Source organism: Triticum urartu, chromosome 5 (assembly GCF_003073215.2).
Source record: "Triticum urartu cultivar G1812 chromosome 5, Tu2.1, whole genome shotgun sequence".
NCBI lineage: Eukaryota > Viridiplantae > Streptophyta > Magnoliopsida > Poales > Poaceae > Triticum > Triticum urartu.
This window is the reverse complement of record NC_053026.1, coordinates 499,265,459-499,337,547: the sequence shown is the minus strand read 5'-3', so window position 1 is coordinate 499,337,547 and position 72,089 is coordinate 499,265,459. Positions and strand designations below refer to the sequence as shown.

Genomic DNA, 72,089 nt, shown 5'->3' with positions numbered 1-72,089 from the left:
GCGAGGCAGAAATAAACTTACACGGTGGTGACAAGGTTGTATAGATCAGACCTACCTCAAATGAACTACTAGGTAACGACATAGCCATCTGGCAACAATAAATCCTACCATGCAATCCTACCACAAAAGGACTAAGTGCATAATATAAACATAGGTAATTGGAAGAATGGTCAAATGTGAACTTGCCTGGTAATAGTTGATGAAGATTATATCGCTCTCAGGAATTTACTTAATAGAGCTATTCGTCACTCTTCGATGAAAATCTATAAAGTCAAACATTGCACTCACATAAGAAATCATTTCAGAGAACCAAGAAGAACATGCAAAGCAGTAAGTCTTGGAAAAACCAAATGAACATTCAACACACTTAACTAGCATGGAAATATCCTAAGTGCAAAACAACATGTGACATAGGGTGCAAAGATGTGATGTGGACCACAGTGCATACTAGGCATACGAGTAAAACTACTATGGACAGATCCTAATGTGTGAAAAATATCGTGAGATAAGTCCAAGTGATAGGGTTTGGCAACGGTGACACGGTGCAAAAAGAATCAACCTATTTGGAGCTACGGTTTAGGAGATATGGCCAATTGAAGTTTGAATTCAAATCTGAATAAAGTTAAAATTTGAATTTGGCCAAAAGTTTTCAAAGTTGGTTTTCTGGATAAAGCTATTCGAGACGAACATTTTGCCGCTGGTTTCGTCGAATTTGGATCAACGGTTAAAACGTTGTGGCTATCCGAAGTTTAGGGGCTAAACTGAAATTTATAGGGACTTGACTGTGAAAGTTTTATTCACGACCAGGTCCCTGGCCACGTGGCGGCTTCCTACTGGCCGAGCAGCATTCGCTGTGGAAGCTATTCGGCGAACGGCCGTAACTTAGGCAGAACAGCGGCGACGGCTAGAAAAAAAAATTAAACCAGAGATCGGTTTGACTAAACCGAACGGTTTACTAAAGCCCGTGGTTAACCGATCTAATTCAAATATAAAAAAACTTAAACTAAGCGAACGGGGCAGTGGCTCACAGCGAGCGAGGACGGCGAATAGGGGCGACGGCGCTGGCGTCAGGCGGCGGACAGCGGACAGGGTGGCGTCTCCGGCGGTCCTCAGCGGCGGCGAAGGGGTCGGGGAGACCGGGCGCGGCGTGGGCGGCGTGCTGGTGAGGTCGGCGGGTGGTAGGGTGGCCAGCGACGAGCGGAGGGAGGCGGCGGAGCTCCGGTGCTCCGGCGAGAGCGCGGCGTGTCGGGGCGGCATCTCTGGTGCGACCTAGGCGGCAAAATTTTGTCAATGAGATGCGCCTCGACGCGGGGAGTCAATTGACAAAGAAGAACGGGGTCTACACAGTCTTAAGGACGGCGGAACGGACCGGCGAGGTAGCTCCGGCGGGCAAGATCCAAACGACGAAGGCGGCGGCTGTGAGCGGCGTGGGTCGTTGCGGAGTGGCAGAATCGAACGAGGGGAGTCGGGGGAATTTATAGGCGCGAGAAGAGGCTGCGGAGACTGCGGATGAGCCTCATCCGAGCGAGGGAAGCGGCCGGCGGGTTCGGGCGTCGCGCAGCGTGCTCATCCCGAGCAGTGCGGGAGGTTGGGGACGAGCTGGGGAGTGGGGCCCACGGGTCAGTGGCCGCGGCGGGTAGCGAGCGAGCGCTGCCTCTCGGGCGCGGGGCTGGGCCGGTCGGCCAGTCGGGCGCGGCTGGCTCCTGGGCCGAAGTTGGCCAGCGGCTGGTTGGGCCGCGGGGTGTTCCTGGGCCGAGCTGGCCTCGGTCCAGGTGGTGTGTGTGTGTTTTTTTTAAAACACAAAGAGGAAAACTGTAGCAGAAATAAAAAATAAAAAAATACATAGGCATATTATATATCAAAATGTTCAGAAAAATACCAAGAATAAGATGAACTATTTTCCAAGTTCAAATAATTTCCAAAAAAATTCATAAAAGTCAAACAGTGCTACTGTTGCATTTAAAATCAATAAAATCATTTTTAAAATAGCAAAATGATTTCAAATTTATTTTCTCCTAATTTTCTATTTAAGGGAATCATTTTACCCTTATTTCCATTTATTTATTTTTAGGAGAAAAAATATTTTGAATAGAAACTCAAATAACTCCCAATTGGATTTGAATTTGGAATTTCAAACAACTTCAAATGGAAAAATGAGTTTCAAATAACTTCAAAGTGACTTCCAATTTATTTCTTTGAAACTTCCAACTCTCTTTCTTCAAATATGAAGAAGTCATTTTATCTTCCCTCATGAACTCATTGAGTTGCTTAAAGTTTCTAAGTTTGGAATATTTCAAAATGGAATTCAAATCATTTTCAAACCCCTTTTCATTTCTTTAAATGGAAGAAGTCATATCATCTTCAGGGTTTTGTGATGAAATGAATTTGAATTGAGGAAGATCAAAATGCTAGATGCAAAGTTTTGGGAAGTCCTTTTATTCCCTCTCATTCAACTTTCAAAAAGTTTCAATTTCCACTCAGTTTCACACAATCAATCACACAAAAATCAAACAAATAATCACAATTATTTATTTAATATAACATTCCAAAATTTAGAATTTTGGGATGTTACAGTAATATTAGTAGACGTCAAGAAATGCCTATGAACTATTCACTCGTTATTGAACCATTTGATGTTTGGGGCTTTGACTATATGGGCCCTTTTCCTGCCTCTAATGGATATACACATATTTTAATTGTTGTTGATTACGTTACTAAGTGGTAGAAGCTATTCCAACTAGTAGTGTTGATCATAACACTTCTATTAAAATGCTTAAAGAAGTTATTTTTCCAAGATTTGGAGTCCCTAGATATTTAATGAATGATGGTGGTTCACATTTTATTCATGGTGCTTTCCGTAAAATGCTTGCTAAGTATGATGTTAATCATAGAATTGCATCTCCTTATCACCCACAGTCTAGTGGTCAAGTAGAATTGAGCAATAGAGAGCTCAAATTAATTTTGCAAAAGACTGTTAATATATCCAGAAAGAATTGGTCCAAGAAACTTGATGATGCATTATGGGCCTATAGAACGACATATAAAAATCCTATGGGTATGTCTCTGTATAAAATGGTTTATGGTTAAGCATGCCACTTACCTCTCGAACTAGAACACGAGGCATATTGGGCTATTCAAGAGCTCAATTATGATTTTAAACTTGCCGGTGAGAAGAGGTTATTTGATATTAGCTCACTCGATGAATGGAGAACCCAAGCCTACGAAATTGCCAAGTTGTTTAAAGAAAAGGTTAAAAAATGGCATGATAAAAGGATACAAAAGCGTGAGTTTAATGTAGGTGATTATGTATTGCTATACAACTCTCGTTTAAGATTTTTTGCAGGAAGACTTCTCTCTAAATGGGAAGGTCCTTACGTTATCGAGGAGGTCTATCGTTCCGGTGCCATAAAAATCAACAACTTCGAAGGCACAAATCCGAAGGTGGTGAACGGTCAAAGAATCAAACATTATATCTCAGGTAATCCCATAAATGTTGAAACCAATGTTATTGAAACCGTAACCCCGGAGGAATACATAAGGGACACTTTCCAGAACGTTTCAGACTCCGAAAAGGAATAGGTATGTGGTACGGTAAGTAAACCGACTCCAAAACAGTTTTTAAGGCAATATCTCTCTGTTTTGGAATATTTAGAAAAATAGAAAAATAAGAAGCAGTCCGGGAAGGACACGAGGGCTCCACGAGGGTGGAGGGCGCGCCCCCTACCTCGTGGGCACCTCGTGCGCTTTCCGGACTCCGTTTTCTTACACGTTACGTATTTTGGTCGTTAAAAATTCATTATATAATCTCCCAGAGGTTTTGACCACCGTATCACGCAAAAATCTCTTGTTCTTGTTTCGAGCTATTTTCTGCCAGGGTTGTCAAAGCTAAGCATCTTGTCGTCTCCCTCCTCCTGCAACAATGAGGGCAACGATGCTTGGCTAATGAAGACAGAGCTGAAGAGAGAAGAACCCATGGAGATCAACAAGGATGAAGGGACCAAGAAGGCCACAGAGGACCGAGCTCCGGCAACAGAAGACATCCTTCAACTTGATCACAATCTTCTTACCCAACTGAGATCGAAGCTTTCAAGATGATTGATACGTCTCCAACGTATCTATAATTTTTGATTGCTCCATGCTATATTATCTACTGTTTTGGACTATACTGGGCTTTATTTTCCACTTTTATATTATTTTTGGGACTAACCTATTAACCGGAGGCCCAGCCCAGAATTGCTGATTTTTGCCTATTTCAGTGTTTCGAAGAAACGGAATATCAAACAGAGTCCAAACGGAATGAAACCTTCGGGAATGTGATTTTCTCACCGAACATGATCCAGGAGACTTGGACCCTACGCCAAGGCATCAGAGAGGCGGTCACGAGGGTGGGGGCGCCCCCCATATGGCGCGCCCCCTGCCTCGTGGGCCCCTCGGTGCTCCACCGACATACTCCTTCCTCCTATATATACATACGTACCCCCAAACGATCAGAACAGGAGCCAAAAACCTAATTCCACCGCCGCAACTTTCTGTATCCACGAGATCCCATCTTGGGGCCTGTTCCGGAGCTCCGCCGGAAGAGGGCCGTCATCATGGAGGGCTTCTACATCATCCTAGCCCCTCTGATGAAGTGTGAGTAGTTTACCTCAGACCTTCGGGTCCATAGTTAGTAGCTAGATGGCTTGTTCTCTCTTTTTGGATCTCAATACAAAGTTCTCCCCCTCTCTTGTGGAGATCTATTCGATGTAATCTTCTTTTTGCGGTGTGTTTGTTGAGACCGATGAATTGTGGGTTTATGATCAACTCTATCTATGAATAATATTTGAATCTTCTCTGAATTGTTTTATGTATGATTGGTTATCTTTGCAACTCTCTTCGAATTATCCGTTTGGTTTGGCCAACTAGATTGGTAGTTCTTGCCATGGGAGAAGTGCTTAGCTTTGGGTTCGATCTTGCGGTGTCCTTTCCCAGTGATAGAAGGGGCAGCAAGGCACGTATTGCATCGTTGCCATCGAGGATAACAAGATGGGGTTTATTTCATATTGCATGAATTTATCTCTCTACATCATGTCATCTTGCTTAAGGCGTTACTCTGTTTTTAACTTAATACTCTAGATGCATGCTGGATAGTGGTCGATGAGTGGAGTAATAGTAGTAGATGCATAATCGTTTCGGTCTACTTGTCACGGACGTGATGCCTATATACATGATCATGCCTAGATATTCTCATAACTATGCTCAATTCTGTCAATTGCTCAACAGTAATTTGTTCACCCACCGTAGAATACTTATGCTCTTGAGAGAAGCCACTAGTGAAACCTATGGCCCCCGGGTCTATTCTCATCATATCAATCTCCATCACTTTAATCTTGCTTTGCTTTTTTACTTTGCTTTTAACTTTTACTTTGCATCTTTATACCAAAAATACAAAAAATATTATATCTATCAGATCTCACTCTCGTAAGTGACCGTGAAGGGATTGACAACCCCTAATCACGTTGGTTGCAAGTAGCTATCGTTTTGTGCAGGTACGAGGGACTTGAGCGTGGCCTCCTACTGGATTGATACCTTGGTTCTCAAAAACCGAGGGAAATACTTACGCTATTCTGCTACATCATCCCTTCCTCTTTGGGGAAAACCAACGCAAGCTCAAGACGTAGCAAGAAGGATTTCTGGCGCCGTTGCCGGGGAGTCTATGCAAAAAGTCAACATACCAAGTACCCATCACAATCCCTATCTCTCGCATTACATTATTTGCCATTTGCCTCTCGTTTTCCTCTCCCTCACTTCACCCTTGCCGTTTTATTCGCCCTCTCTCTCTCTATCCTCCCTCTCTATTTGCCTCTTTTACCCGTTTGCTCTTGTCTGCTCGTGTGCTAGTTTGTTTGCTTGTCGTCATGGCTAGTCCTCTTTCTGCTCCTTTGTCCCCTGAGTTTGAAGTCCTTCACTTCAAACAAAATCAAGGAGAAAACTTAAAGGATGCTTGGTTTAGAATGATGGAATCTTATCATAAATGCACCCTAGAAGTAAATTTAAGAATTTTGCTTCGCAACTTTTATGTTGGGCTTAATATGTCTCATAGACAACTTTTGGATTGTGTTGCCAAAGGCAATTTTATTGAAATTGATCCCAGTATCGTGCATGAAATTATAGAAGGTATAGTAGGAACTTTACCTCAACAAAAGGGGCCCCATCATACCCAAGAGAAAATGCAAGTTTTTGAGAAAATTTGCGAAGTAACTAAGATTTTACAGAAATCTCTTGAACCTCTTAAGAGCGTTAGCGTAAATCTTCACCGCATGAATATGTTGATTACTCTTTGCAATAAGCGGTTGGATTCTTTAGATCTCAAGATCTCTGAATATGAAGGGAAACATAAGGAACCTCCCGGATTCGAGCATAACTTCACTAAAAGAATTAAGAATCAAGATGGCAATACCTAGATCTATCCTCGCTTTTATGCCTAGCTAGGGGCGTTAAACGATAGCGCTTGTTGGGAGGCAACCCAATTTTATTTTTATTCCTTGATTTTTGCTCCTGTTTAGTAATAAATAAATTATTTAGCCTCTGTTTTGGTTGTGTTTTTTGTGTTTGTGCCAAGTAGAACCGTTGGGAAGACTTGGGGAAAGTCTTGTTAAACTTGCTGTAAAAAACAGAAACTTTAGCGCTCATGAGAACTGCTGTCATTTTTATTTTAAGAGTGATATTTAGTTAATTCTTTTTGCAGATGATTAATAGATAAATTCCTCAAGTACAGCAATTTATTTTAGAATTTTTGGGGTTCCAGATCTTGCGCTAGCTACAGATTACTACAGACTGTTCTGTTTTTGACAGATTCTGTTTTTTCGTGTGTTGTTTGCTTATTTTGATGAATCTATGGCTAGTAAAATAGTTTATAATCCATAGAGAAGTTGGAATACAGTAGTTTTAACACCAATATAAATAAAGAATGAGTTCGTTACAGTATGTTGAAGTGGTCTTTTGTTTTCTTTCGCTAACGGAGCTCACGAGTTTTCTATTTTGAGTTGTGTTGTGAAGTTTTCAAGTTTTGGGTGAATTCTTTTGATGGATTATGGAACAAGGAGTGGCAAGAGCCTAAGCTTGGGGATGCCCATGGCACCCCCAAGATAATCCAAGGACACCAAGAAGTCAAAGCTTGGGGATGCCCCGGAAGGCATCCCCTCTTTCGTCCACTTCCATCGGTAATTTACTTCGAGCTATATTTTTATTCACCAACATGATATGTGTTTTGCTTGGAGCGTCTTGTATTATTTGTGTCTTTGTGTCTTAGTATGCCACAATCATCCTTTCTGTACACACCTTTTGAGAGAGCCATACATGAATTAAAATTTGATAGAATACTCTATATGCTTCACTTATATCTTTTGAGCTATGTAGTTTTGTTCTATGTGCTTCACTTATATCTTTTGAGCGTTATAATTTTGCTCTATGTGCTTCAATTAGATCTTTTAGAGAATGGTGGTGGATTTTTTTAAAGAAACTATTGATCTCTCATGCTTCACTTAAACTATTTTGAGAGTCTTGATATCATGGTAATTTGCTTAATAATAATATGCTTGGTATTCAAGATTTGTGAAACTTTCTTTTGAGTGTGTTGAATACTAAGAAAAGATTGAAGCATGATAATTGTTTTGAGATATGGAGGTTATAATATTAAAGTCATGCTAGTTGAGTAGTTGTGAATTTAGAGAATACTTGTGCTAAAGTTTGTGATTCCCGTAGCATGCACGTATGGTGAACCGTTATGTGATGAAGTCGGAGCATGATTTATTTATTGATTGTCTTCCTTATGAGTGGCGGTCGGGGACGAGCGATGGTCTTTTCCTACCAATCTATCCCCCTAGGAGCATGCGCGTAATACTTTGCTTTGATAACTTCTAGATATTTGCAATAAGTATATGAGTTCTTTATGACTAATGTTGAGTCCATGGATTATACGCACTCTCACCCTTCCACCTTTGCTAGCCTCTCTAATACCGCACACCTTTCGCCGGTATCATACACCTACCATATACCTTCCTCAAAACAGCCACCATACCTACCTATTATGGCATTTCCATAGCCATTCCGAGATATATTGCCATGCAACTTTCCACCATCTAGTTCATCATGACACATTCATCATTGTCATATTGCTTAGCATGATCATGTAGTTGACATAGTATTTGTGGCAAAGCCACCGTTCATAATTTCTTCATACTTGTCACTCTTGATTCATTGCATATCCCGGTACACCGCCGGAGGCATCCATATAGAGTCATACTTTGTTTTAGAATCGAGTTGTAATCATTGAGTTGTAAATAAATAAAAGTGTGATGATCATCATTTAATAGAGCATTGTCCCAAAAAAAATAGAAAGGCCAAAAAAAAGAAGGCCCAAAAAAGAGAAAATAAATAAAAAGAGGCAATGCTACTATCCTTTTACCACACTTGTGCTTCAAAGTAACACCATGATCTTCATAGTAGAGAGTCTCTCATGTTATTACTTTCATATACTAGTGGGAATTTTACATTATAGAACTTGGCTTGTATATTCCAATGATGGGCCTCCTCAAGTGCCCTAGGTCTTCGTGAGCAAGCAAGTTGGATGCACACCCACTAGTTTCTTTTGTTGAGCTTTCATACATTTATAGCTCTAGTGCATCCGTTGCATGGCAATCCCTACTCACTCATATTGATATCTATTGATGGGCATCTCCATAGCCCGTTGATACGCCTAGTTGATGTGAGACTATCTTCCCCTCCTTTTTGTCTTCTCCACAACCACCATTCTATTCCACCTATAGTGCTATATCCATGGCTCACGCTCATGTATTGCGTGAAGATTGAAAACGTTTTGAAAAAGTTAGAGTATGAAACAATTGCTTGGCTTGTCATCGGGGTTGTGCATGATTTAAATACTTTGTGTGGTGAAGATAGAGCATAGCCAGACTATATGATTTTGTAGGGATAACTTTCTTTGGCCATGTTATTGAGAAGACATAGTTGCTTTGTTAGTATGCTTGAAGTATTATTATTTTTATGTCAATATAAACTTTTGTCTTGAATCTTTCGAATCTGAATATTCATATCACAATTAAGAAGATTTACATTGAAATTATGCCAAGTAGCACTCCGCATAAAAAATTTCTCTTTTTATCATTTACCTACTCGAGGACGAGCAGGAATTAAGCTTGGGGATGCCTGATACGTCTCCAACGTATCTATAATTTTTGATTGCTCCATGCTATATTATCTACTGTTTTGGACTATATTGGGCTTTATTTTCCACTTTTATATTATTTTTGGGACTAACCTATCAACCGGAGGCCCAGCCCAGAATTGCTGCTTTTTGCCTATTTCAGTGTTTCGAAGAAACAGAATATCAAACGGAGTCCAAACGGAACGAAACCTTCGGGAACGTGATTTTCTCACCGAACGTGATCCAGGAGACTTGGACCCTATGCCAAGGCATCGGAGAGGCGGTCACGAGGGTGGGGGCGCGCCCCCTGCCTCATGGGCCCCTCGGTGCTCCACCGACATACTCCTTCCTCCTATATATACATACGTACCCCCAAACGATCAGAACAGGAGCCAAAAACCTAATTCCACCGCCGCAACTTTCTGTATCCACGAGATCCCATCTTGGGGCCTGTTCCGGAGCTCCGACGGAAGAGGGCCGTCATCATGGAGGGCTTCTACATCATCCTAGCCCCTCTGATGAAGTGTGAGTAGTTTACCTCAGACCTTCAGGTCCATAGTTAGTAGCTAGATGGCTTGTTCTCTCTTTTTGGATCTCAATACAAAGTTCTCCCCCTCTCTTGTGGAGATCTATTCGATGTAATCTTCTTTTTGCGGTGTGTTTGTTGAGACCGATGAATTGTGGGTTTATGATCAACTCTATCTATGAATAATATTTGAATCTTCTCTGAATTGTTTTATGTATGATTGGTTATCTTTGCAACTCTCTTCGAATTATCCGTTTGGTTTGGCCAACTAGATTGGTAGTTCTTGCCATGGGAGAAGTGCTTAGCTTTGGGTTCGATCTTGCGGTGTCCTTTCCCAGTGACAGAAGGGGCAACAAGGCACGTATTGCATCGTTGCCATCGAGGATAACAAGATGGGGTTTATTTCATATTGCATGAATTTATCTCTCTACATCATGTCATCTTGCTTAAGGTGTTACTCTGTTTTTAACTTAATACTCTAGATGCATGCTGGATAGTGGTCGATGAGTGGAGTAATAGTAGTAGATGCAGAATCGTTTCGGTCTACTTGTCACGGACGTGATGCCTATATACATGATCATGCCTAGATATTCTCATAACTATGCTCAATTCTGTCAATTGCTCAACAGTAATTTGTTCACCCATCGTAGAATACTTATGCTCTTGAGAGAAGCCACTAGTGAAACCTATGGCCCCCGGGTCTATTCTCATCATATCAATCTCCATCACTTTAATCTTGCTTTGCTTTTTTACTTTGCTTTTACCTTTTACTTTGCATCTTTATACCAAAAATACCAAAAATATTATATCTATCAGATCTCACTCTCGTAAGTGACCATGAAGGGATTGACAACCCCTAATCGCGTTGGTTGCGAGTAGCTATCGTTTTGTGCAGGTACGAGGGACTTGAGCGTGGCCTCCTACTGGATTGATACCTTGGTTCTCAAAAACTGAGGGAAATACTTACGCTACTCTGCTGCATCATCCCTTCCTCTTCAGGGAAAACCAACGCAAGCTCAAGACGTAGCAATGATTGAGTTAGCCCGTATACAAAATAAGTATCTCACACGTGAAAATATTTTGTTGAAGGAGCATATCATCGCACTCAAAGGCATTATCCGCAAGTTAGAAGACCTCCTACGCTCGATGTGCGACTATCTGATAACCCACAAGTATAGGGTATCGCAACAGCTTTCGAGGGTAGAGTATTCAACCCAAATTTATTGATTCAACACAAGGGGAGCCAAAGAATATTCTCAAGTATTAGCAGCTGAGTTGTCAATTCAACCACACCTGGAAACTTGGTATCTGTAGCAAAGTGTTTAGTAGCAAAGTAATATGATAGTGGTGGTAGCAGCAACAAAAGTAAAGACAGCAAAAGTAATGTTTTTGGTATTTTGTAGTGATTGTAACAGTAGCAGCGGAAAAGTAAATAAGCGTAAACCAGTATATGGAAAACTCGTAGGCACCGGATCAGTGATGGATAATTATGTCGGATGCGGTTCATCATGTAACAGTCATAATATAGGGTGACACAGAACTAGCTCCAATTCATCAATGTAATGTAGGCATGTATTTCGTATATAGTCATACGTGCTTATGGAAAAGAACTTGCATGACATCTTTTGTCCTACCCTCCCGTGGCAGCGGGGTCCTATTGGAAACTAAGGGATATTAAGGCCTCCTTTTAATAGAGAACCGGAACAAAGCATTAGCACATAGTGAATACATGAACTCCTCAAACTAAGGTCATCACCGGGAGTGTTCCCGATTATTGTCACTTCGGGGTTGCCGGATCATAACACATAGTAGGTGACTATAGACTTGCAAGATAGGATCAAGAAATCACATATATTCATGAAAACATAATAGGTTCAGATCTGAAATCATGGCACTCGGGCCCTAGTGACAAGCATTAAGCATAGCAAAGTCATAGCAACATCAATCTCAGAACATAATGGATACTAGGGATCAAACCCTAACAAAACTAACTCGATTACAAGATAAATCTCATCCAACCCATCACCGTCCAGCAAGCCTACGATGGAATTACTCACGCACGGCGGTGAGCATCATGAAATTGGTGATGGAGGATGGTTTATGATGACAACAGCGACGAATCCCCCTCTCCGAAGCCCCGAACGGACTCCAGATCAGCCCTCCCGAGAGGTTTTAGGGCTTGGCGGCGGCTCCGTATCGTAAAACGCGATGATTTCTTCTCTCTGATTTTTTTTCTCTCCGAAAGCAAATATATAGAGTTGGGGTTTGTGTCGGAGGGCATCCAGGGGGCCCACGAGGTAGGGGGGCACGCCCTAGGGGGGGCGCCCCCCACCCTCGTGAGAAGGGTGTGGGCCCCCTAGTCTTCATCTTTGGCGAGGATTTTTTTAATTTTTTCTAAGATGTTCCGTGGAGTTTCAGGTCATTCCGAGAATATTTGTTTTCTGCACATAAAACAACACCATGGCAATTCTGCTAAAAACAGCGTCAGTCCGGGTTAGTTCCATTCAAATCATACAAGTTAGAGTCCAAAACAAGGGCAAAAGTATTTGGAAAAGTAGATACGACGGAGACGTATCACTATCCATCATCAACAACTCCACCTTCTTCACCAACAAAGGAGACATAATCACGTGGGGATGGGCACTCCCCTTGGCAACTTCCAAGCTTGGGGGAGTGCCCCGGTATCGTATCACCATCACTTCTATCTTTACCGTTTTTCTTAGTTCGATCCTTTTGGTAATATTTTGATCTAGTAGAATAAAAGTTCTTAGTATGATCTAGTTGTGAGTTTTGCTTTACGATCCTTCTATGTAATCGAGTCCGTGAGCTATATATAATAAAGATTAGTGTTGAGTCAAGGGCTTGACTATTTTGCCATGATCTTGAGTGAATAAAAGAAAACAGAAAGAATAAAAAGAAACAAAGAGATCATATGGATCTTGTGGCGAGTAATGAGCTCACATAGAAAAAGTATGATGAATAAAAGTTGTTGAGAGTTGACAAACATAGTTTTGGTCATCGTTGCAATTAATAGGAAGTAATAAAGAAAGAGAGCTCTTCACATATAAATATACTATCTTGGACATCTTTTATGATTGTGAGCACTCATTAAAATATGACATGCTAAAGAGTTTACGTTGGACAAGGAAGACAACGTGATGGGTTATGTTTTCTTACATCTGAGATAAATCATATTGTCATGGATCATCCAACATGGTTGAGCTTGCCTTTCCCCCTCATGCTAGCCAAATTCATCGCACCAAGTAGAGATACTACTTGTGCTTTCGAATACCCTTAAACCAGTTTTGCCATGAGAGTCCACCATGCCTACCTATGGATTGAGTAAGATCCTCCAAGTAAGTTGTCATCGGTGCAAGCAATAAAAATTGCTCTCTAAATATGTATGACTTATTAGTGTGGGAGAAAATAAGCTTTATACGATTGTGTGATATGGAAGAAATAAAAGCGATAGACTGCATAATAAAGGACCATATCACAAGTGGCAATATAAAGTGATGTTCTTTCGCATTAAGATTTTATGCATCCAACCATAAAAGCGCATGACAACCTCTGCTTCCCTCTGCGAAGGGCCTATCTTTTACTTTTATCTCCTACCCTGCATAAGAGTCATGGTGATCTTCACCCTTCCTTTTTACAGTTTATCCTTTGGAAAGCATAGTATGTTGGAAAGATCCTAGTATATATGGCTAATTGGATGTGAGTTTTCATGAACTATTACCCTTGAGGTAAAACGTTGGGAGGCAAAACTATAAGCCCCTATCTTTCTCTGTGTTCGATTAAAACTCCATACCCATAAGTATTGCGTGAGTGTCAGCAATTGTGAAAGATTATATGATAGTTGAGTATGTTGACTTGCTGAAAAGCTCTTATATATTGACTCTTTCTTATGTTATGATAAATTGGAATTGCTCCAATGACTGAGATTATAGTTTGTTAGTTTTCAATGAAGTTTATGATTCATACTTGAAATTGTGATTGAATTATTACTCTAGCATAAGAAATCATATGACAAGAATTATATAAGTTATTGTTCTAAGAATGATCATGATGCCCTCATGTCCGTATTTTATTTTTATCGACACCTCTATCTCTAAACATGTGGACATATTTTTCGATTTCGGCTTTCGCTTGAGGACAAGCGAGGCCTAAGCTTGGGGGAGTTGATACGTCCATTTTGCATCACGCTTTTATATCGATATTTATTGCATTATGGGCTGTTATTACACATTATGTCACAATACTTATACCTATTCTCCCTTATTTTACCAGGTTTACATAAAGAGGGAGAATGCCGGCAGCTGGGATTCTGGGCTGGAAAAGGAGCAAATATTAGAGACCTATTCTGCATAGCTCCAAAAGTCCTAAAACTTCATGGAAGACGTTTTCAGAATATATAAAAAATACTAAGCGCAAGAAGTTCACCAGGGGGGCCACACCATGCCCACGATGGGTGGGGGGTGCGCCCTACCCCCCTGGGCGCGCCCCCTACCTCGTGGGCCCCCTGGTGTCCCTTTGATGTCCATCTTCTGCTATATGAAGTCTTTTAATGAGGAAAAATCATAAGCCATCTCCTCGGACGAAACTCCGCCGCCACGAGGCGGAACCTTGGCGGAACCAATCTAGGGTTCCGGCAGAGCTGTTCTGCCGGGGGAACTTCCCTCCGGGAGGGGGAAATCATCGCCATCATCATCACCAACGCTCCTCTCATCAGGAGAGGGCAATCTTCATCAACATCTTCACCAGCACCATATCCTCTCAAAACCCTAGTTCATCTCTTGTATCCAATTCTTGTCTCCAAGTCCGGGATTGGTACTAGTAGGTTGCTAGTAGTGTTAATTACTCCTTGTAGTTGATGCTAGTTGGTTTATTTGGTGGAAGATCATATGTTCAGATCCTATATGCATATTAATACCCCTCTGATTATGAACATGAATATGCTTTGTGAGTAGTTACGTTTGTTCCTGAGGACATGGGAGAAGTCTTGCTATTCGTAGTCATGTGAATTTGGTATTCGTTCGATATTTTGATGAGATGTATGTTGTCTCTCCTCTAGTGGTGTTATGTGAACGTCGACTACATAACACTTCACCATTATTTGGGCCTAGAGGAAGGCATTGGGAAGTAATAAGTAGATGATGGGTTGCTAGAGTGACAGAAGATTAAACCCTAGTTTATGCATTGCTTCGTAAGGGGCTGATTTGGATCCATATGTTTCATGCTATGGTTAGGTTTACCTTAATACTTTTGTTGTAGTTGCGGATGCTTGCAATAGAGGTTAATCATAAGTGGGATGCTTGTCCAAGTAAGGATAGTACCCAAGCACCGGTCCACCCACATACCAAATTATCAAAGTACTGAACGCGAACTATATAAGAGTTTGTCCAGGCTTGTCCTTTGCTACAAAAAGGATTGGGCCACCTTGCTGCACTTTATTTACTTTTGTTACTTGTTGCTCGTTACAAATTATCCTATCACAAAACTATCTGTTACCACTTATTTCAGTACTTGCAGAGAATACCTTGCTGGAAACCGCTTATCATTTCCTTCTGCTCCTCGTTGGGTTCGACACTCTTACTTATTGAAAGGACTACGATAGATCCCCTATACTTGTGGGTCATCATGTCCTTTCCCAGTGACAGCAGGGGCAGCAAGGCACATATTGTATTGTTGCCATCGAGGATAAAAGGATGGGGTTTATATCATATTGCATGAGTTTATCCCTCTACATCATGTCATCTTCCTTAAAGCATTACCCTGTTCTTATGAACTTAATACTCTAGATGCATGTTGGATAGCGGTCGATGTGTGGAGTAATAGTAGTAGATGCAGAATCGTTTCGGTCTACTTGTCTCGGACGTGATGCCTATATACATGATCATACCTAGATATTCTCATAACTATGCTCAATTCTATCAATTGCTCGACAGTAATTCGTTTACCCACCGTAATACTTATGCTCTTGAGAGAAGCCACTAGTGAAACCTATGGCCCCCGGGTCTATCTTTCATCATATTAATCTTCCAACACTTAGTTGTTTCCTTTGCCATTTATTTTACTTTGCATCTTTGTTTCTCTTTATCATAAAAATACCAAAAATATTATCTTATCATATCTATCATATCTCACTCTCGTAAGTGACCGTGAAGGGCTTGATAACCCCTTTACCGCGTTGGTTGCGAGGTTCTTATTTGTTTGTGTAGGTGCGTGGGACTTGAGCGTGATCTCCTACTGGATTGATACCTTGGTTCTCAAAAACTGAGGGAAATACTTATGCTACTTTGCTGCATCACCCTTTCCTCTTCAAGGGAAAACCAACGCAGTGCTCAAGAGGTAGCAAGAAGGATTTCTGGCGCCGTTGCCGGGGAGATTCGTGCCAAGTCAAGTCAAGATTTGACTCCCAACATCGAGTCATTTCAGGTGTCGTTGCCAAGTCAAGACATACCAAGTACCCATCACAAACTCTTATCCCTCGCATTACATTATTTGTCATTTACCTCTTGTTTTCCTCTCCCCCACTTCACCCTTGCCATTTTATTCGCCCTCTCTTCATCTCTCCTCTTTCCCTATTTGCCTCTTTTGCCCGTTTCTTGTTTTCTTGTGTGTTGGATTGCTTGTTTGTCACGATGGCTCAAGATAATACTAAATTGTGTGACTTTGCCAATACCAACAACAATGATTTTCTTAGCACTCTGATTGCTCCTCTTACCGATGCTGAATCTTGTGAAATTAATGTTGCTTTGTTGAATCTTGTCATGAAAGATCAATTCGCCGGCCTTCCTAGTGAAGATGCCACTACCCATCTAAACAACTTTGTTGATTTGTGTGATATGCAAAAGAAGAAAGATGTGGATAATGATATTGTTAAACTTAAGATATTTCCGTTTTCGCTTAGAGATCATGCTAAAGCTTGGTTTTCGTCTTTTTAACTTATACCTATTCCACCTAACCATGATATCAATGAGTCTCTCAAAGCCATTAGAATTTCCATTGATGAGTGCAAAGAAAGAACCGCTAGGATGCGTGCCAAGAAAGATTGCTTTGTGAAAGCGTTTTCTTCTAGTTTTCATGATAATAAAGATGAAGATCTAAAATTTATTGATGTGTCTCATATTAAGTCTTTGTTTTTCAATATGAATCTATTATGAGAGCCACTTATGTATTGCCTACCAAAGATGGAAATACCTAGATCTATCTTCGCCTTTATGCCTAGCTAGGGGCGTTAAACGATAGCGCTTGTTGGGAGGCAACCCAATTTTATTTTTATTCTCTGCTTTTTTCTCCTGTTTAGTAATAAATAATTTATCTAGCCTCTGTTTTAGTTGTGTTTTTTGTGTTGAATTAGTGTTTGTGCCAAGTAGAACCATTGAGAAGACTTGGGGAAAGTCTTTTTGATCTTGCTGTAAAAAACAGAAACTTTAGCGCTCACAAGAATCGCTGCCATGTTTATTTGGAAGGTGCTATTTAGTTAATTATTTTTGAAGATGATTAATAGATAAATTCCTCACGTCCAGAAATTTATTTTAGAATTTTTGGGGTTGCAGTAGTTGTGTTAGCTACATATTACTACAGACTGTTCTGTTTTTGACAGATTCTGTTTTTCGTGTGTTGTTTGCTTATTTTGATGAATCTATGGCTAGTAAAAGAGTTTATAAACCATAGAGAAGTTGGAATACAATAGGTTTAACATCAATATAAATAAAGAATGAGTTAATTATAGTACCTTGAAGTGGTGTTTTGTTTTCTTTCGCTAACGGAGCTCACGAGATTTTCTATTTTGAGTTTTGTGTTGTGAAGTTTTCAAGTTTTGGGTAAAGATTTGATGGATTATGGAACAAAGAGTGGAAAGATCCTAAGCTTGGGGATGCCCATGGCACCCCAAGGTAAAATTCAAGGACACCAAAAAGCATAAGCTTGGGGATGCCCCGGAAGGCATCCCCTCTTTCGTCTTCGTCTATCGGTAACTTTACTTGGAGCTATATTTTTATTCACCACATGATATGTGTTTTGCTTAGAGCGTCTTGTATGATTTGAGTCTTTGCTTTTTAGTTTACCACAATCATACTTTCTGTATACACCTTTTGAGAGAGACTCACATGATTTTAAGTTTATTAGAATACTCTATGTGCTTCACTTATATCTTTTGAGCTATATAGTTTTTGCTCTAGTGCTTCACTTATATCTTTTAGCGCACAGTGGTGGATTTTTTTAATAGAAACTATTGTTCTCTCATGCTTCATGCTACCTCTTGAGCACTGCGTTGGTTTTCCCTTGAAGAGGAAAGGGTGATGCAGCAAAGTAGCGTAAGTATTTCCCTCAGTTTTTGAGAACCAAGGTACCAATCGAGTAGGAGGCCACGCACGAGTCCCTCGCACCTACACAAACAAATAAAATCCTTGCAACCAACGCAATAAAGGGTTGTCAATCCCTTCACGGCCACTTACGAAAGTGAGATCTGATAGATATGATAAGATAATATTTTTGGTATTTTAATGATAAAGATGCAAATTAAATAAAGCGAAATAAAAACGGTGCAAGAAATAGCTTGTTGACGGAAGATTAATATGATAGAAAATAGACCCGGAGGCCATAGGTTTCACTAGTGGCTTCTCTCGAGAGCATAAGTATTATAGTGGGTAAACAAATTACTGTTGAGCAATTGACAGAATTGAGCATAGTTATGAGAATATCTAGGTATGATCATGTATATAGGCATCACGTGCGAGACAAGTAGACCGACTCCTGCCTGCATCTACTACTATTACTCCACACATCGACCGCTATCCAGCATGCATCTAGAGTATTAAGTTCAAAAGAACAGAGTAACGCTTTAAGTAAGATGACATGATGTAGAGGGATAAACTCATGCAATATGATATAAACCCCATCTTGTTATCCTCGATGGCAACAATACAATACGTGCCTTGCTGCCCCTACTGTCACTGGGAAAGGACACCGCAAGATTGAACCCAAAGCTAAGAACTTCTCCCATTTCAAGAAAGATCAATCTAGTAGGCCAAACCAAACTGATAATTCGAAGAGACTTGCAAAGATACCCAATCATACATCAAAGGATTCAGAGAAGATTCAAGTATTGTTCATAGATAAACTTGATCGTAAACCCACAATTCATCGGTCTCAACAAACACACCGCAAAAGAAGATTACATCGAATAGATCCACAACAGAGGGGGAGAACATCGTATTGAGATCCAAAAAGAGAGAAGAAGCCATCTAGCTAATAACTATGGACCCGAAGGTCTGAGGTAAACTACTCACACATCATCGGAGAGGCTATGGTGTTGATGTAGAAGCCCTCCGTAATTGATGCCCCCTCCGGCGGAGCTCCGGAAAAGGCCCCAAGATGGGATCTCACGGGTACAGAAGGTTGCGGCGGTGGAATTAGGGTTTTGGCTCCATATCTGGTAGTTTGGGGGTAGGTAGGTATATATAGGAGGAAGAAGTACATCGATGGAGCAACTTGGGCCCCACAAGGGTGGAGGGCGCACCTGGGGGTGGGGGTAGGCGCGCCCCCTACCTCGTGCCTTCCTGGTTGCTTTCTTGACGTAGGGTCCAAGTCCTCTGGATCACGTTCGTTCCAAAAATCATGTTCCCGAAGGTTTCATTCCGTTTGAACTCCGTTTGATATTCTTTTTCTGCGGAACTCTGAAATAGGCAAAAAAATAGCAATTCTGGGCTGGGCCTCCGGTTAATAGGTTAGTCCCAAAAAATAATATAAAAGTGTATAATAAAGCCCAATAATGTCCAAAGCAGAATATAATATAGCATGGAACAATAAAAAATTATAGATAGACGTATCACTTCACTTATATTATTTTGAGTGTCCTTTAGAACAACATAGCAATAATAAAAACTTTCATAGAAGTGCATTGAATACTATGAGAAGTTTGATACTTGATAATTTTTTTGAGATATGGAGATGGTGATATGAGAGTCATGCTAGTTGAGTAGTTGTGAATTTGAGAAATACTTGTGTTGAAGTTTGTGATTCCCATAGCATGCACGTATGGTGAACCGTTATGTGATGAAGTCGGAGCATGATTTATTTATTGATTGTCTTCCTTATGAGTGGCGGTCGGGGACGAGCGATGGTATTTTCCTACCAATCTATCCCCCTAGGATCATGCGTGTAATACTTTGTTTCGATAACTAATAGATTTTTGCCATAAGTATGTGAATTCTTTATGACTAATGATGAGTCCATGGATTATACGCACTCTCACCCTTCCACCATTGCTAGCCTCTCTAGTATCGCGCAACTTTTGCCGGTACCATAAACCCACCATATACCTTCCTCAAAACAGCCACCATACCTACCTATTATGGCATTTCCATAGCAATTCCGAGATATATTGCCATGCAACTTTCCACCATTCCGTTATTATGACACGCTTCATCATTGTCATATTGCTTGCATGATCATGTAGTTGACATCATATTTTTTGGCAAAGCCACCATTCATAATTCTTCATACATGTCACTCATGCATCATTGCACATCCCGGTACACCGCCGGAGGCATTCACATAGAGTCATATTTTGTTCTAAGTATTGAGTTGTAACTGAATAAAGTGTGATGATCATCATTATTAGAGCATTGTCCCAAGTGAGGAAAGGATGATGGACACTATGATTCCCCCACAAGTCGGGATGAGACTCCGGACGAAAAATAATAAAAAAAATAAAAAAGGAGAAAAGAGGCAAAAAAAGGCCCAAATAAAAAAATATGAGAGAAAAAGAGAGAAGGGACAATGCTACTATCCTTTTTCCACACTTGTGCTTCAAAGTAGCACCATGATCTTCATGATAGAGAGTCTCTTATGATATCACTTCCATATACTAGTGGGCGTTTTTCATTATAGAACTTGGCTTCTATATTCCAATGATGGGCTTCCTCAAAATGCCCTAGGTCTTCATGAGCAAGCAAGTTGGATGCACACCCACTTAGTTTTTTTTGTTGAGCTTTCATATACTTATAGCTCTAGTGCATCCATTGCATGGCAATCCCTACTCACTCACATTGATATCTATTAATGGGCATCTCCATAGCTAGTTGATACGCCTAGTTGATGTGAGACTATCTTCTCCTTTTTGTCTTCTCCACAACCACCATTCTATTCCACCATAGTGCTATATGCATGGCTCATGCTCATAGATTGCGTGAAGATTGAAAAAGTTTGAGAACATCAAAAGTATGAAACAATTGCTTGCCTTGTCATCGGGGTTGTGCATGATTTAAATATTTTGTGTGGTGAAAATAGAGCATAGCCAGACTATATGATTTTGTAGGGATAACTTTCTTTGGCCATGTTATTTTGAGAAGACATAATTTCTTAGTTAGCATGCTTGAAGTATTATTATTTGTATGTCAATATTAAACTTTTATCTTGAATCTTTCAGATCTGAACATTCATGCCACAATAAAGAAAAATTACATTGAGAAATATGTTAGAAAGCATTCCACATCAAAAATTCTTCTTTTATCATTTACCTACTCGAGGACGAGCAGGAATTAAGCTTGGGTATGCTTGATATGTCTCCAATGTATCTATAATTTTTGATTTCTCCATGCTATTATATTATCTATTTTGGATGTTAATGGGCTTTATTTTATACTTTTATATCATTTTTGGGACTAACCTACTAACCGGAGGCCCAGCCCAAATTGTTGTTTTCCCCCTATTTTAGGGTTTCGAAGAAAAGGAATATCAAATGGAGTCCAAAAGGAATGAAACCTTCGGGAACATGATTTTCTCAACAAACGTGATCCAAGAGACTTGGAGTGGGCGTCAAGAAACAACGGAGGAAGCCACGGGGCAGGGGGCGCGCCCTCCACCCTCGTGGGCCCCCTGTTGCTCCACCGACGTACTTCTTCCTCCTATATATATCCACATACCCCCAAACATCTAGGAGCACCACGAAAACCTAATTCCACCGCCGCAACCTTCTGTACCCGAGAGATCCCATCTTGGGGCCTTTTTCGGAGCTCCGCCGGAGGGGGCATTGATCACGGAGGGCCTCTACTCAACTCCATGGCCTCTCCGGTGATGTGTGAGTAGTTTACTTCAGACCTATGGGTCCATAGTTATTAGCTAGATGGCTTCTTCTCTCTCTTTGGATCTCAATACAAAGTTCTCCTCGATCTTCTTGGAGATCTATTCGATGTAATCTTCTTTTGCGGTGTGTTTGTCGAGATCCGATGAATTGTGGGTTTATGATCAAGATTATCTATGCACAATATTTCATTCTCCTCTGAATTATTTTATGTATGATTGGTTTATCTTTGCAAGTCTCTTCGAATTATTAGTTTGGTTTGGCCTACTAGATTGATCTTTCTTGCAATGGGAGAAGTGCTTAGCTTTGGGTTCAATCTTGCGGTGTCCTTTCCCAGTGACAGTGCTACGTCTTGAGCTTGCATTAGTTTTCCCCGAAGAGGAAGGGATGATGCAGCAGAGTAGCGTAAGTATTTCCCTTAGTTTTTGAGAACCAAGGTATCAATCCAGTAGGAGCCCACGCTCAAGTCCCTCGTACCTGCACAAAGCGATAGCTACTCGCAACCAACGCGATTAGGGGTTGTCAAGCCCTTCACGGTCACTTACGAGAGTGAGATCTGATAGATAGAATATTTTGGTATTTTTGATATAAAGATGCAAAGTAAAAAGTAAAAGCAAAGTAAATAGCAAAACAATATAAAAGTGATGGAGATTGATATGATGAGAATAGACCCGGGGGCCATAGGTTTCACTAGTGGCTTCTCTCAAGAGCATAAGTATTCTACGGTGGGTGAACAAATTACTGTTGCGCAATTGATAGAATTGAGCATAATTATGAGAATATCTAGGCATGATCATGTATATAGGCATCACGTCCGTGACAAGTAGATCGAAACGATTCTGCATCTACTACTATTACTCCACTCATCGACCGCTATCCAGCATGCATCTAGAGTATTAAGTTAAAAACAGAGTAACGCCTTAAGCAAGATGACATGATGTAGAGAGATAAATTCATGCAATATGAAATAAACCCCATCTTGTTATCCTCGATGGCAACGATACAATACGTGCCTTGCTGCCCCTTCTGTCACTGGGTAAGGACACCGCAAGATCGAACCCAAAGCTAAGCACTTCTCCCATGGCAAGAACAACCAATCTAGTTGGCCAAACCAAACGGATAATTTGAATAGACTTGCAAAGATAACCAATCATACATAAAAGAATTCAGAGAAGATTCAAATATTATTCATAGATAGACTTGATCATAAACCCACAATTCATCGGTCTCAACAAACACACCGCAAAAAAAGATTACATCGAATAGATCTCCATGAGAGAGGGGGAGAACTTTGTATTGAGATTCAAAGAGAGAGAAGAAGCCATCTAGCTACTAACTATGGACCCGAAGGTCTGAGGTAAACTACTCACACTTCATCGGAGCGGCTAGGATGATGTAGAATCCCTCCGTGATGACGGCCCTCTTCCGGCGGAGCTCCGGAACAGGCCCCAAGATGGGATCTCGTGGATACAGAAAGTTGCGGTGGTGGAATTAGGTTTTTGGCTCCTGTTCTGATCGTTTGGGGGTACGTGTGTATATATAGGAGGAAGGAGTACGTCGATGGAGCACAGAGGGACCCATGAGGCAGGGGGCGCGCCCTAGGGAGGGCGCGCCCCCACCCTCGTGACCACCTCTTTGATCCCTTGCAGTAGGGTCCAAGTCTCCTGGATCACGTTCGGTGAGAAAATCACGTTTCCGAAGATTTTATTCCGTTTGGACTCCGTTTGATATTCCGTTTATCCGAAACACTGAAATAGGCAAAAAACAGCAATTCTGGGTTGGGCCTCCGGTTAATAGGTTAGTCCCAAAAATAATATAAAAGTGGAAAATAAAGCTCAATATAGTCCAAAACAGTAGATAATATAGCATGGAGCAATCAAAAATTATAGATACGTTGGAGACGTATCAGACAGCAGGGGCAGCAAGGCACGTATTGTATTGTTGCCACCGAGGATAAAAAGATGGGGTTTATATCATATTGCATGAGTTTATCCCTCTACATCATTTCATATTCCTTAAAGCATTACTCTGTTCTTATGAACTTAATACTCTAGATGCATGTTGGATAGCGGTCGATGTCTGGAGTAATAGTAGTAGATGTAGAATCGTTTCGGTCTACTTGTCTCGGACGTGATGCCTATATACATGATCATACCTAGATATTCTCATAACTATGCTCAATTCTATCAATTGCTCGACAGTAATTCGTTTACCCACCGTAATACTTATGCTCTTGAGAGAAGCCACTAGTGAAACCTATGGCCCCCGGGTCTATCTTTCATCATATTAATCTTCCAACACTTAGTTATTTCCTTTGTAGTTTATTTTACTTTGCATCTTTATTTCTCTTTATCATAAAAATACCAAAAATATTATCTTATCATATCTATCAGATCTCACTCTCGTAAGTGACCGTGAAGGGCTTGACAACCCCTTTATCGTGTTGGTTGCGAGGTTCTTATTTGTTTGTGTAGGTGCGTGGGACTTAAGCGTGATCTCCTACTGGATTGATACATTGGTTCTCAAAAACTGAGGGAAATACTTATGCTACTTTGCTGCATCACCCTTTCCTCTTCAAGGGAAAACCAACGCAGTGCTCAAGAGGTAGCACCCCTCTGATTATGAACATGAATATGCTTTGTGAGTAGTTACGTTTGTTCCTGAGGACATGGGAGAAGTCTTTCTATAAGTAGTCATGTGAATTTGGTATTCGTTCGATATTTTGATGAGATGTATTATGTCATCCCTCTAGTGGTGTCATGTGAACGTCGACTACATGACACTTCACCATTGTTTGGGCCTAGAGGGAGGCATTGGGAAGTAATAAGTAGATGATGGGTTGCTAGAGTGACAGAAGCTTAAACCCTAGTTTATGCGTTGCTTCGTAAGGGGCTGATTTGGATCCATATGTTTCATGCTATGGTTAGGTTTACCTTAATACTTCTGTTGTAGTTGCGTTTGATAGCAATGGGGGTTAATCGTAAGTGGGATGCTTGTCCAAGTAAGGATAGTACCCAAGCACCGGTCCACCCACATATCAAATTATCAAAGTATCAACCGCGAGTCATATGAACGTGATGAAAACTAGCTTGACGATAATTCCCATGTGTCCTCGGGAGCGCTTTCCTTCATATAAGAGTTTGTCCAGGCTTGTCCTTTGCTACAAAAAGGATTGGGCCATCTTGCTGTACCTTATTTACTTTTATTACTTGCTACTCGTTACAAATTACCTTATCACAAAACTATCTGTTACCGATAATTTCAGTGCTTGGAGAGAATACCTTAGTGAAAACTGCTTATCATTTCCTTCTGCTCCTCGTTGGGTTCGACACTCTTACTTATCGAAAAGGCTACGATAGATCCCCTACACTTGTGGGTCATCACCGTCTGTAAAGCATAACCCCAAAACGATAGCGGTAAATCAGTAAGAGACATCATAGATCACACCATATCAAATAAAGTGTGGTTACAACGTTCGGACACAGCATTACGCTATGGTGTTCCGGGTGGCGTGAGTTGCAAAACTATTCCGCGTTGCTTCAAATGAATACCAAACTCGTAACTCAAATATTCTCATCCACGATCAGATCGTAGAAACTTAATTTTCTTGTTACGATGATTTTCCACTTCACTCTGAAATTCTTTAAACTTTTCAAATGTTTCAGACTTATGTTTCATCAAGTAGATATACCCATATCTGCTCAAATCATCTGTGAAGGTAAGGAAATAACATTACCCGCAGCGAGCATCAAGACTCATCGGACCGCATACATCAGTATGTATTATTTCCAACAAGTCTGTTGCTCGCTCCATTGTTCCGGAGAACAGAGTCTTAGTCACCTTGCCCACGAGGCATGGTTCGCAAGCATCAAGTGATTCATAATGAAGTGATTCCAAAAGCCCATCAGCATGGAGTTTCTTCATGCGCTTTACACCAATATGACCTAAACAACAGTGCCACAAATAAGTTGCACTATCATTATTAAACTTATATCTTTTGGCTTCAATACTATGAATATGTGTATCACTACTATCAAGATTTAGTAAAAATAGACCACTCATCAAGGGTGCATGACCATAAAAGATATTACTCATATAAATAGAACAACCATTACTCTCTGATTTAAATGAATAACCGTCTTGCATCAAACAAGATCCAGATATAATGTTCATGCTCAACGCTGGCACCAAATAACAATTATTTAGGTCTAAAACTAGTCCCGTAGGTAGATGTAGAGGTAGCGTGCCGATGACGATCACATCGACTTTGGAACCACTTCCCATGCGCATCGTCACCTTGTCCTTAGCCAATTTTCACTTAATCTGTAGCCCCTGTTTCCAGTTGCAAATATTAGCAACAAAACCAGTATCAAATACCCAGGCGCTACTGCGAGCATTAGTAAGGTACACATCAATAACATGTATATCAAATATACCTTTCACTTTTCCATCCTTCTTCTCCGCCAAATACTTGGGACAATTCCGCTTCTAGTGACCAATCCCTTTCCAGTAGAAGAACTAAGTCTCAGGCTTAGGTCCAGACTTGGGTTTCTTCACTTGAGCAGCAACTTGCTTGCTGTTCTTCTTGAAGTTTCCCTTCTTCCCTCTACCCTTTTTCTTGAAACTAGTGGTCTTGTTGACCATCAACACTTGATGCTCCTTCTTGATTTCTACCTCCGTAGCCCTTAGCATTGCGAAGAGCTTGGGAATTGTCTTATCCATCCCTTGCATATTATAGTTCATCATGAAGCTCTTGTAGCTTGGTAGTAGTGATTTAAGAACTCTGTCAATAACACTATCATCAGGAAGATTAACTCCCAGCTGAGTCAAGTGGTTGTGGTACTCAGACATTCTGAGTATATGTTCACTGACAGAACTATTCTCCTGCATTTTGCAGCTTTAGAACTTATTGGAGACTTCATATCTCTCAATCCGGGCATTTGCTTGGAATATTAACTTCAACTCCTGGAACATCTCATATGCTCCATGACGTTCAAAACGTCGTTGAAGTCCCGGTTCTAAGCCGTAAAGCATGGCACACTAAACTATCGAGTAGTCATCAACTTTGCCCTGCCAGACGTTCATAACATCTGGTGTTGCTCCTGCAGCGGATTTGTCACCTAGCGGTGCTTCCAGGACGTAATTCTTCTATGCAGCAATGAGGATAATCCTCAAGTTACGGACCCAGTCCGTGTAATTGCTACCATCATCTTTCAACTTAGCTTTCTCTAGGAACGCATTAAAATTCAACGGAACAATGGCACGGGCCATCTATCTACAACAACATAGACATGCAAAATACTATCAGGTACCAAGTTCATGATAAATTGAAGTTCAATTAATCTTATTACTTAGGAACTCCCACTTAGATAGACATCCCTCTAATAATCTAAGTGATCACGTGATCCATATCAACTAAACCATATCCGATCATCATGTGAGATGGAATAGTTTTCAATGGTGAACATCACTATGTTGATCATATCTACTATATGATTCACGCTCGACCTTTCGGTCTCAGTGTTCCGAGGCCATATCTGGATATCTAGGCTTGTCAAGTTTAACCCGAGTATTTTGCGTGTGCAAAACTGGCTTGCACCCGTTGTATGTGAGCGTAGAGCTTATCACACCCGATCATCACGTGGTGTCTCGGCACGACGAACTGTAGCAACGGTGCATACTCAGGGAGAACACTTGTACCTTGAAATTTAGTGAGAGATCATCTTATAATGCTACCGCCGAACTAAGCAAAATAAGATGCATAAAGGATAAACATCACATGCAATCAATATAAGTGATATGATATGGCCATCATCATCTTGTGCCTTTGATCTCCATCTCCAAAGCACCGTCATGATCACCATCGTCACCGGCTTGACACCTTGATCTCCATCGAAGCATCGTTGTCGTCTCGCCAATTATTGCTTCTACGACTATCGCTACCGCTTAGTGATAAAGTAAAGCAATTACATGGCGATTGCATTTCATACAATAAGCGGAAACCATATGGCTCATGCCAATTGCCGATAACTCTATTACAAAACATGATCATCTCATACAATAAAATTTAGCATCATGTCTTGACCATATCACATCACAACATGCCCTGCAAAAACAAGTTAGACGTCCTCTACTTTGTTGTTGCAAGTTTTACGTGGCTGCTACGGGCTTAGAAAGAACCGTTCTTACCTACGCATCAAAAACCACAACACGGTATAGTGATTGCTTTTTGATCTTCAGAAGAAAAAAAAACCCTGTTCATTGAATCCGATTCAACTAATGTTGGAGAAACTGACAACCACTAGCCACCTGTGTGCGAAGCACGTCGGTAGAACCAGCCTCGCGTAAGCGTACGCGTAATGTCGGTCTGAGCCGCTTCATCCAACAATACCGCTGAATCAAGATCAACTAGTGATGACAAGCAATATGTATATACCCACGTCCACAACTCATTTGTGTTCTACTCGTGCATATAACATCTACGCATAGACCTGGCTCGGATGCCACTGTTGGGGAACGCAGTAATTTCAAAAAAAATCCCATGCACACGCAAGATCCATCTAGGTGATGCATAGCAACAAGAGGGGAAGAGTATGTCCACGTACCCTCGTAGACCCAAAGCGGAAGCGTTATGACAACGCGGGTGATGTAGTCGTATGTCTTCATGATCCGACCGATCCTAGCACCGAAGGTACGGCACCTCCGCGATCTGCACACATTCAGCTCGGTGACGTCCCACGAACTCTAGATCCAGCTGAGGTCGAGGGAGAGTTTCGTCAGCACAACGACGTGATGTTGGTGATGATGAAGTTACCGACGCAGGGCTTCGCCTAAGCTCTACAACAATATGACTGAGATGGAAATCTGTGAAGGGGGGTACGGCACACGGCTAAACAATCAACTTGTGTGTCTATGGGGTGCCCCCTCCCCCGTATATAAAGGAGTGGAGGAGGGGGAGGGTCGGCCTCTATGGCGTGCCCCAAGGGGGGATTCCTACTCCTACTAGGAGTAGGTTTCCCCCATTTCCTAGTCTAACTAGGAGGGGGGAAGCAAGGGAAGAGGGAGAGGAAGGAAAGGGGGGCCGTCCCCCTCCCCAATTCGGTTTGGGCCTTGGGGGCGCGCCCCACCACTTGGCCGCCTCCTCCTCTCTTCCTCATGGCCCATCAAGGCCCATTAACCCCCCGGGAGGTTCCGGTAACTCTCCGGTACTCTGGTATATGCCCGAACTCATCTGAAACCATTCCGGTGTCCAAACATAGCCCTCCAATATGTCAATCTTCATGTCTCGACCATTTCGAGACTCCTCGTCATGTCCGTGATCACATCCGGAACTCCGAACTACCTTTGGTACATCAAAACACATAAACTCATAATACTAATCGTCACCGAACGTTAAGCGTGCGGACCCTACGGGTTCGAGAACTATGTAGACATGACCGAGACTCGTCTCCGGTCAATAACCAATAGCAGAACCTGGTTGCTCATATTGGTTCCTACATATTCTACGAAGATCTTTATCGGTCAAACCGCATAACAACATACGTTGTTCCCTTTGTCATCGGTATGTTACTTGCCCGAGATTCGATCGTGGTATCTCAACACCTAGTTCAATCTCGTTACCGGCAAGTCTCTTTACTCGTTCCGTAATGCAACATCCCGTAACTAACTCATTAGTCATATTGCTTGCAAGGCTTATAGTGATGTGGATTACCGACAGGGCCCAGAGATACCTCTCCGATACACGGAGTGACAAATCCTAATCTCGATCTATGCCAACTCAACAAACACCATCGGAGACACCTATAGAGCATCTTTATAGTCACCCAGTTACATTGTGACGTTTGATAGCACACTAAGTGTTCCTTCGGTATTCGCGAGTTGCATAATCTCATAGTCATAGGAACATGTATAAGTTATGGGGAAAGCAATAGCAGTAAACTAAATGATCAATGTGCTAAGCTAACAGATGGGTCAAGTCAATCACATCATTCTCTAATGATGTGATCCCGTTCATCAAATGACAACTCTTGTCCATGGCTAGGAAACTTAACCATCTTTGATTAACGAGCTAGTCAAGTAGAGGCATACTAGTAACACTTATTTTGTCTATGTATTCACAGATGTACTAAGTTCCGGTTAATACAATTCTAGCATGAATAATAAACATTTATCATGATATGAGGAAATATAAATAACAACTTTATTATTGCCTCTGGGACATATTTCCTTCAATTGGATCCTTATCCACCCAGGTCGTCTTCTTCCGCACATGCGCGTACGAAAAGGATCCCCCTATGCATCTCATCGACCGCACACGCTCTCGCTATCCGTCTGCGTCATCGGTCCCTACCCTCGCCGGCCGTCCTTGCCATCGCCTCGACCCGTGTAACAGATGCACCTACGGTTGCAGCTCTCGGTGGCGACGGTTGTAGCTCCGTTGGTGACGGCCGCAGCTCGCCGGCATGCTCACCGTTGCTCGTGCCCGTTAGTCGTACACCTCGCTCCCCCCGTTCTAGCAAATTCGAGCTTCGCTCCCAGCAAAAAAACGCATCATTGTGCGATGTAGAAAACCTCGACGGTGGTTGTAGCTGGATGCAACATCGGTGGTAGCAAATTCTAGACCGCTTGTAGCATGTAGCATAAAAACCGCTTGGAGTACTCGCGGGTTTAAGCGTTTTTCAACTACGATAGAAGCTTATTATGTGAACGCTTGCAACTTTTTTTGTCGAGCGATGGCTGATTGAAACTTTGTACATCTTTCGATTGAAGCTTTTTTCATTTAAGGTTGGAGATCTTTTTGTAACGGTTGCAACTTTTCCAGTTTGAAAAGTGCAGTTGAAGCTTTTCCTGTTGACGGTTGGACCTTTTTGGATCTAGGCTTGATGTTTTTTTTGTCAATGGTTGCAACACCGTACACGGTGGTTCCAGCATCGCGTCGTCGGTAGTTCCAGTATCCGGCGATGCTCGTTCCAGCATCCTTGTCTTGGATCATGGGCACGCATGCTCGGTCACCGCAACGCAGTCACCATTGCCGTCGCCCCCAGTACGTGGTCGCAGCGGTTGTAGCACGTGCCCGCGATGGTTGTAGCGCGTAGTTCGTGTAGGGAGCCGCCCGTCCTGAGAGCATGCAGGCAATGCCCCCTCCTCCTGCTTGGAATCAGCTGGAGAGGGGCGCGGCGTCGCCGCCGGTGGTGCGGGGACGACGGGTTCAGAGAGGATCGCAGCGTCGCCCCCGATGCGGAGGAGGAAGGAAGGGATTGATGTGGATAAGACAAGGGAAGCGCGCTGGGTCGCAGGATCACTTTCTCATCCAACGCCTCATGTACGCCCGGCGTAATAGTACGTCCGGCGCGCCGTGTACCAGCGCTTTCTTTTCAAAAAGGGTTGATGGTGAAACGTGGGAGGCCAAAGCAAGTGAGAGAGTGGATGGGTACGGTGATCGTTTGGTCCAGGATGCACGGCGTCGCTGTACACCATCAATTCGTCATTAATACGAGTAATATACAGTGTCAGTGTGGATCAATCAGTGCCGGTGCTAGCTGAACGATCCTCCTCTCCTCTCCACCTCTTTTCGGTGAGCAGGCGCGCGCGCTTGGAGCTGCCGGCCATGTCGACATTGCAGGCAGCTGCCGGGGTGGAGAAGCGTCACGCCGTGTTCTTCCCTTTCCCGGCGCAGGGCCATGTCAAGCCGGCGCTCCAGCTAGCCAAGCTCCTCCACCGTTGCCACGGCTTCCAGGTAACGTTCGTCCACACCGAGCACAACCGCCGACGCCTCCTCCGCTCGCGCGGCCCCGGCGCGCTTGCGGGGGTCCCCGGGTTCCGCTTCGCCGCCGTCCCGGACGGCCTGTCCGAATCCGATGCCGACGCGGCGCAGGACATGTCTGCCCTGCTGTCCACCACGGAGGCCCTGGCCCCGCACTTCAGGAGCCTCATCTCCGGCCTGCCGCCCGTGTCCTGCGTCGTCTCCGACATCGAGCACATCCTCTACGCGGACAAGGACATGGGTCTTCAATGTGTCACCTTCTGGATCACGAGCGCGTGCTCCTTCATGATGTACCAGCAATGCCAGAGGCTCGTCGACATGGGCATTGTTCCCCTCAGAGGTAATTCAAGCCATGCCATGCCAAGATTTGTACGTACTCATTTGCTTACTCCTACTCTTAGAAAGTGTATTTTGCTTACTTTGAGAAACAGAGGCCGGGCAGCTAAGGAATGGATGCATGGACAGCACGGTCCTGGACTGGGTGCCGGGAATGCCCAAAGGCATTTGCCTGAAAGACTTCCCGGACTTCGTCCTCACCGCGGACCCCGACGACGCCATGCTCAAAGTCGCCCTGCGCTCAATGGCGTGCCACAGGACTACCCCGTCCGCCGTCATCTTCCACACCTTCGACGAGATCGACCGCGAGGCCATCGCAACCATGTCCACCTTCCTGCCAAAAATCTACGCCGTCGGGCCATTGCCGCTCCTCCTCGGTCAAGCCTCCGGCACTGGCGGCGTGGGTGACACGCTGGAATCAAACCTGTCCAGGGAGAACCACGCCTGCCTAGAGTGGCTGAATGGCCGGCGGCCGAACTCGGTGGTGTACGTGAGCTTCGGGAGCATAGCAACGCTGACGAGCGAGCAGCTTGTGGAGCTCGCGTGGGGTTTGGCTAACAGTAAGCAGGACTTCCTGTGGGTGGTCAGAGACGATCAAGTGAGTAAGGCGGCGACCCTGCTGCTGTGTTGCCGCCGGAGTTCTTGGAGGAGACGAAGGCGAGGAGGTACGTGACGAGATGGTGCCCGCAAGAAGCGGTGCTACAGCACGAGGCGACGGGCGCGTTCCTGACGCACTGCGGGTGGAACTCGGTTCTGGAGAGCGTCTGCGCCGGGGTGCCGATGCTATGCCGGCCCTTCGGCGCCGACCAGTACACCAACGCAAGGTACGCTTGCTCTGAGTGGCGCGTCGGCTTGGAGATAGGCGGCGATGTCAAGAGAGACGAGGTGGAGGCAGCCATTAGGGAGGTGATGGGAGAAGGGGAGAAAGGAAAAGAGATAAAGAGAATGCTCAATGAATGGAAGGAGAAGGCTATCGTGGCTGCACAACCAAGTGGATCCTCTTGGGTAAATTTGGAGAAGGTGGTCAATGAGGTGCTTACTGTGCCTCCTGCCAAGGGGGATACAGAAATATGAGTACTAGCCATGTGGCTCGAAAATTCGCTATGGATCCTCTTGTGGTTAGTCTACACTAGACTAGTAGTAGTAATAATTTCATGAAAATGAAGACATGGCCATGGTTGTGATCCGTCCTTGTCGATTCTTACTTTATCCTACAAAATCTGCATGTTTTTCATCTGAAGTTACAAACCAAAACTCATACTTAACGGGCATGAAGTAAAGAGTGTCAATATTCAAGGGCAAAGTTATGTTGTTTGTCGAGTAAATTGCAAAAAACCACCGCTTTGAAGGTTAAGTTTGCAGAAAACACTATGTTATATTTTTTTTGCAGAAAACACCGTGTCTATCGTAATCTTTTTACAAATAACACTGATCAGTGCATTTGCCTCAACTGAGTGCGCTTATGACAGATGAGGGCCGCTAATCAGACTGACGCGGCACTGCTTAATGTTTTACATGTAACGACGACAATTGATAACGATAACATCATGTGTGAGCATGTGGGGTCCACCTGTCATTGAAAGAAAAGAAGAAGAAAAAATCCAGTTCGGCTTATCACTATACAGCCCCAAATCTTAGTTCACCAGCCTGCCGCCGCCCGTCGGAGTACTTGAGAGAACCAAATGTTGAGGATACAACCCAGGTGTTATCGATCAATGCTTCGAGAGGCTATCGAGGGATGCCTGGAAGCATAGATAGTATGCACTGAGAGTTGAAGAACTGTTCATTTGCCTAAAAATACAATATAACGATCATGTTGATGGTTGCACAGTCATACTTGAAGTTGTGGTATCACAAGATCTCTGAATTTGGCACTACTTTTTTGTCATGTCAGTTTCTCACAATGACATCAATGTGCTTCAACGCTCTCCTATGTTCTCGAGGCTTTTGGAAGGCAATTCCTCGGAGCTCAACTATGAGATCAATGGTCACCCGTACAATAAGGGATACTACTAGCTGATGGTATCTTTCCTCCATGGTCTGTATTTGTGAAGACAATCTTTGATCCTCCATGGTGTACAACAAGAGAGTGCTAAGAAAGGATGTGGGGCGTGCTTTTATTGTACTTCAATCTCATTGGGTTATTGTTTGGTACCCTGCTAGAAGATGGAGCATTGACACTGTGTGGGAGGTGGTAATTGCTTGTGTGAACATGCACAATATGGTCGTAAATGATGAGCTTGATGACAATATCTATGACCAAGGATGGGATTACCGCGGAAACTCACATTCAACTTCAAAATGATTTAGTTGAGCATATCTGGACTCATGTAGGAAACCAATAGTTCTATCTTGTCATTTTCATCCAATTTATTTACTACAATTTTCAATTCACCTTGTTGTAAACTATGTGATTTTTATTTTATTTTTGGTTGTAAACTAAGTGAATTATTTGTTTAATCATGTGCGGTATTTCGTTTATTCCAATTAAGATTGTATAAAATGCCCAAAATGATAAATTAATTAAAAATGAATAGGACAAACCAAATGGGTCTTCCCAGAAAAGTGTCGACAAGGGTTAGACACCTATCCACCAAGCCACCCAAACAAATTAAAAGCAGACACATTTTATGCCCACTGGAGTTGCTCTTACTACATCAACGCGTTGCTATGCAGTGCAATCAAATGGGCCGCAGATCAACAAATTGCTCTGCAGTGCAATCAAACGGACCGCAGATACAGATGCAAGGAGGAAGAGAATCTTCATGCAATCAAACGGACCGAGTTTACTAGGATCCAATCTGGAATTACCTACTGCCGCATTAAGCGTCAAACTGCCGCTCATTCGAAAATACGACGACCCGAGCGTGGTTTCTTTCACTGGTTTCCTGTGTTTTCTTTTAATCTTTCCTTTTCCTTTTGTTTGTTCTGTCTTTTTTTTTCTCTTTTTTGTGTTTTTATAAAATAAAAATGTATAATTTCACAATTTGTTTAGAATTTCAGATTTATGTTCATGTTTTTTTAATTTTTTTCACTTTTTAATTTGGAATTTCGAAGCTTTTCCACAAGTCTTAATAAATATTAAAATAGCAAAAAAATTAAAATTTTCTTCACGTTTTGCAAATTTGTTTCCATTTTCAAAAATATTTCATGTTTCAAAGTTGTTCTTATTTTTAAAAAAATGTTCACAATTTTCAAAATGTTTGTGTTTTTCACAAAATGTTTGTTCATTTGAAAGAATGTTTGCAATGTCAATTGTTGGTCGGAGTTTAAAAAAATGTTCCGGCTCTCAAAATTTGTTTATAGATCCCAAGAATGTTTGCTTTTTCAGATTTTGTTCAGAGTTTCAAACAATCTTTCGTATTTTCAAAAAAAATTCATATTTTCTAAACTGTTTATGTTTTCAAATTTTGTTAAAATTTAGAAAAAGGTTCTTGTTTTTCAAAAAATGTTGACAGATACAAAAATGTTCGCATTTTTTATTTTGTTCAAAATTGCAAAAACATTGTTCCTGTTTCTCGAAAAAAAATCGCAGATTAAAAAATGTCAAGATTCCCACAAAATGTTTAAGCTTCCACGAAATGTTCAAGTTTTTATATATTTTTAAATGTCCACGTTTAAAAAATACATATTCACTTTTTTTCAAAAATGAATCATGTTCAAATTTTTGAAAAAATGCTTAAATCTGAAGTGGCTTTTAGTTCTTATACCCCGCGCTGCTTATATGGACACTGAAGTTTGTCAAGTGCAATAGCTAGCGACCACCATTTTCCAGGGGAGAGAGTCAAATTCAGTCGTGGGAGATCTGATTGTTAGGCGCTATGTGTGGCTTGTCAACCCGCCAGACTTGCATTGTATTCCCAGGAACTTGATTTCTTAATAAAGCAAAATATGTTTGGACAAAAAAAAGTACAATGGCCAGCGACCAGTGGCGGAGCTACAACAAAAAATTAGGACGGGCCAATCTAAAATTTCACTGCTACGTAGGAATTGTTTTTGCTCACTAACTAGTCTATTACTATTTCACTACTTGTACATATGTTTTGGATAGGGCGGGCCATGGCACAGTTTTGCTCTCACATAGCTCTGCCAGTGCTAGCGACCACCATTCAGTCATGGAAGGTCTGGGGTTTGATCCCTCATATCCGCATACCATTGTTCTGAAGTTTTCCCTATGGTAAACCATTGCTGTATTTTTTGCTTTTTTTATAAAACTAATGAAACAAAAAAGAGGAAAATCAGAGAACAACACGTACAACACCGAACGCTGCTAATGGCCTAGCCCAGTCAGAACTAACCTGTGCGAATCGCTCACATTCTGTCGCTAGCCATTGGAGCACCGGTGCATTGGAGCACGATTTTTTTAACCCGTCAAAAACGATGCTTGAAAGTTTTTTTTACATGAGATGCATGCATGTGGTCTTACATGTGAGTTTCGTTCAGCAGTTCGTTTGTATTATACGCTGCACAAAAAGGAGAAAATTCCGGCCCTTGCTTTTTGCATATCTTTTTTGCATCTCTCACATGCAAGCATGTATATTGATGAAAAATTGGCCTGATATACTACTCCATTCGTCCTGAATTATTTGCCGCGGAAATAGATAGAAACTGATGTTTTTACAAGTAAAAATACGTCTAGATATATCCATTTCGGTGGCAAATAAATTCGGAACGAAGGGAGTAAATTGCTATACGTGCATAAAAGAAATCGAAAAATTTCATGCCGTAAAAATCCATTCTTTTGAACTTAATAAAGAAAGAAAAAACAGGCTCAAGGTGCCCGTGCTCAAATGACAATATCTGGTCCCCATCCAATATATCAGATCGTACAGTACGTTGGCCGACACAGTCATTGTCATGTTACGATCGAGGCCCACCCACCGGCATCGAGTGCGTCTCATGGTACACGAGCCAGATCCAACTCTCGCGATTTTTTCCAGCTAAGCTGCACGCGTCGCACGTACCCGCGCCCGATCGTGAAATCCGATCCACAACCGGAGACGTACGGTGCCACTGTTGGACGTTAGTACGAGTTACTGTTGGACTTGGATCCCCCGGGACAGCACATGCGCGGCCGGCCGCGACCCGGTACACGAGCTAGCTGCCGGCGCGCGGAACACGTGGTCGCCGCCGCAGGGCCGGCCGCGACGACGAGCGCATGGGAGGTGAAAATGAATAAAAGTAGCTTTTATCTGAAATTTCAACACAAAATTACCTTAATCTGAATTTTTTTTACGAAATGACCTCTTTTGCATGATGTCCAAATCTAGGACGGCATGCTACATGTCGCTACCATGGCGCCCTAGCTCGGGGCGTCATACTCTCTAGTATGGTGTCCTAGCTCCGGACGTCATGCAAAAAAAGACCGTTTTATAAAATATTTTTAGATTGGGATTATCTTGTGTTGAAGTTTTAGATAAAGGCCAGATTTGTTCATTTTCACGCATGGGAGCTACTGTTACGTGCGAACACACCACGCGTAAGGCGTCGTCGTGACGTGTCGCTTGACGGGGAGCTAGGCGGTGTACGTACTCCACTGCTCATGCATGGACGTCGCCGTGGCTTTGGAAGCGTCGCGGCGTGCTACACTGCTACACACGCCGAATGTACGTCCATGTGACCCCGTTTCGGCCCTCATGCATCCATCCAGCCAGCCTATGGAGCTTGGAAGCCGAGGTTCCCCGACATCGACAACTACGTCCGTGTACCGGGTTCGTATTATTTCCTGGAGTCTCGTGTTTCATCAGTGTTTGTATATGCACCCAACCGGGGCGTCGGTCGAAACACGACGATGTGGTACAGCCGAGCAAATTGTAGGAAGCAGCAACTATCAAGGTCGGTTTTATACCTAGAACAATGTGTTGCAGCTAGCCCTATTTCATCATTTTTGGCTCCCTTAACTTAAAATTAAAAAAAGAATCAGCTCATGACGTTTGGGAGATATTGCCATTTGTAGTTGGATCATCATTTAAATTTCTCGGAAAAAATTCAACATTTTCCAAAAAGAACAAAACACTTTTCAATAATCATACATCTATCCAATACTAATGCGGGGAAAATTTAACTCATTTGGACCGCTTGTTTCGGAATTGGGAGATATTGATAGTTTTAGTTGCTTATTCAAAAAATTTGCTCAAATTATAGTTTTCAAAAGAAAAACTAGTAAATCATACATGTACTCAGTACTGGTTTGGAAGAAATCAGCTGATTGGCACTTTTAGTTGACCGGTTGATGTGGATGGTGTTTATTCTTTACATGTACACTTACAAGTGGGACCCGCACATAAAGGATCACGTCATCTAAGCCAAAAAATGAGTTAGAGCTAGCTAAACATATTACACTAATATATGGGGTTTTGTGCGATAACACACATAGTAGGTGTTATGTGCTCCCTCCGTCCGGAAATACTTGTCACTAAAATGAATAAAAGGTGATGTATCTAGATGTATTTTAGTTTTAGATACATCATTTTCTATCCATTTTGATGACAAGTATTTTCAAACGGAGGGAGTACAAAACAAACCCCAACGGTTGGTGGTTTCCACAATTTGTTTGGTACAGGTAGGTAATGCAAATATATTAGATCCCGCAAAATAAATACAAATATATTAGGTCTAACAAAGAGTGAGAAGTTGTGGTGTTCGGGCACCTTCTGGGCATGGTCCCCGGATCGATTTGGGAATTTCTCAGTGCGTTCAGCATACAAGCTGATGGTCGCGTTACGGCGTGATACAGTTTCAGGATCAAGCTCAGAGGGGCAGGAGAGGGGGTTCTGGAGGAAATTGTGCTGACTCCCAGTACCGCCGAAGGTAAGAAATTTTTGGTGAAGGGTGATCAAAGGGTATGTCCCAACTCAAGTTGTTCCTTACGGGAGACATATTGAGCGAATAGCATTCTGTGAAGCTTGTGGCCTAGAGGAAAGCATCCGCCATGCCTTGTTTGATTGTACTTGGGCAAAATTATTCTGGTAGGAGGTCAAGCAAGCTAAGTCAGTTAAGCTACCAGTGTTAAGTCCTGAAACATGGGCTGTGGGTATGGTGGATCATGACAAGGTTAAGCAGTCAGATGCATGTGTAATTCTATGTGGTGCCTGGGCCGCCTGGACAGAAAGAAATGCACGCACACATGATGAGACCACAAGATCCTTGATGCAACCAGTTAAATGGGCAACATACGTTGCTGCTGATCTAGCGGCGACGGGAAAATGATGACAACAATTGCCAATAAGGGTCTCTTTGATTCAAAGGATTTTCATAGGATCTTTGATGGATTAGAATCCTTAGGATTTTTTTTATGTTGGTCGTTTGATTCGTAGGATTGAATCATGTAGGATTTTTTCCAAAGGATTCATTTGTACTACATTTCACAGGAATTCTAACATCCACTCCAACCTCTTGAAAGAAATCCTCCGTTTTTCCCGTGACACAATCAAACAAACTCAAATCCTATAGGGATCCAATGGACATGCCATTCCAATCCTACGTTTTTCCTATTCCCGTGTTTTTACAATCCTATGAATCAAAGATGCCCTAGGAGGTACAGAGATGGAAGCCACCGGACCAAGCCACCCTAAAGATAAATGCAGATGACTCGTTTCAAGAGGACTCCCATCAGGGAGGCACAGGACTAGGTGTGCGCGACCGCGAAGGAAAGCTAATTCCTGCTCAAGCAATTGGGGATGAGAATGGACTTTCTGCTGTGTCCATGAAGGCGTATGCAATACGAGATGGCGCCTAGCTTGTGTTTGATTTGGGGTATAGGAAAGTGCACATGGAAACTGATGCCCAAATTGTGGTTAAACTCTGGGATTCTCCAGAGAATGACCGCTCGGAGATAGCTACCATGATTAAGGAAATCCAAGAGCTTTGCGGGAATTTTGAGGAGTTTCGATTGTCCTTCATTTCGAGGGAAGCGAACGAACTAGCTCATCTTTGTGCTAAACAATGTAACTCCCCTAGACGTCGGTGTATTTGGATCAACTATGTTCCGACCTTCCTCACAGCCTGTGTGATGAAGGATTGTAATCCCGCTGGTTAAATTAATAGAGCTCTTGATTCTAAAAAAAGGCGCATTGGTGCCCTTTTTTTGAAAATAATAATCAAAAAATGTATTTAAAAGTTTCAAAAAATTCAATTTTTGTGTGGAAACTTGTATTTATTCACTAAGACTGCATGATTTTTTTTTTTGAAAAAATGTAATTTGTAAGCTATACAAAAAATCCGGCATAATAACAAAAAAAGAAGCCCATTTGAAAATAAATATTTGTATTTTTTTATGTACGTCATGTGTGAAAGTAAAATGATTTGAAAATTCAGTTTTTTTGCGTTGTAGAAAAATATTTTTTTTGGAAATAGGCACCAAGGTGACCGTGCACCATTGCTAATTTTTGGTCTAACAAAGGCCTTCTTTGTTAGCTTTGTAGTATCAACTGAAATCTATATAAGTGAAATATTTTGGTGATAGTAAGACAAATGTGAATAATTCTATTTGTGCTATCAAGGATATAAAGATAGTGACTTGTTGTCTTGGTTATGAGCTGGAGGTGAGGGAAATGTTATTATCAAAAATATGTCATCTTACTTAGTGAAATAGTACTCTATGTTATTAGTTAATACTTATGAGCTGGAGGTTGTTGGGTTATGGGTATGATACTTCCATTTTGTATCACTATTTTTCATTATAAATTGCTCATAATAAGGTGTCCTTTTTTTAGGAAAAACACACATATTGATGAAATGACATCTCTTCGTAGAAAGACATATCTAGTTTGTAAACCTCTCAAAATATGCCCTCTTGACGAGCTTATATTTCTTTACGGGGGAAGTAGAAGTGTATGTCTCACTGTCTTTGCATGGCAGGGTCGAAGCAGCCAGATGACTACATTTAGCTGTCAACAGGTAATTTAGCACATGTGTTTCCATTTGGTACATCGGACTTTCGTGGACATATATGGCAAGGGGTTAGTGCGATGATCGTTCCGACTTAGGTCAGACAAGAAGAGGTTCCACCACATTTCCTGCGTTTGGCATCCACTTGGTGCAGTGCAGTGCACGTATACAGTCAAACCATGCACCGTATATACGCGCAACTTCTCATTACGCAACTGTACCGTGAAGCATCCTCACTCTATGCACCACTGGAGTCGCGTGCGGAACGACAACGCACTGGAAATATCTTGTCAACTAAGTTTGCCAGTACGTCGTGTTGGACCAATGATTCAAAATGCAGTACTTGAACTGCATGTTTGTGACCGAAAGTTAAAAAAATTCAAGGGTAAAGTGTTGTCTCAGTCGACTAAGATTGAACCAAGTCTTAATCAAGTGGCATATAGTTTATAAGAAGAAGAAATAAAACACTAAAAAGAAAAATTGTGTACAGATCTCAGTGCAAGATCAAAGGAATATAGTATCGATCGAGACATAACGAAGTCTCAGTCGATGTCGACTGAGACTTAGCAAAATTGAAAATTAAACTTCAAAATGTCTTATATTTTGATATAGAGGTGGTAGTAAAATATGACGAGCACAACTGAGCATGTTTTGGTGGAAAATGGGATCAAGCTGCCCGAAAGGAAACTGGACCCTGATACGTACGCTACAACAATAAGGGAGTATATGCGGCTGACAAGTGGGACCAGCAGCCACGCGGGCCACAGCATGTGTGTAGAGCTAAACCACGGTCAAGCCTCGCTCCCACCAATGGAGAGACGCCACCTGCCGGCACATCGAGACATCCAAGCGTTCCTCGCTCCTTCTCGCGCCAACGCGCCCATCCCAAATCACCGGAGCTCGACGGATCCACCCGTTTCTCGCCACTCGCAGGCAGTCCCCGGCACGCCACCGATCGCTTGCCCGCGTTTTCCTCGTTCGTCCGCCCCGCCCCGCCCCGCGACGGAGCTTTCCTCGCCCGGCACACAACCGCGACGTTTCCCGACCCCCCACTCCACCACCACCACCACCACCACCCTCCTCCTCCTTCCTTGACCCCTGCCCTACCCTAACCGGCCCCCTATAACTCTCCTAGCCCGAGCTGACCGACGAGCAGTGCCACTTGGGGAACAAACGACGAATCCTATCGAGCTCCCTTCCCTCTGCCTGTGCCGCACGCACACGCGATTCCGCTCGGCTGAACCTGGTCGCCGATCGATTTCTTCCTCCGGTTGAGCGAGGCGTGCAAGCTACAGCGTCGCCGGTTGGTTAACTAGCCGGCAACCCCGGCTGCCGACCCTGTTTCATAGGCTCCCCATAGGCTTCCTTTCTTGGCCCCTGCTTCAGCTCCCACTTCTGTCTGCCTCCGAGGTGAAACCCAAGCCAGAGCACAAGATCCTCACTGGTACTAGTGGAGCTAGCTAGCCTAGCAGACATGGCCACCGCCTCCACCATGTCCCTGCTCCCCATCTCGCACCTCAAGCAGATGCAGCAGCAGCGGCGCACGCGGCTCGCCGGCGCGCGCCCCGGGAAGGTGCTCGTGCTCGGCCGCCGGAGGCGCCACGTCGTGCCGGTAAGAAGAATCACATCCGCTTACCGTCTGCTCCTCTCTCTATATCTCCCGCCGGTGACATGATGGGCTGACGAACTGGATGCTCTGTTTTTGTGGGTTGCAGCGGGCGCGGCTGTTTGGTCCGGCCATCTTCGAGGCGTCCAAGCTCAAGGTGCTGTTCGTGGGGGTGGATGAGGAGAAGCACCCGGGCAAGCTGCCGCGGACCTACACGCTCACCCACAGCGACGTGACGGCGCGGCTGACGCTGGCGGTGTCGCACACCATCCACGCCGCGCAGCTGCAGGGCTGGTACAACCGCCTGCAGCGGGACGAGGTGGTGGCCGAGTGGAAGAAGGTGCAGGGCGCCATGTCGCTGCACGTCCACTGCCACATCTCCGGCGGCCACTTCCTGCTCGACCTCATCGCGCCGCTCCGCTACTACATCTTCCGCAAGGAGCTCCCCGTGGTACGTCCCAACCTGCCAACGCCGATCGCCAGCCACACCGGCGCAACGTGGGCACCCGCACGTCCACATAGTATTTTCTTTCAAGACCACGAATTTCTTCGCTCTGCGAGAGTTTTTGGCCACGAATTCGATGGCCAATTTCTTCAGCGTCATGATTCTCCATAGCGTGATCAACACACAGTGTCTTTATGTCCGTGTCACCATTATTTTGGCCTCGTACAGTTTCAGCATGTGCTAGCTGTGGGCTTTGGACTAGGTCATCTTTTGCTTTGCAATCTTGTCTGCCGCCTTGGGAAGGCTAAATTTTGGACAGAATCTCCTGAGTTAATCATACGACTGTGGTCTCAAGCTGATTGATGCCTTAACAAAAGTTCCAGATGAAGATTAAATGTGCAGAAATTTACTACTATAATTCACTGCTTGTAGAAATTTCAATATTATCTGCAAAATTTGCTGTGGCTAGACAGTGAAGTGGCTTGTTCTCTTGGCACGGTGCATAGGACACATGTTCTGAGTTCTGACTCTGCTTTGGTTTGGTCAGGTTCTGAAGGCGTTCGTGCACGGCGACGGCAGCCTGTTCAGCCAGCACCCGGAGCTGGAGGAGGCCACGGTGTGGGTCTACTTCCACTCCAACAACCCCAACTTCAACCGCGTCGAGTGCTGGGGCCCGCTCCGCGATGCCGCCGCGCCCTACGACGACGAGAACGCCACCGCCGACTCCCCAGCCGCCGACGCAGCCGTGGCCACTGCCACGGGCGAGCAGGCGGTGCGCGCGGGCCAGTGGCCCCGGCGGTGCCCCGGGCAGTGCGACTGCTGCTTCCCGCCAGAGTGCCTCATCCCCTGGCCGCAGGAGCACGAAATGGCCGCCGACGCCGGCCAGGCGCCGCCGCAGTGAAGCCGGAGTGCGGACACAGATTAGCCGACCGAATCGTTCAGCTCGCCAAGGTACATACGTAGACGGATGCAACGCAGCGCATGCGGTGGCGGCAAGAGACCGCCATTGCATGCATGCATGCGCTGCGCTATTCTTTAATTGATACTCCTACTAGCAGCTTGATAATTAATTAGCTCAGCCGCAGTGCATTCTTAGGTTTAGCCAGGTAAATGTAACTCCATGGGTGTGGTGATCTAGCTAGCTAGCACCTTGGCTTGTAAATAGAAATCACATTATCAGTCGTTGTTGTACGTACGGGCAAAGAAAGGGAATCATTTGGGAGTGCATTCTAAGATCGATGTTGCTGCTGCAAGATACTACTCCTAGGGAGTAGGAACATTTCGCTGCTTCATTTGGACGGTGTTCGCACTGGGTTTGTGTAGGAATAAACGTGAAATTTCAGTCGTGTCACGATCGGGAGGTGTCGGGACGGCTCTGGGCTCTGGAGTCGTTGCGGGTTTGGCAACCGTTGTACAGTATTTCTCTGCTCTGGAACTGAAAGTGTGTGCGTTGGTAACGGTAGCTGTCGGGGTTGGCGTGCCGGTCTGGGTAAACTGGGTCGGGAACTTTCTCACGAGTGATCGATTCGAGCTGGCCGATTCAGGATCACTTGGCTAAGTGGAACGGTGGATGGATGGACGGATGACACGTTGAGGTGGAAGGTGATTTCGGTTTGATTAGTGGTTTGCGTCATGGCTGGGATCTGCAACTTTGTCTGCACCCGCGGTAGTTCATGCGTGCAAGCGTTTCACATCCTTCTTCTACCGCTAAAACACCGTACGGCTCCACTGCTCGACACGTCGTTTCGAGTTTACTGTCCGCGTCGCAGTGACGGGCGAATCGTTTGTTGGACGGCGCTACGCATCCGTCGGCTGACCATGAGAGAAAAGATTGGCCAGCTCGGGAGTACGACCATGTTGCAAACCTCGTCTCAATACGATCATGTTGCAAACCTCGTTGCAACACGATACTTTTTTTCATAAACTTTCAATCTATTATCAACTATTAAAGTAGTACAAAAAAACACTAGAATTAACTAGCAAGATGCACATGCGTTGCACGGGATATCAAGATGTATTTGTATGAGTAGTTTATTTTATGGGAGAAAAGGACGAACGAGGGAATGCTTTATTTGCAAATGTGGAGAGGGGTGTGAGTATCTTTTTGCAAAATTATCATAGTTTTCTTCCTATCCGTCAGATATAAATCGGATGGCCTATATTGCAGGATGGCATGAAAACCATCATCACCAACTCTGTTTTTTATAAGATAGAAGTAAAATTTACATCTAGGTCCGTAAACCACCTAGCGACGACTACAAGCATTGAAGCGACCCTCACGACACTAGTAGAAAAAGGCTCATTTGTCCCGGTTCGTAAGGCCCATTTATCCCGATTCGGCAACCGGGATTAAAGGGTCGGTACTAAAGCCCAACACCTTTAGTCCCGGTTCTTATACCAATCGGGACAGATGGGCCTCCACGTGACCGATGTGGCTTGCCCAGGCAGGGGGGCCTTTTGTCCCGGTTGGTAGCACCAACCGACACTAATAAGCGTCCACGCGTCGGCAGTTCAGGGGTTAGGGTTTTTGTTTTTTTTTCTGAAGGGGGGAGAGGAGTTGGGGGTTTTGGGGGGGGGGGGTTTGTAGGGTTAATTTAGGGGTTTCATATATTGTGTTAGCTAGCTAATAGAGAGAAGTGTCATCTATTATCTCCATGCTTGGTGGACGCTACATACTATACGTATAGAGAGGACTCGACACGCTAGCTAGTAAGCAAATAAAGGAAACCATTAAGTACAGAAGATCGTCATGAACATATACAGAGAGAAGTGATCAACCTCTCCTTCTCCGAGAGATTGGTCGAACAACAAGTTTTCGTATATCTATCCGACGCTGCTGGCTACATATATATATACAATGTAAGATCTCTTACAATCCCCTAGTATCTGAACTCAAGTTCCACATGGTATTCTCCGGCTTTATTGATAACGTGGTCAAGAAAGAATCCCACCAATTCCTCTTGAATTGCTTTCATGCGATCTTGCGGTAGGAGTTCATCCCGCATCTGCCACATCTAATTTGAAGAAGGGGGTAAATACATAGATATGAATGAAACTCAGCACAAATGATGGTAATAAAATGAAATTGTGAATATTATTGCTTATGCACTTCAAATTGTATTTTAGAGTAGCCCTGGTTTTTTGCAAGTCGCGTTGTAGATGAACTCACAAACGTAGTATCCACAGTAATTATTTTCGGATTCCTGCCACAAGCACTTTACGAGAAATAGATGTCAATCAAACTGATAATGAAGCATTATAAATGGCATTGATGAAAGTAGCTAGAATCACCGGGAGATGCGTGGAACTAGCTAGCTAGTACTATTTACTTTCGAGTATGTCTATCGCAGCTCCACCGGCAGTCCCGGAGCTTGTGCGGTGAATACTTTCCAAACCCTGTGAGACAAAGAAAACAATTACTTGATATCAGAAAATGAACAAAGTTGCCTATATGGTGCGATAATGATCGATTGAACTTACTTCTCGAGCATTTTAGTCATGTCCGCATAGTCCTCGGGAGATTTTCGTCTCGAGTCTAAGACGGTTACTAGTCCCTGCTCAAGCTTAATCTCTAGGAGAATATAGTGGAACCTGCGCACGCATGCATAACTCATCAATTACATTATTATAACCTCGAGTAATAAGGGAAACCCAATATGCACAAGACAGTAACACTCACTTGAAGTTGTAAGGAAAGAGTATTTTATCTTTATTTTGATTTATTACCAACGATCGTAGCAAGTTGGCATCGGTTTCTTTGGCATGAAATGTAACCGTATATTCATCTATGAGATTTGTGTTAATGAACCCAATATCATAGATTTGTGCTTTTCTGCATTCGATGATCTTCAATCTGCATAATATAGTGAGGATAATTATATATACATGCAATGAAAGAGCTGAGCTATATATAGAGACTTAATGACAGAAGTAGTACTTACACACAGTAGCAAGTGACCGTTAATTTATCGAGGGCCTTTTGATTGAAAAACTGGAAGAACTCCTCAAATGGAACAGACAACAGATCAATTCCAACGAGGTCGTGCTCCTCTTTAACTCTCAGCGTCAAAGTATCCTTCTCAGACTCTCTGCATGTTTTCATGTACCAATCATGAAATCTTCGCATCATCGTTGTTAGAGGAGGACTTCCATCTTTGACGAGAGGCTTCCCGTACTGGTATCTGAATCCGTCCACCTCCATTATATCATAATGTGCATCGTCGTCGTGCATGTAATCTGCATGACTGGTACCAGGCAAGATCCCCAGATGATTGGCGATGATATCGCTAGACACCTTGAGCGGGGGGCACGATTGATTCGCTTGTTCGCAGAGCTGGGGAATTTTTTCCCACTTCTTCGTTCTGCTAACCTTCGATCACTTCAAGTACTTCCCGACCGCTCCGCTTCGATATATGACCTTTCAATAATGCGCTCATAGTTGGTTTTCGGCAGAGATGGTGGTGGTTTCTTCAGGGCATCGATAGTGCGATTTGCTTTACCGGATCTATCTTCTCCTCCGGAGGTGGATGTTTCTTAGCTCTTTGCGTTTCAAAGAACTCCCTCACTTGGGCTTGATAGATCTCCGTGTTTTCCTTCTCGGTCAACTCGTATGGTAATCTCTCTAGAGGCTTGAGAGATGGATCGAATCTGTATTGCCTCCCACCTCTGGCTGTACTGCCAGATGCCGGAGCGGACGGAGCGGTTGCGGCTATCTTCTTTCCTTGCTTACGAGGCAAAGAAGAAGGACTACGACACGCCGGAGCAGCCGGAGCGACGGCGGCTCTCTTCTGCCCTTGCTGACGAGGCGTACGAGGAGGCGGGCTGCTCGGGCGCGCAGGCGGAGAAGGAGGCGGAGTGCCGCCATGCGCTGGAGAAGGAGGCAAAGTGCCCTGACCACTCGCTGGAGGAGGAGGCAGAGTTCCCTGACTCGCTGGAGGAGGAGGAGGAGGCGGAGGCGTCCAGTTCGGAAGGTTGATGAGCTCCTTCCGCCATAGACATGGAGTCTTCAGAGCACAACCCAGCCGAGTCCCTCCTTCACCGGTAGGGTGGTCAAGCTCGAGCTCCTCAAATCCCTCCATTATTTCATCCACCATCACAGCAGCATATCCTTCTGGAATCGGACGGCAGTGAAAAGTTGCGCCGGGTTCAGGAGGTGCAACAGAGCCAACAGCCGCCTTGACTTTGAAGTTCTTCCATTGCGTCATAAGGTGGCAATGTTGAGACTCCGTGATAGCATCCACGGGGTAGCTAGCAGGAGCCATGAAGGCAGGCTCCTAAAGCAGCTTAGTGGAAGCCACGCTGCTTCTCCGCTGAGATGGCGGGGTAGCTTCGGGGGTAGCTTAGGCAGGTCGCTGGCTGTGAACTGTTTCTCGTTCCTCTAGCGCTTGTACCCTTGCGTGCAGCGCCTGCAATTGGGTCTGCTCCACTTTCCTCTTCCTTCCCGGCCTTTGTAACCGCCTGCGTCGGGAAACCCAGCCTTCCACGAAACGGGGCCTGGTGTGCCTCGTGTCCGTCGAGGGTGCTCATGATTCCCGAGGGCCATTGTGAGCTCGTCGTTCTCTCTGTCGGGAACGAACGTCCCTTGCTGCGCTGTGGCGATATACTCCTGAAGCTTCATGATGAGTATTTGCAGTTGCTTGTTTGTCCAAACGCACTTCCCTGTTTCAGGGTCCAAGGTTCCCCCAACCCCGAAGAACCAAGTCCTTGAACGGTCTGGCTAGTGCAATGTCTCTGGTTCGACCCCTTTATCAAGCAGGTCATTCTTAGCCTTCTCCCACAACGGCCGGGCTTTGAGGTAGCCACTGATACGTCCATTTTGCATCATGCTTTTATATCAATATTTATTGCATTATGGGCTGTTATTACACATTATGTCACAATACTTATGCCTATTCTATCTTATTTTACAAGGTTTACATAAAGAGGGAGAATGCCGGTAGCTGGAATTATGGGCTGGAAAAGGAGCAAATATTAGAGACCTATTCTGCACAGCTCCAAAAGTCCTAAAACTTCACGGAAGTTATTTCCAGAATATATAAAAAATACTGAGCACAAGAAGTACCAGAGGGGGCCCACACCTAGGCCACGAGGGTGGGGGCGCGCCCTACCGTATCCCCTGGGCGCGCGCCCCTACCTCGTGGCCCCCTGGTTGTTGGGGAACGTAGTAATTTCAAATTTTTCCTACGCACACGCAAGATCATGGTGATGCATAGCAACAAGAGGGGAGAGTGTTGTCTACGTACCCTCGTAGACTGAAAGCAGAAGCGTTAGCACAACGCAGTTGATGTAGTCGTACGTCTTCACGGCCCGACCGATCAAGCACCGAAACTACAGCACCTCCGAGTTCTAGCACACGTTCAGCTCGATGACGATCCCCGGACTCCGATCCAGCAGAATGTTGGGGAAGAGTTCCGTCAGCACGACGGCGTGGTGACAATATTGATGTTCTACCGACGCAGGGCTTCGCCTAAGCACCGCTACAGTATTATCGAGGTGGACTATGGTGGAGGGGGCACCGCACATGGCTAAGAGACGATCAACTTGATCAACTTGTGTGTCTAGAGGTGCCCCCCTGCCCCTGTATATAAAGGAGCAAGGGGGGAGGCGGCCGGCCTAGGAGGAGGGCGCGCCAAGGGGGGAGTCCTACTCCCACCGGGAGTAGGACTCCTCATTCCCTTGTTGGAGTAGGAGAGAAGGAAAGAGGGGGAGAGGAACAAGGAAAAGGGGGCTGCACCCCTTGTCCAATTCGGACCAGAGGGGGGTGTGCGCCTCCTTCCTTTTGGCCTCTCTCCTCTATTCCCGTATGGCCCAATAAGGCCCATATACTCCCCGGCGAATTCCCGCAACTCTCCGGTACTCCGAAAAATACCCGAATCACTCGGAACCTTTCCTATGTCCGAATATAGTCGTCCAATATATCGATCTTTACGTCTCGACCATTTCGAGACTCGTCGTCATGTCCCCGAACTCATCCGGGACTCCGAACTCCTTCGGTACATCAAAACTCATAAACTCATAATATAACTGTCATCGAAACCTTAAGCGTGCGGACCCTACGGGTTCGAGAACAATGTAGACATGACCGAGACACGTCTCCGGTCAATAACCAATAGCGGAACCTGGATGCTCATATTGGCTCCCACATATTCTATGAAGATCTTTATCGGTCAAACCGCATAACAACATACGTTGTTCCCTTTGTCATCGGTATGTTACTTGCCCGAGATTCGATCGTCGGTATCTCAATACCTAGTTCAATCTCGTTACCGGCAAGTCTCTTTACTCGTTCTGTAACACATCATCCCGCAACTAACTCATTAGTTGCAATGCTTGCAAGGCTTTAAGTGATGTGCATTACCGAGAGGGCCCAGAGATACCTCTCCGACAATCGGAGTGACAAATCCTAATCTCGAAATACGCCAACCCAACAAGTACCTTCGGAGACACCTGTAGAGCACCTTTATAATCACCCAGTTACGTTGTGACGTTTGGTAGCACACAAAGTGTTCCTCCGGTAAACGGGAGTTGCATAATCTCATAGTCATAGGAACATGTATAAGTCATGAAGAAAGCAATAGCAACAAACTAAACGATCAAGTGCTAAGCTAACGGAATGGGTCAAGTCAATCACATCATTCTCCTAATGATGTGATCCCGTTAATCAAATGACAACTCATGTCTATGGTTAGGAAACAGAACCATCTTTGATCAACGAGCTAGTCAAGTAGAGGCATACTAGTGACACTCTGTTTGTCTATGTATTCACACATGTATTATGTTTCCGGTTAATACAATTCTAGCATGAATAATAAACATTTATCATGATATAAGGAAATAAATAATAACTTTATTATTGCCTCTAGGGCATATTTCCTTCACTAGTGGCCCTCCGATGCCCATCTTCTGCTATATGGAGTCTTTCATCGAGGAAAAAAATCATAAGCAAGCTTTCGGGATGAGACTCCGCCGCCATGAGGCGGAACCTTGGCGGAACCAATCTAGGGCTCTGGCGGAGCTGTTCTGCCGGGGAAACTTCCCTCCGGGAGGGGGAAATCATCACCGTCGTCATCACCAACGATCCTCTCATCGGGAGGGGCTCAATCTCCATCAACATCTTCACCAGCACCATCTCATCTCAAACCTAGTTCATCTCTTGTATCCAATCTTTGTATCCAAACCTCAGATTGGTACCTGTGGGTTGCTAGTAGTGTTGATTACTCCTTGTAGTTGAAGCTAGTTGGTTTACTTGGTGGAAGATCATATGTTCAGATCCATTATGCATATTAATAACCCTCTAATTATGAACATGAATATGCTTTGTGAGTAGTTACGTTTGTTCCTGAGGACATGGGAGAAGTCTTGCTATTAGTAGTCATGTGAATTTGGTATTCGTTCGATATTTTGATGAGATGTATGTTGTCATCCCTCTAGTGGTGTCATGTGAATGTCGACTACATGACACTTCACCATTGTTTGGGCCTAGAGGGAGGCATTGGGAAGTAATAAGTAGATGATGGGTTGCTAGAGTGACAAAAGCTTAAACCCTAGTTTATGCGTTGCTTCGTAAGGGGCTGATTTGGATCCATATGTTTCATGCTATGGTTAGGTTTACCTTAATACTTCTGTTGTAGTTGCAGATGCTTGCAATAGGGGTTAATCATAAGTGGGATGCTTGTCCAAGTAAGGACAGTACCCAAGCACCGGTCCACCCACATATCAGATTTTCAAAGTACCGAACGCGAATCATATGATCGTGATGAAAACTAGCTTGACGATAATTCCTATGTGTCCTCGGGAGTGCTTTCCTTCATATAAGAGCTTGTCCAGGCTTGTCCTTTGCTACAAAAAGGATTCGGCCATCTTGCTGCACCTTATTTACTTTTATTACTTGCTACTCGTTTGAAAGCACAAGTGCTCCCTGGGTGGTTTTGGTAATTAATGTCAACATATCTCTTGTTGGACTAACACTTTTACCTAGTATGTTTCAGATAAGTTCAACAATGGAGTGGCATGGACTAGAGGATGTGGAACCCCTTCAAGATGCTAAGGACAAAGGATTGGCTCAAGCTTTAAGATCAAGACTCTACATTTTCTATTTTAGTGATCCAAGATCACATTGAGTCTATAGGAAAAGCCAATACTATCAAGAGGGGATAAGGTGTTGCTTAATGGCTTGCTTGCTCAAAGTGCTTAGTGATATGCTCCAAAACCCTCAACTACCTTCCCACATCCACATATGACCTAAACCAAAAGTCAAACTCGGCCCCACCGATTCTATCTATCCGGCGCCACCGAGTTTCAAATGTCATAGCCACTGCCACAAACTCTAGCAAATCGGTTTCACCGATAGGGATCTCGGTCTCACCGAGATGGGATTGTAATCTCTCTGTGTATGTCCATTACCAAAATCGGTCTCACCGAGTTTGAGCAATCGGTACTACCGAGATTACAATGCAAACCCTCTGGTTAGCTTATTACCAAAATCGGTCCCACCGAGTTTGTGTAATCGGTCTCACCGAGTTTGCCTGACCAACTCTCTGGTTAGCTTATTACCAAAATCGGTCCCACCGAGTTTGTGTAATCGGTCACACCGAGATTACATTATGCCCTAACCCTAACCATATCGGTCCTACCGAGTTGCATCTCAGTCCCAACGAAAATCCTAACGGTCACTAAGTTTGCTGAATCGGTCCGACCGAGTTTAACCATTCGGTCCCACCGAGTTTGGCAAATTGTGTGTAACGGTTAGATTTTGTGTGGAGGCTATATATACCCCTCCACCCACTCTTCATTCGTGGAGAGAGCCATCAGAACATACCTACACTTCCAATACACATTTTTTGAGAGAGAACCACCTACACTTGTGTTGAGGTCAAGATATTCCATTCCAACCATATGAATCTTGATCTCTAGCCTTCCCCAAGTTGCTTCCACTCAAATCTTCTTTTCCACCAAATCCAAATCCTTTGAGAGAGAGTTGAGTGTTGGGGAGACTATCATTTGAAGCACAAGAGCAAGGAGTTCATCATCAACACACCATTTGTTACTTCTTGGAGAGTGGTGTCTCCTAGATTGGCTAGGTGTCACTTGGGAGCCTCCAACAAGATTGTGGAGTTGAACCAAGGATTTTGTAAGGGCAAGGAGATCGCCTACTTCGTGAAGATCTACCGCTAGTGAGGCAAGTCCTTCGTGGGCGACGACCATGATGGAATAGACAAGGTTGCTTCTTCGTGGACCCTTCGTGGGTGGAGCCCTCCGTGGACTCGCGCAACCGTTACCCTCCGTGGGTTGAAGTCTCCATCAACGTGGATGTACGATAGCACCACCTATCGGAACCATGACAAAAACATCCGTGTCTCCAATTGCGTTTGAATACTCCAAACCCTTCTCTTTACATTCTTGCAAGTTGCATGCTTTACTTTCCGCTGCTCATATACTCATTGCATGCTTGCTTGATATGTATTGTGTTTGTTAAACTTGTGCTTAAACTCCACTTAAACTTAAGAATATTAAAAACTGCAACTTTTGGCACTTAGTGTCTAATCAACCCCCCTCTAGACACCTCTTCTCGATCCTTTCATCGTTACCAATTACCTTATCACAAAACTATCTGTTACCGATATTTCAGTGCTTGGAGAGAATACCTTGCTGAAAACAGCTTATCATTTCCTTCTGCTCCTCGTTGGGTTCGACACTCTTACTTATCGAAAGGACTACGATAGATCCCCTATACTTGTGGGTCATCAGCCACCTGACCCCGTGCGATGGTGATGCTCCTTCTTCGCAGCATTTTCTTGTTTGTCGTCGACATCTTCTTACTCTTGTCCGATGTCTTGTGGGCCACAAATGCGTCCCAGTGATCTATGATCTTCTCAAACCGGCTGGTGAATTCTGGAGTCTTTTCTTTGTCGACAAACGTTGTTTTCAGCTCATTCTTCCACCTCCTGAATAGATCTGTCATCTTCTTAAGAGCATGAGCCTTGACCAATGGCTTAACTAGCGTGGCTCGGGCATCTCATCAAACACCACATGTGCATAGGAGGTGAGCTAGAGCACCATAAAGTTCTCCCCTCGCCGGCCAGAAAAACAGAGCAGTGGAGTGCTCTGCTCACGGGCGAGGGGGTATATATAGCCACCTCATTGGTCCCGCTTCGTGGCTGGAACCGGGACTAAAGGCCTCCCTCTGTCCCGGTTCTAGCCACGAACTGGGACCATTGGCTGTGGGCCAGGAGCGAGGACCATTGGTCCCGGTTCGTGGAACGGGGACCAATTGGTCCAGATGAACCGGGACCAATGCCCCATGAGTCCCGGGCGCCCCCTTGGGCTCACGAACCAGGACATATGCCTCCATTGGTCCTGATTCGTGGCTGAACCGGGACTAATGGGCTGGCCAGGCCTCAACCAAAGCCCTGTTTTCTACTAGTGCGAGTGTAGCATATGCGACAATGAGTGAAAGACGTTTCATCCCAACAAGCACAACACCAATGACGTTGCCAACCCTGACAGACGTTGGTGCGAGCATCAAAGCCCGCCTCACCGCACCCCCTCGATGGTCCTTTTTGTCAGGCACCAAGTTGTCCCAGCATCCACCACCCCCGTCGTCGGGCTCTTGCCGATGCGGATCCATGGACCCAAGTTTTGAATTGTCGCGTGTCACCGCAGCTTGGAGCAGGGTAGGTACGCGGCTGTTGGCCTTGCATTACGGTGGGGGTAAGCCATGGCCCGGGGAAGATGTCACCTTGCAGCACGCGTAGCCCAGCGTTGCAGCGACAAGGTCCACCTAGCGCACTACAAGCAGCCTTGTCTGGTTCACCTATGGTGCGGCGCCATGAGAAGTGCGATGGCGGCAGCAAGCATCCCATACATCAGTGGCAAGGTGAAAAGGAGAAGATAAAGTAGGAGACATGTGTGAGGCGGAGATTTTTCTAAAAATACCAAACATGGTGCATGGTGTGTGGGTCCACATGACACGTTAACGAGGTAATCCCCACCATGTAGGCCCATGGAGAAGCCCAACTATGGGCCCATGCCCAAATGCATCCGGACCTAGTACAATACGCCATAGGCCATCGACCGGTTGATGGTGTCCCGGATTAGGGGCCACTCACTTTGTTGTCTCCCAGGCAGGTGGGCCGGGTTGTGCACCCCTACGTCAGTACCAGCGGGCCATGACGAGGAGGCCCATGGTGTGTAGAAGGAATGTCCCCAAAGGCGCATACTCAAAGATTTAGAGGTCGTCTGCAACACATTTACCTTCCATATAGACGACACACAAGGATCCCATGGTAGATCAACTTGTACTTCATACTCCATCACAAATCAATACAAAACACAAGTAGGACATAGGGTTCTATCTCTTTGGAGAGCCCGGACCTGGGTAAAACCTCGTTTCTCTGTTATCGTCGTGTCAAGGCTACTAGCTCGGGACCCCCCTACCTAAGATATTCCGCAATCGAGTCCGTCATTGGTGGCCCACGCAGGTCCTCGACGAGTAGCCACAAGGATCTGATAGGGATCAACATGGGAGAGTAGATCGATGTCCACATGACTTTTGTGTCATGCCAGATCATTGTCTTCGGCAGCATCACTCCTTTTGCTGACTCGATCGGCCACCTACGCCAGGTCAATACCTTTTCTCCTAGACGAATCATAAGATTCAGAAACCTGGAGTATACCATGCATTCCCACGGAGAGCTAGTCTTCTCTAGCTGGGTGTCAGACCAAATCAAGGAGTGGCACAACACGCTCGCCCTAGCCCAGATGTCAAATCAGGCCCAAAACGAGTACGAGAGCCCCTTGTCAAACCTGACCATAAGCCCGGATTCGACGATGCAACTAGGGAGCCAGGCGGCGGATCTAGCCCCACATGAAGAACACGAATCGATGTCAGGTTGGATCCTAGGAAAAACTACCATTGACACCGATGAAAAATCGAGCGCTGGAAGAACACGAGAAATCCTTCCTAAATAAGATGTTAGATCGGATCCAGGGGCTCACAATCTGAGACAGCTAGCTTTTAGTTTATGATCAGATCTGGGAGTCACCCAGAAAGGTCGGATTATTCGACCCCCCGCCACCCACCTTGTTGCTAACATTCAAAAGTTAACCGAGGTCGTCGCAAACGGCTAGAGTGAGGTTGGCAACATGGACGAGGAAGTTAGCGAATCCTCGGATAGCCTACCGATTGCCGCCATGCCTATGGGCAAGTGAACAACAACAACAGCGAAGGCAACAACAACGATGGCGGAGGCGGCGATGGTGACAACAACGGGAACAATAATAATAACAATGGCAATAATGCTAATTTCGACAAAAATGACAATGATCTAAAGAGCGGCCTCAACCCCGAGGACAATGACATCCTCAACGAGTCACTTAACAACCCCAACCATGACGCACTGAGGCTAAGGTTGGTCTGTATGGCAAACAAGATAACAAACGAGAAACACATGCTTCAGGAGGAGCAGGCCTACCTGGGCGACCGCTGGAATGAGCTCTTCCAGGACGAGGAGGTGCTCAAGTCCAAGTTGAAGCAGGTGGTGAACAATAAAGCGCCGCCTAACTACTATAAGAACCTAATGAAGGACCCCGACGAGGCTGCCGAGGAGAACGCAATGTCCAAGTGCCAGAAGGCCAAGGGTCTACATAAAGAAAATTGTGTATATTAGGAATATTTTATATTTTTTATACACATTGTATGTTTTTTATACATCAGGAACATTTTCCAAATACATGATTAATAGTTTTTCAAATATATTTTTTTATTTCTATTTTTTCACACACACTATACGTTTGCGTATACATTAGGAACATTTTCTTCCACTTTTAACATTTTCAAATATATGATTAATATAATTTTTCAAATATATGTTTTTGAACATTTTTTTCTGAATACGCCTTGAACAATTTTTAAAATACACGTTGAACATTTTTTAACTAATAGGAAGCATTTTTTCAACTATGTGAAACATTGTATAAATATTTTCTAAAAATGTCACAAACATTATTTTTGAAACATGCGAACATTTTCGTTAAATTGTCACATACATCTTTTCAAATGGTACAAAACATTTTTTTAATTACACAAACATTTTGTTTACATTGCATAAACACTGTTTAAGTGTCATGAACATTATCAATATTTTTTAAAAGTTGCCTGAAGATTTTTCTACTACCACGTTATCATTTATTTTACAACCATTTTGAATTTAATCCAAAATGCAGAATGATTATGGGTTTGTCTAGGGCACATCTAGATGTGCCCTAGTTATTGCACATCTAAGTGACACAATCAAGCTAAAAAATGCACATAAATCTCCACATAAAATCAATGACATAGAATTTAAATGTGCAATACTTGTGAATTATGGCACATCTAGATGTGCTTTAGCAAAACTGAATAATTATTTTTCCAACTAATCACATGCTTGACCAAGCGAGTGCCGTCGTGTCTCTTTCCTAGCCCACAAGCGAATACGGGGACTCATAATGCATGCTGCTACGTCTTGAGCTTGCGTTGGTTTTCCCCGAAGAGGAAGGGATGATGCAGCAGAGTAGCGTAAGTATTTCCCTCAGTTTTTGAGAACTAAGGTATCAATCCAGTAGGAGGCCACACTCAAGTCCCTCGTACCTGCACAAAACGATAACTACTCGCAACCAACGCGATTAGGGGTTGTCAAGCCCTTCACGGTCACTTACGAGAGTGAGATCTGATAGATAGAATATTTTTGGTATTTTTGATATAAAGATGCAAAGTAAAAAGTAAAGGCAAAGTAAATAGCAAAACAATATAAAAGTGTGGAGATTGATATGATGAGAATAGACCCGGGGGCCATAGGTTTCACTAGTGGCTTCTCTCAAGAGCATAAGTATTCTACGGTGGGTGAACAAATTACTGTTGAGCAATTGATAGAATTGTGCATAATTATGAGAATATCTAGGCATGATCATGTATATAGGCATCATGTCCGTGACAAGTAGATCGAAACGATTCTGCATCTACTACTATTACTCCACTCATCGACCGCTATCCAGCATGCATCTAGAGTATTAAGTTAAAAACAGAGTAACGCCTTAAGCAAGATGACATGATGTAGAGAGATAAATTCATGCAATATGAAATAAACCCCATCTTGTTATCCTCGATGGCAACTATACAATACGTGCCTTGCTGCCCCTTCTGTCAATGGGTAAGGACACCGCAAGATTGAACCCAAAGCTAAGCACTTCTCCCATGGCAAGAACTACCAATCTAGTTGGCCAAACCAAACGGATAATTCGAAGAGACTTGCAAAGATAACCAATCATACATAAAAGAATTCAGAGAAGATTCAAATATTATTCATAGATATACTTGATCATAAACCCACAATTCATCGGTCTCAACAAACACACCGTAAAAAGAAGATTACATTGAATAGATCTCCACGAGAGAGGGGGAGAACTTTGTATTGAGATTCAAAGAGAGAGAAGAAGCCATCTAGCTACTAACTATGGACCCGAAGGTCTGAGGTAAACTACTCACACTTCATCGGAGAGGCTATGATGATGTAGAAGCCCTCCGTGATGACGGCCCTCTTCCGGCGGAGCTCCGGAACAGGCCCCAAGATGGGATCTCATGGATATAGAAAGTTGCGGCGGTGGAATTAGGTTTTTGGCTCCTCTCCTGATCGTTTGGGGGTACGTGTGTATATATAGGAGGAAGGAGTACGTCGATGGAGCACCGAGGGGCCCACGAGGCAGGGGGCGCGCCCTAGGGGGGGCGCCCCCTACCCTCGTGAGCACCTCTTTGCTTCCTTGCAGTAGGGTCCAAGTCTCCTGGATCACGTTCGGTGAGAAAATCATGTTCCTGAAGATTTTATTCCGTTTGGACTCCGTTTGATATTCCGTTTATCTGAAACACTGAAATAGGCAAAAACAACAATTCTGGGCTGGGCCTCCGGTTAATAGGTTAGTCCCAAAAATAATATAAAAGTGGAAAATAAAGCCCAATATAGTCCAAAACAGTAGATAATATAGCATGGAGCAATCAAAAATTATAGATACGTTGGAGACGTATCACATGCAACACACACACACACATGCAAAATAGATGATATTAGCAAAAAAACTTTTGAAAGGGCATTTCCCTACTTTATGTTTTGGATGATGATGACAACCCTTTGTTGGTCTAATCTTGTGCTAAATGTTTCAGGTTCTCGACGCTTAGGCCTACATCGGAAAGCTATTCTCTCTCGTAGGAAAAGATCGAAGACGGAGTCCTCTATGCTTTTTATCTCTTTGGTCGTAGGGAACCCGTACTATCAAGAGGGAATCCTCATTAGAAAGAACTGGGGGAATCTATTCACATACACCTTCCTCACCCCTCCTTTGTCTTTCTCAGGTGTGAGAGAGAGAGTTTCCCTTATCTCTTCCCTTATCTTCTTCTGCTCACTGTTACTTCCCAGCGGTTGTACCGCTCTCTGGAGCGGTTGTACCGCTGGTTCTTGACGCTCTCCGGCTTTGATCGAGCGGTTGTACCACTGCTTCCGGGCGGTGGTACCGCCATCATGCTCTGCAAAAGCTAGGACGGTGGTTCCGGCCATGCACCGCTCAAGTACCGCTCAAGGTTCTGGTTTGATGCGGTTCTTGGGCGGTAGTGGCCCGGTTGGTCCGGTCGTTCCTTGATGACCGGTACCACCGGTGGTCTGAGCGGTTCTTCCGCTCAGAACTTAGCCGCCCAAGAGCTCAAGACCATGTGGTTGTTCCGACCATGCACCGCCCAAGTATCGGTCAAGCTTCTGTTTTGATGCGGTAGTTGTGCGGTGGCTAGGCGGTTAGTCCGGTTATTTTCTTAACCGGTACTACCGCCTGCTGGCCCGGTTGTACCGCCTGGTAGGGTTCTGCAGATACACCGTGAGTCCCGGTTGTACCGGGACAAGGACCGGTTGTACCGCTGCAGTGCTAAAAATGCTGTAACGGCTGAAATTTTAGGGTTGCTATATAAGGGTGCTTCTCCTACCTACCACTCAGACCTTTGACCTCTCTCACTCCACCATTAATGCACCTCAAGCTCTCTTGCCCGATCTCTCTCTCTCTAGGCACTCAAACTTGTTGATTTGATAGGGATTGAAGGAGGAGACCTAGATCTACACTTCCACCAAAGGATATTTGCTTCCCCCATACTTTCTTGTGTGGATTTTGTTACTCTTGGGTGTTTGAGCACCCTAGACGGTTGAGGTCACCTCTGAGCCATATTCCATTGTGGTGAAGCTTCGTGGTTTCGTTGGGAGCCTCCAATTAAGTTGTGGAGAGAGCTCCAACCTTGTTTGTAAAGGTTCGGTCACCGCCTTCAAGGGCACCAATAGTGGAGTCATGACATCTCGCATTGTGTGAGGGTGTGAGGAGAATACGGTGGCCCTAGTGGCTTCTTGGGGAGCATTGTGCCTCCACACCGCTCCAACGGAGACGTACTTCCCGTCAAAAGGAAGGAACTTCGGTAACACATCCTCGTCTTCACCGGCTCCACTTTTGGTCATCTCGTCCCTTTACTTTTGCAAGCTTACTTGTGTTACTTTCCTTGCTTGCTTGTGTGCTTGTGTGTGTTTCATCATATAGGTTGCTCACCTAGTTGCATATCTAGACAACCTACTTTTATGCAAAGTTTAGTTTGGTAAAGAAAAGCTAAAAATTGTTAGTTGCCTATTCACCCCCCCCCCCTCTAGTCAACTATATCGATCCTTTCAATTGGTATCAGAGCCTCGTCTCTTTATTAAGGACTTTGTCGTCCGAAGAGTATGGTTGATACCGTAGACGGTGTGGAGGAACACTTCGGTGTGAATCCGATCTCGTCTACGGGCGATGGGGGAACCTCGGTCTCTCGTGAGGAGTTCAATGTGGCCTTGGAGACATTGAAAACCTCCATGATGACCGAGGTTGAAAGCATGTTTACTAAATTCCTTGAAGGGCTTAAACTATCCACCGCACCGTTGAAAGTGGGTGATCCCACCGACAAGGTGACGGATGCTATCTCCGACAAGGGGGAAGCTAGTAGTGAAAAGGCTCCTTCTTCTAGTGGTAAAAATGGCACCGACATCTTTGCTCATGTGGAACCACCACTTGTTTATGGTGGACCGGTTCCTTCCACTCATTTGAATCATGCCGGTCCTCCCCCTAAGATTGTGAAAAATGAGGACTTTGATTCTTGGGTCTACCGCTTTAAGCGTCATTTAAATCATGTGAACACTAATCTTTGGAGAATCATTGAAGAAGGTTTCCATCCGCATGATCCAAGCAACTTCACTCCTCAAGAAGCCGCGGATAATCAATTCAATGAGAATGCTCTCTTCATCATTCAAGATGCAATTCCACCCGAAGATCTACCTCATCTTTGGCCCTTCGCCTTGGCCAAAGACGCATGGCTTTGTGTTGTCTCGCTCTACCGGGGAAGCGCAAGCATTCAACGCTCCAACTATGAAGTGGTGCAAGATGAAGCTGATGAGTTTGCAATGAAAGAAGATGAAGAACCTCGTGAGCTTTATCGGAGAGTAACAAAACTCACGGTCTCACTCCGAGATCACGGGAGCAAGGACACGGATGACAATTGGATCAAGCGCAAATTCCTCAAGGCAATGATGCCCTACCACAAGGCCATGTCCTCCGTCATTCGTCAAAGGCCGGACTTCCACACTTTGACCTCAAGCGAAGTGTTAGATGAGTTTGTGGCCATGAACATCTTGGACAAGACCGCCAACAATGCGGTGCTTCGTTCTCAAAGGGCAAAGAAGCCCAACCTTGCATTGAAGGCCAAGGTTTGTGTTGAAGAAGAAGAAAAGGAAGAAGAGGAAAGCAATCCCGAAGATACAAAGTATGCATATCATGAACACATGGCACTTGCGTCAAGGCAATTTTGGAGTAAGAAAAACCCAAGGCCAAACTTCAACAAGAACAACTCAAGTGGCACGAAGAGCAAGCAACGTGTAAGGACTTGCTACAACTGTGGCAATGTGAGTCATTTTGTTGCGGAGTGCCCGTATGAGAAGAGGGAAGACAATGGTGGCAAGCTCATTCGAAAGGACAAAGCCAAGTCCTTCCTCAACAAGAGCAACTTTATCAAGAAAACCCCTCACAAGGCATTGGTGGTTCAAGAAGAGTACCATGAGGATGACGATGATGATGAAGATGGTGAGTCGGTTGCCATGGCCTCCGTTGCCATTGCAAAAACTCCATGAATATCTCTCTTCGACTCACCCAATGAGACCATCACCGCCAAGTGCCTCATGGCTAAAGCCACCAACAAGGTAACTCCCAACATCAAAACTACCATCATTAATAATCCTTCCTTGACGGATTTCATTGACAAATGTGAGGGATCTAATGTGGAAGAAAATGAGTTTGAGTCCTTTATGGGTAAACTCAAGGGTAAATCCAAGAAGCATTTTGTTGCTCACTTGGAACAACTTGTTGAAGCCAATGACGTGATCGAGTCTCATGAAGATACCATCTCCAAGATGGAGGGGCATAGTCGTGACTATGCCGATGAGATCTCGGATCTTTCCCATGCTCTTGAGGAAGAGCGTGGTCTTTGTTTGGCTCTTGAGGAGTCACACAACGATGATCATGCTAAGTTAAAGAAAGATCTTGATCATGCTATCGTTGTTTCTCGTGTGCTAAACTCCGAGAAGGCCAAACTTGGGGTTGATCTTGTTAGACTCAAAGAGGAGTTTGATCTACTTGACAAGGCTCACAAGGTCTTGAAGGGTGCTCATGCTAGCCTCAAAGAGTCTCATGATCAACTCCAAGTAAAGCTAACCAAGGAGAAAGCCACATTCCCTCGTATGCTATTAATTGATAATGCAAGTGCTACTAACCCTTGTTGTGAGCATGTGCATCTTATTGAGGAGAATTTTAAGTTGAAGGAGCAACTTGAGAAAGGCCTTGTGTCATGCATACAAGGGGAGAAGAACCTAAACGACCTTTTGAGAAATCAAAAGGAAGTTGTGGCCAAGGAGGGGATTAGGTTCGCGCCCAACCCCAAGAACAAGAAGAAGGATAACAAGACCAAACGACCTCCTCCTCTCAAGAAAACTTTTGTGAAGGAGGGAGAGAGTGCTTCCAAGGAGAATAAGAACAATGCGAAGGGTAGCAATGTCAAAAAGGGCAATACCACCCCTCCCAACCAAGCCGGTGACTTTAATCCTTCTTATGTGTTATGTCGTGCTAGTGATGGGCATGTCTATGCCAAATTTGTTGGTTCTCCTCATGAGTACATTGAATGGTCTATTTGGGTTCCTAAGACCCTTGTTACTAACATCAAAGGACCCATTACAAAATGGGTACCTAAAACCAAGCATTGATCTCTTGTAGGTGTTTGCTTCCAGTGGGGGATCATGGTTGCTCGATAGCGGAGCTACAAATCATATGACCGGAAGCAAGGACTTGGTGGTGGACGTGCACGAGATTCCATCTATGCCCACCAATGTCGAGTGGGGTGACGCCTCATCTTCTAAGGTATTGGGACTTGGCAAGGTTGTCATCTCTCATGATCTCACGATCGAGGAGGTCATGCTTGTTGAGTCCCTTGCATACAATTTACTTTCCATTCGTCAACTTGCAATCATGGGCTTTGCCACTTTCTTTGATATTGATACCGTGGCCCTCTTGTGGAGCAAGACTCTTAAAGTAGCCTTTGTTGGGCATGTCAAGAACGGTCTATATGTGATTAACTTTTCAGAGCGACCCACTAAGACCGCGACATGCCTAATGGCTAAAGTTGATGTGGTATGGCTTTGGCATCGCTGTTTAGCCCATGTCAATATGAGATCTCTGCAAAGTCTTCTCAAGGGGGACCATGTCCGTGGACTAACGAATGTTAGTTTTGCTAAAGATCGTGCTTGCAGTGCTTGTATCGAAGGAAAGCTACATGAGAAGGCTCACCCTCCCACGACTATCATTTACTCAAAGAGGCCTTTGGAGCTCCTTCACCTGGATCTCTTTGGGCCTCCATCCTTTGATAGTCTTGGGGGTAGGAAGTATTGCTTGGTGATTGTGGATGACTACTCAAGATATACTTGGGTGTATTTCTTCAAGAGGAAGAGCGAGACCCAACAAACTGTCATTGACTTTGCAGATGAAGCACAACGTCAACACAATGCAAAGATCTTGACGATAAGAAGTGACAACGGCACCGAGTTCAAGAACTACACCTTGGATGAGTTTCTTAGTGATGAGGGGATCAAGCATCAATATTCCGCACCCTACATCCCTCAACAAAATGGTGTTGCAGAGAGGAAGAACCAGACATTGATGGATGCAGCAAGGACCATGATGGCGGAGTTCAAGTCTCCGTACAACTTTTGGGCCAAAGCCATTAACACCGCATGTCATGCATCCAATCGGCTCTACCTCCGCAAGGGCTTGAACAAGACTCCATATGAGATACTCACCGGTAACAAGCCCAACCTCAAGTACTTTCGGGTGTTCGGGTGTAAGTGTTTCATTCTCAAGAAAGGTGTTCGGTTGTCTAAATTTGAGGCTAGAGCTTATGAGGGCATATTTGTTGGTTATGCTACAAACTCTCATGCTTACCGTGTCCTCAATAAATCCACGGGACTTATTGAGGAGAAGTGTAACATGGAGTTTGATGAGAATAACGGCTCCCAAGTGGAGCAAAGTGGCACTTGTGATGTAGGTGGTGAAATTCCTCCTCAAGCCATAAGAAGAATGGGTGTTGGTTTTATCCTACCCGTTGAGGAACCCCTTGTAGCCGAAGGAGAAGGACAATGCTCCACTCAAGTGGAGCCATCACCAACCCAAGGCCCACACGCTTCCGAAGAACAAAGTGAAGGCCCTCATCCTCATGAACAAGACCAAGGGCAAGATCATGCTCAAGACGGTGTTGACACACCAAGTGATGCCCAAGGTCAAGTTCTCTCCTCCGAGCAAGTTTAAGATCAAGAACAAGCTCAAGACGTCGCTCAAGATGATCAAGTGACCGCTCCTCTATTGGGGAACGTAGTAATTTCAAAAAAATTCCTACGCACTTGCAAGATCATGGTGATGCATAGCAACGAGAGGGGAGAGTGTTTTCTACGTACCCTCGTAGACTGGAAGCGGAAGCGTTAGCACAACGCGGTTGATGTAGTCGTACGTCTTCACGGCGCGACCGATCAAGCACCGAAACTACGGCACCTCCGAGTTCTAGCACATGTTCAGCTTGATGACGATCCCCGGACTCCGATCCAGCAAAGTGTCGGGGAAGAGTTCCGTCAGCACGATGGCGTGGTGACGATCTTGATGTTCTACCGTTGCAGGGCTTCGCCTAAGCACCGCTACAATATTATCGAGGATTATGGTGGAGGGGGGCACCGCACACGGCTAAGAGATCAATGATCAATTGTTGTCTATGGGGTGCCCCCCTGCCCCCGTATATAAAGGAGTGGAGGAGGGGGCCGGCCAAGGAGGGTGGCGCGCCCTAGGGGGGAGTCCAACTCCCACAGGGAGTAGGACTCCCCTTTTTCCTATTAGGAGTAGGAGAGGGAAGGAAGAGGAAGGAGGGAGGAAGGAAAGGGGGGGGGGCGCCCCCTCCAAATTCGCATTGGGCTTGGGGGGTGCCCCCTCCCTTGCTCCTTTCCCCTCCTTTCCACTAAGGCCCAATAAGGCCCATATACCTCCCGGGGGTTCCGATAACCTCCCGGTGATCCGGTATTGTCCCAATCTCACCCGGAACCTTTCCGGTGTCCAAATATAGTCGTCCAATATATTGATCTTTATGTCTCGACCATTTCGAGACTCCTCGTCAAGTCCGTGATCACATCCGGGACTCCGAACAACCTTCGGTACATCAAAATATATAAACTCATAATGAAACTATCATCGTAACGTTAAGCGTGCGGACCCTACGGGTTCGAGAACAATGTAGACATGACCGAGACACGTCTCCGGTCAATAACCAATAGTGGAACCTGGATGCTCATATTGGCTCCTACATATTCTATGAAGATCTTTATCGGTCAGACCGCATAACAACATACGTTTGTTCCCTTTGTCATCGGTATGTTACTTGCCCGAGATTCGATCGTCGGTATCTCAATACCTAGTTCAATCTCGTTACCGGCAAGTCTCTTTACTCGTTCTGTAATACATCATCTTGCAACTAACTTATTAGTTGCATTGCTTGCAAGGCTTAAGTGATGTGCATTACCGAGAGGGCCCAGAGATACCTCTCCGACAATCGGAGTGACAAATCCTAATGTCGAAATACGCCAACCCAACATGTACCTTTGGAGACACCTGTAGAGCACCTTTATAATCACCCAGTTACGTTGTGGTGTTTGGTAGCACACAAAGTGTTCCTCCGGTAAACAGGAGTTGCATAATCTCATAGTCATAGGGACATGTATAAGTCATGAAGAAAGCAATAGCAACAAACTAAACGATCAAGTGCTAAGCTAACGAAATGGGTCAAGTCAATCACATCATTCTCCTAATGATGTGATCCCGTTAATCAAATGACAACTCATGTCTATGGTTAGGAAACTTAACCATGTTCGATCAACGAGCTAGCCAAGTAGAGGCATACTAGTGACACTATGTTTGTCTATGTATTCACACATGTATTATGTTTCCGGTTAATACAATTCTAGCATGAATAATAAACATTTATCATGATATAAGGAAATAAATAATAACTTTATTATTGCCTCTAGGGCATATTTCCTTCAGTCTCCCACTTGCACTAGAGTCAATAATCTAGATTACACAGTAATGATTCTAACACCCATGGAGCCTTGGTGCTGATCATGTTTTGCTCGTGGAAGAGGCTTAGTTAGCGGGTCTGCAACATTCAGATCCGTATGTATCTTGCAAATTTCTATGTCTCCCACTTGGACTAAATCCCGAATGGAATTGAAGCGTCTCTTGATGTGCTTGGTTCTCTTGTGAAATCTGGATTCCTTTGCCAAGGCAATTGCACCAGTATTGTTACAAAAGATTTTCATTGGACCTGATGCACTAGGTATGACACCTAGATCGGATATGAACTCCTTCATCCAGACTCCTTCATTTGCTGCTTCCGAAGCAGCTATGTACTCTGCTTCACATGTAGATCCCGCCACGACGCTTTGTTTTGAACTGCACCAACTGACAGCTCCTCCGTTTAGTAAAAATACGTATCCGGTTTGCGATTTAGAATCGTCCGGATCAGTGTCAAAGCTTGCATCAACGTAACCATTTACGATGAGCTCTTTGTCACCTCCATATACGAGAAACATATCCTTAGTCCTTTTCAGGTATTTCAGGATGTTCTTGACCGCTGTCCAGTGATCCACTTCTGGATTACTTTGGTACCTCCCTGCTAGACTTATAGAAAGGCACACATCAGGTCTGGTACACAACATTGCATACATGATAGAGCCTATGGCTGAAGCATAGGGAACATCTTTCATTTTCTCTCTATCTTCTGCGGTGGTCGGACATTGAGTCTTACTCCACTTCACACCTTGTAACACAGGCAAGAACCCTTTCTTTGCTTGATCCATTTTGAATTTCTTCAAAACCTTGTCAAGGTATGTGCTTTGTGAAAGTCCAATTAAGCGTCTTGATCTATCTCTATAGATCTTAATGCCCAATATGTAAGCAGCTTCACCGAGGTCTTTCATTGAAAAACTCTTATTCAAGTATCCCTTTATGCTATCCAGAAATTCTATATTATTTCCAATCAATAATATGTCATCCACATATAATATCAGAAATGCTATAGAGCTCCCACTCACTTTCTTGTAAATACAGGTTTCTCCAAAAGTCTGTACAAAACCAAATGCTTTGATCACACTATCAAAGCGTTTATTCCAACTCCGAGAGGCTTGCACCAGTCCATAAATGGATCGCTGGAGCTTGCACACTTTGTTAGCTCCCTTTGGATCGACAAAACCTTCTGGTTGCATCATATACAACTCTTCTTCCAGAAATCCATTCAGGAATGCAGTTTTGACATCCATTTGCCAAATTTCATAATCATAAAATGCGGCAATTGCTAACATGATTCGGACAGACTTAAGCATCGCTACGGGTGAGAAGGTCTCATCATAGTCAATCCCTTGAACTTGTCGAAAACCTTTTGCAACAAGTCGAGCTTTATAGACAATAACATTACCGTCAGTGTCAGTCTTCTTCTTGAAGATCCATTTATTCTCAATTGCTTGCCAATCAACGGGCAAGTCAACCAAAGTCCACACTTTGTTCTCATACATGGATCCCATCTCAGATTTCATGGCTTCTAGCCATTTAGCGGAATCTGATCGCTTCTTCATAGTTCGTAGGTTCATCATGATCTAGTAGCATGACTTCCAGAACAGGATTACCGTACCACTCTGGTGCGGATCTTACTTTGGTTGATCTACGAGGTTTGGTAGTAACTTGATCTGAAGTTTCATGATCATTATCATTAGCTTCCTCACTAATTGGTGTAGGTGTCACAGAAACCGGTTTCTGTGATGTACTACTTTCCAATAAGGGAGTAGGTACAATTACCTCATCAAGTTCTACTTTTCTCCCACTCACTTCTTTCGAGAGAAACTCCTTCTCTAGAAAAACTCCGAATTTAGCAACAAAAGTCTTGCCTTCGGATCTGTGATAGAAGGTGTACCCAACAGTCTCCTTTGGGTATGCTATGAAGACACATTTCTCCGATTTGGGTTCGAGCTTATCAGGTTGAAGCTTTTTCACATAAGCATCGCAGCCCCAAACTTTCAGAAAAGACAACTTTGGTTTCTTGCCAAACCACAGTTCATAAGGCGTCGTCTCAACGGATTTTGATGGTGTCCTATTTAACATGAATGCAGCCGTCTCTAAAGCATAACCCCAAAATGATAACGGTAAATCAGTAAGAGACATCATAGATCGCACCATATCTAATAAAGTACGATTACGACGTACGGACACACCATTACGCTGTGGTGTTCCGGGTGGCGTGAGTTGCGAAACTATTCCGCATTGTTTCAGAAGTAGACCAGACTCGTAACTCAAATATTCTCCTCCACGATCAGATCATAGAAACTTTATTTTCTTGTTACGATGATTTTCAACTTCACTCTGAAATTCTTTGAACTTTTCAAATGTTTTAGACTTATGTTTCATTAAGTAGATATACCCATATCTGCTTAAATCATCTATGAAGGTGAGAAAATAACGATATCTGCCACGAGCCTCTACATTCATTGGACCACATACATCTGTATGTATGATTTCCAACAAATCCGTTGCTCTCTCCATAGTACCGGAGAATGGCGTTTTAGTCATCTTACCCATGAGGCACGGTTCGCAAGTACCAAGTGATTCATAATCAAGTGGTTCCAAAAGTCCATCAGTATGGAGTTTCTTCATGCGCTTTATACCGATATGACCTAAACGGCAGTGCCACAAATAAGTTGCACTATCATTATCAACTCTGCATCTTTTGATTTCAACATTATGAATATGTGTATCACTACTATCGAGATTCATCAAAAATAGACCACTCTTCAAGGGTGCATGACCATAAAAGATATTACTCATATAAATAGAACAACCATTATTCTCTGATTTAAATGAATAACCGTCTCGCATCAAACAAGATCCAGATATAATGTTCATGCTCAACGCTGGCACCAAATAACAATTATTTAGGTCTAATACTAATCCCGAAGGTAGATGTAGAGGTAGCGTGCCGACCGCGATCACATCGACTTTGGAACCATTTCCCACGCGCATCGTCACCTCATCCTTAGCCAATCTTTGCTTGATCCGTAGCCCCTGTTTCGACTTGCAAATGTTAGCAACAGAACCAGTATCAAATACCCAGGTGCTACTGCGAGCATTAGTAAGGTACACATCAATAACATGTATATCACATATACCTTTGTTCACTTTGCCATCCTTCTTATCCGCCAAATACTTGGGGCAGTTCCGCTTCCAGTGACCAGTCTGCTTGCAGTAGAAGCACTCAGTCTCAGGCTTAGGTCCAGACTTGGGTTTCTTCTCCTGAGGAGCAACTTGTTTGCTGTTCTTCTTGAAGTTCCCTTTCTTCTTCCCTTTGCCCTTTTTCTTGAAACTGGTGGTCTTATTGACCATCAACACTTGATGCTCCTTCTTGATTTCTACCTCCGCGGCTTTTAGCATTGCGAAGAGCTCAGGAATAGTCTTATTCATCCCTTGCATATTATAGTTCATCACGAAGCTTTTGTAGCTTGGTGGCAGTGATTGAAGAACTCTGTCAATGACACTATCAACGGGAAGATTAACCCCCAGTTGAGTCAAGTGATTATGATACCCAGACATTTTGAGTATATGTTCACTAACAGAACTATTCTCCTCCATCTTGCAGCTATAGAACTTATTGGAGACTTCATATCTCTCAATCCGGGCATTTGCTTGAAATATTAACTTCAACTCCTGGAACATCTCATATGCTCCATGACGTTCAAAACATCATTGAAGACCCGGTTCTAAGCCATAAAGCATGGCACACTGAACTATCGAGTAGTCATCAGCTTTGCTCTGCCAGACGTTCATAACATCTGGTGTTGCTCCTGCAGCAGGCTTGGCACTTAACGGTGCTTCCAGGACGTAATTCTTCTGTGCAGCAATGAGGATAATCCTCAAGTTACGGACCCAGTCCGTGTAATTGCTACCATCATCTTTCAACTTTGCTTTCTCAAGGAATGCATTAAAATTCAACGGAACAACAGCACGAGCCATCTATCTACAATCAAACATAGACAAGCAAGATACTATCAGGTACTAAGTTCATGATAAATTTAAGTTCAATTAATCATATTACTTAAGAACTCCCACTTAGAAAGATACCCCTCTAATCCTGTAAGTGATCACGTGATCCAAATCAACTAAATCATGTCCGATCATCACGTGAGATGGAGTAGTATCAATGGTGAACATCAATATGTTGATCATATCTACTATATGATTCACGCTCGACCTTTCGGTCTCCGTGTTCCGAGGCCATATCTGTTATATGCTAGGCTCGTCAAGTTAAACCTGAGTATTCCGCGTGTGCAACTGTTTTGCACCCGTTGTATTTGAACGTAGAGCCTATCACACCCGATCATCACGTGGTGTCTCAGCACAAAGAACTTTCGCAACGGTGCATACTTAGGGAGAACACTTATACTTTGATAAGTTAGTGAGGGATCATCTTATAATGCTACCATCAATCAAAGCAAGATAAGATGCATAAAAGATAAACATCACATGCAATCAATATAAGTGATATGATATGGCCATCATCATCTTGTGCTTGTGATCTCCATCTTCGAAACACCGTCATGATCACCATCGTCACCGGCGCGACACCTTGATCACCATCGTAGCATCGTTGTCGTCTCGCCAATCTTATGCTTCCACGACTATCGCTACCGCTTAGTGATAAAGTAAAGCATTACAGCGCAATTGCATTGCATACAATAAAGCGACAACCATATGGCTCCTGCCAGTTGCCGATAACTCAGTTAGAAAACATGATCATCTCATACAATTAAAATTTAGCATCATGTCTTGACCATATCACATCACAACATGCCCTGCAAAAACAAGTTAGACGTCCTCTACTTTGTTGTTGCAAGTTTTACGTGGCTGCTACGGGCTTTGCAAGAACCGTTCTTACCTATGCATCAAAACCACAACGATAGTTTGTCAAGTTGATGCTGTTTTAACCTTCGCAAGGACCGGGCGTAGCCACACTTGGTTCAACTAAAGTTGGAGAAACTGACACCCGCCAGCCACCTGTGTGCAAAGCACGTCGGTAGAACCAGTCTCGCGTAAGCGTACGCGTAATGTCGGTCCGGGCCGCTTTATCCAACAATACCGCCGAACCAAAGTATGACATGTTGGTAAGCAGTATGACTTATATCGCCCACAACTCACTTGTGTTCTACTCGTGCATAACATCAACGCATAAAACCTAGGTTCGGATGCCACTGTTGGGGAACGTAGTTATTTCAAAAAAATTCCTACGCACACGCAAGATCATGGTGATGCATAGCAACGAGAGGGGAGAGTGTTGTCTACATACCCTCGTAGACTGGAAGCGGAAGCGTTAGCACAACGCGGTTGATGTAGTCGTACGTCTTCATGGCCCGACTGATCAAGCACCGAAACTACGGCACCTCCGAGTTCTAGCACACGTTCAGCTCGATGACGATCCCCGGACTCCGATCCAGCAAAGTGTCGGGGAAGAGTTCCGTCAGCATGACGGCGTGGTG

At 44.1% G+C, this 72,089-nt stretch overlaps 1 protein-coding gene and 1 pseudogene across 1 annotated transcript; both read left to right on the top strand.

Moving 5' to 3' along the window:
- Positions 1-31,322: 31,322 nt before the first annotated feature.
- LOC125510104 lies at positions 31,323-33,104 on the top strand (annotated as a pseudogene).
- An 8,664-nt stretch (positions 33,105-41,768) lies between these two features.
- On the top strand, positions 41,769-44,091 carry LOC125510103 (protein STAY-GREEN, chloroplastic-like). The gene is made up of 3 exons (XM_048675194.1): positions 41,769-42,419; positions 42,523-42,864; positions 43,406-44,091. Exons 1-3 carry the CDS (start codon positions 42,282-42,284, stop codon positions 43,757-43,759), a joined length of 834 nt encoding a protein of 277 aa, XP_048531151.1. The 5' UTR covers positions 41,769-42,281; the 3' UTR covers positions 43,760-44,091.
- The last annotated feature ends 27,998 nt before the right edge of the window (positions 44,092-72,089 follow it).

What these genes read in the sequence shown, in the direction of transcription:
- LOC125510103 (XM_048675194.1), top strand. Translation starts at nt 42,282, where the DNA reads ATGGCCACCGCCTCCACCATGTCCCTGCTCCCCATCTCGCACCTCAAG. An exon ending in GGAGGCGCCACGTCGTGCCG is followed by an intron (nt 42,420 to 42,522) that starts GTAAGAAGAATC and finishes TGTGGGTTGCAG; the next exon opens with CGGGCGCGGCTGTTTGGTCC. An exon ending in TCCGCAAGGAGCTCCCCGTG is followed by an intron (nt 42,865 to 43,405) that starts GTACGTCCCAAC and finishes TGGTTTGGTCAG; the next exon opens with GTTCTGAAGGCGTTCGTGCA.